At 53.7% G+C, this 70,088-nt stretch overlaps 5 protein-coding genes across 5 annotated transcripts in view; 3 read left to right on the plus strand and 2 right to left on the minus strand.

Annotated features, from left to right (window-relative positions):
* The first annotated feature begins 10,224 nt into the window (after positions 1-10,224).
* Positions 10,225-12,176, plus strand: LOC119094997 (18S rRNA aminocarboxypropyltransferase-like). Its single transcript, XM_037217906.1, is given in 5 exon segments — positions 10,225-10,245; positions 10,247-10,375; positions 10,378-10,958; positions 11,932-12,047; positions 12,112-12,176. Coding segments are annotated over 5 exon segments (906 nt in total). The 5' UTR covers positions 10,225-10,230.
* Positions 12,177-12,531: 355 nt separating this feature from the next.
* LOC119095779 (NADH dehydrogenase [ubiquinone] 1 alpha subcomplex subunit 6) lies at positions 12,532-14,998 on the minus strand. Its single transcript, XM_037218635.1, has 3 exons — positions 14,834-14,998; positions 14,450-14,565; positions 12,532-12,754 (listed from the first exon to the last, which is right to left on the minus strand). Exons 1-3 carry the CDS (start codon positions 14,958-14,960, stop codon positions 12,626-12,628), a joined length of 372 nt encoding a protein of 123 aa, XP_037074530.1. The 5' UTR covers positions 14,961-14,998; the 3' UTR covers positions 12,532-12,625.
* Positions 14,999-20,766: 5,768 nt separating this feature from the next.
* LOC119094998 (exportin-6-B) lies at positions 20,767-30,553 on the plus strand. Its single transcript, XM_037217907.1, has 14 exons — positions 20,767-20,798; positions 21,762-21,998; positions 22,485-22,509; positions 22,558-22,686; positions 23,168-23,217; positions 23,880-24,054; positions 24,865-24,899; positions 24,975-25,059; positions 25,640-25,823; positions 26,493-26,648; positions 28,118-28,281; positions 29,120-29,184; positions 29,587-29,767; positions 30,251-30,553. The coding sequence occupies exons 1-14, from the start codon at positions 20,767-20,769 to the stop codon at positions 30,551-30,553; spliced, it is 1,821 nt and encodes a 606-aa protein (XP_037073802.1).
* A 13,495-nt stretch (positions 30,554-44,048) lies between these two features.
* LOC119094999 (mannose-binding protein C) lies at positions 44,049-44,642 on the plus strand. Its single transcript, XM_037217908.1, has one exon. It carries the CDS (start codon positions 44,049-44,051, stop codon positions 44,640-44,642), a length of 594 nt encoding a protein of 197 aa, XP_037073803.1.
* An 8,079-nt stretch (positions 44,643-52,721) lies between these two features.
* Positions 52,722-70,088, minus strand: part of LOC119095000 (dystrophin-like) — a 25,482-nt gene continuing 8,115 nt past the window's right edge. Inside the window, 14 exon segments of the mRNA XM_037217910.1 lie at positions 52,722-53,964; positions 55,052-55,136; positions 56,806-57,304; positions 57,994-58,112; positions 58,769-58,888; positions 59,347-59,458; positions 60,035-60,069; positions 60,071-60,216; positions 60,254-60,409; positions 61,879-61,964; positions 62,798-63,037; positions 64,150-64,425; positions 64,710-64,761; positions 65,369-65,537. Of these exon segments, the coding sequence (XP_037073805.1) occupies positions 53,885-53,964; positions 55,052-55,136; positions 56,806-57,304; positions 57,994-58,112; positions 58,769-58,888; positions 59,347-59,458; positions 60,035-60,069; positions 60,071-60,216; positions 60,254-60,409; positions 61,879-61,964; positions 62,798-63,037; positions 64,150-64,425; positions 64,710-64,761; positions 65,369-65,537 (2,175 nt within the window). The 3' untranslated portion in view covers positions 52,722-53,884.

Consider the following 70,088-nt stretch of genomic DNA (forward strand, 5'->3'; position numbering starts at 1 on the left):
ACAGCCATTCCAGAAAGGTCGGAGCAAAGTCAGAAGACTGGAAATATTAGAAATGCACCAGAGATAACCTGTTCACAGCCTCCTCATTCTGCCACTTTGGCTACGGATCTCGGAGGAGGGTGAATGGTCCATAATGGTGCAACCATGTACTGAGCTTAAACACCAACTTCATCAAAATGTCCAATGTTATGTAACGAACTTTCATAGACGTTTGCCCGTTCATACGTGATGCGGCTTTGTCAACTTTTTAAAGCATGTTCCGGTCCTGGGTGTTACAAGTTTTATTTCCATGCTGTATTTTATTTCCATAAACTGGACTTTCCATATTGTAACGGACCCGTTTAAGAAAACACATACTAGGTTTAAGGAACATAGCTATGAATGGCGCGCTTTCGAGTGATATAATTCACGCTACCAGTGTAGTATATTGTATCACAAGTTGGGGTGAGTTGATATGCCTATCGTGCAAAAGCAGGGTCGACAGAAACTCTCCGGAATGGGAGCAGTGTGATAGCCATTTTTGGCCACTTTGTTTCAGTGAGCGCTCCCGGGGTCGATGCGAAGTGTTCAGGAATTTGGACGACCGAGCCCCGCGGCTCGATGGTTCCAGCGCCCCCTCGGGGATGCATGAGTCATGAGTAAGGTATGACAATTTGCTTAGGGCTGTCAACATTCGGTCCAAGCTGCTCAGACGCGGACCATGTTTATGCTGCTTCAGTTTAAGATATTGATTGTTTGATGAGGTGTGTGTATTTAGTACGTGTTTAAATGCCATACTGTTTGACAAATGTTTCAATGTTAGACTCTACCTTTCATCAACTCAACGCAGCAAAATTTCAACAACATCGGTGGACTTTGGCCAGCTTAGATGCTGAACATGGCATGAATGCAGCTGTGTCCGGTACTGGGGCTTGTTGTTTAGACTGTTGAGCCATTCGCTGACGGCCGGGACAAAATTGGATGACTTCTGTTCAAACAGCATTGATCAAAATCCCTTAATTTTGCAACATCTGTCCACAAAGACCATAATACAACGTGATCCCACACAATTGAATGTCTTGACACATCTGTCTAACGCATTGCGTAAATCACAAGAACTACACCGGACTGCCCAGCTATATAAAGTGGATCCCTTTCCTTTTCGGTCTTAACTCTCAAATTTTTTTGTGTTTTAAATGCTCATGCTCACCAGTCATGGATTCTTCTAAATGTAGGTCGTCAAACGAAAACTAGCAAGAGCGACTTATAGGTAACCGGACAAATAACCAAAACGCATTTAGCCGAATGTCTTTTTGCAGGATGGATGCAGCAGCAGAAGGTTTTTTGGCGACGAGTCTCTTTATAACCTTGCCAAAAAGGCGTAATGCAACAGTGTGGAAGCAACATTGGACAGTTATCTGCCGACATGCCTTCTTTCCCGAGTGTCAAATTGACAAAATTTTAATGGGTCAAAATGCATAGTAATCAATTGCCAAGTCGCAGGCATGTTCTAAATATGAATGCCATTTCTAGAAATTCTGTTTAGTTCAATGCTTATTGTCGAAGCATTCTTTATTTCTTAGAAGTACTCAACTTCAGACGAAAAGCTGCAATAACCGAAAGCCAACTGTGCATAGCCTTAACAAATTTGTGCATCTTTATTTACAGTCGAATGCTCATTTTCCGAAATGCTGTCTAGGCAAATATTTATTAGCTAATATGTTCCTCATTCCTATGCTAATTAAATCTACTGAGCTGAATACTAACTAGAATTATAAAAAAAATGGTGTGATTCTATGATGCAATTATGATAAAATGATAGCTGAATGCCAATTGAACACCAATGAGCTGAAATGTTCTTTATTCACTTGCGCATCATCATGCCGAAATGCTCTTAAGTTAAATGCCTATCAACTGGACGTTTTTTTAGTCCAATGCTTTTACGCCGGTATGTTGTTGATGGATTGTGTACAGAGGCCCCGCAACTCTCGCCATGTGACCGTTTTTTCCGCCATCGTCCTACGAGCGGAGGCCTCAACATCCCCGTGATGTCCCAAAAACTAAGCAAACCAGAGCCATGGAAAGAGCGGCAGTGAAAATCTCTGATCGAAATGTCTCGGAGAGATGCGACAAAACAATGGCGAATGCGATCAATCAGGTCGATCCTCTGTTGCGCAAGATCTAAGTACGCTTTGGCAATACGGAAAACGGTGCTGAATAGCCCTTTACAAAGTGTGTCGGATGGGGTCCCGTTAACAGTATTGATCAAAATCCCTTAGTTTCGCAACATCTGTCCACAAAGACCATAATACAACGTGATCCCACCGACAGATGTGGCTAGTTATGTGTCATGCCAGGTCAGATGTGTGATGGCTGTTGTTCCATTGACCCGTCACGAATATCAAGAACAAAACAAGCTTAACCAAACAGAGGAATTCAATGTCATTAGCAATGTTGGTTCCGCATCACCAAACATGCAACTAACTCGTAACGTTGTTCGCAAGCCGTAATGCTGCAACTGCTGAAAGCTCTTGCTCGTATGCTGCAACTGCTGAAACCGTCCAGAGAATCAACTGGTCAGCCAACTAAATTGCATGGTTAAACGTTCTGGTCAGCAGCTGAAGGTCATTACGTCCCATCTGGGGTCCCCAGCGGCTTTTAGTCTAGTGATAGGCCCCATGACCGTACGGGGACCCTCATAAGGATGCATCACAACCGGCTCCCTCCTCGATGCGGCCCCTAAAACTGAGACATCTAGCAACGGATCGGCGCAGTTGCCCTCTATAATGCAAACAGGCTATTTACTGGCACAGGAAGTCCAATAATTGGTATCGAGACACTAATTCGCCTTCGGTCCCTGGTTGGAATCGTACAGATGATCTCTCGTCCGGTTCTGGTATCCTTTGCTGGCACAGGCTTCTCCACTGTCTCATTATACATGAGAACCCCCTCTTAACATTTCTCTTGAATCCTTTCATTGTCAGGAGGGTCCAGACCAGCACAATAGACCTTTTGACATACGGGGTCCCATCATCGTCCCTGTTCAAATGTGCTCTTGGCCGACCTGGGGCTCATTGCCGACATATGGTCTCCTGCTAGGGACTGCGGTCACTGGCCAACAATGTGGGTCCTTCATTGTTACAGGTGTCCCGACGAATGTAGGATGCTCTCTAATTGACATTTAGAGATCTTGGTCTTGTCTCTGCTCTGAAAATACCCCTAGGCCCCAGAATAGCACGGAATGGACTGTTCCATATGGCTGTTCTCAGTCGATTGCTTCTAATAGAGACACGGTCGCACGGGTCTCCGATCAGTGCTAGAGCTACTCTTACATTTTAGGGTCCGGCCTTCAGGCTGTGATTCCTCTGTACGATCTCTGGTCTGCTCCTCGAACCCTTCAACCGGGCTCTCGATCTTCGGCCCCAAGGGATCAAAAAAGAGCCTTTAGAACCGATGGGATCCATGGAGCCTAAGAGGGGGGGGGGGGGGGGGGGGGGGCTTGCTCAGTTCGGTTCCCGGTGAAAATAAAGCTTTAGGGGCTATTTTAAGCGCCTGGAATCTTGCATCGCTTTAAAGCACATGTTTGGGCCGATTATGGTGTTCCAATTTATATTCGGGGCTCATAAAAATAACTCGTTATGATGCCCCTACATGAAGGCTATTGCTGCCTATTCACCGTAGGAGCTGAGCTAGGATTTCAACAATGCAAGGCAGGGGAATTGTGGTGCCCTTGTATTTCGGTGCCCCCTGAAAGGGAAGTTTTGGACCACCTTCAACTGTTCTTTCAATCGCCCACTTGCATTTGATGTCTCAAGGAAATTAATGCAGTGGTTGTTCGAAAGAAAGGTGTCGCTTGGCCGAATGGGCCGATGCAGGATTTCGTCAATGGAGGGGCACGGGCATTGTGATGACCGGTCGTAAAGCCCCAATGACAACGGGGGGTGTTGGTGCCTGTTTCCCTGGACAGGATGCCCCTTGCCTGAACGGTCTGATTCAGAATTTTTCCATAGTGAGAGTCACACCGATTGCAATGCCAATGGACTTTGGCGCCCTTTTAAAACTATGGTTTTGGGCTTTGTAAATGGCCCGCTTTCATTTATCACCGTTTGGCAATCAAGATGATGCCGCCCACCAATGACGGTTTTTGTGCCTCCTTACCTTGCCTGGTATTTTATCAGGGCGGAAAGCTCAACATAGTTTTGCCCCTGGAATTAATGGCTCTTTCAGAATAAAGAGCTAGGGCCCTTTCTAGTACTTTGTGGAACTGCGTGCTTCTTGAAAATAAAGGCTATGTTGCCCCGAAATGAAGGCTTTGGTGCTCCCTCACCTCATGGGCCGACGCGGGCTTTCGTCAAGGGCACGGCACGAACGTCATGGTGTCCCTGCAGTTCGGTGTCTCACAAAAATATAGGTTATGTGGTTCCGAAATGAAGGTATTGTTGCCCCTTTACGATGAGAATTGGTGCCTCTTCAAGGGATCCAAACCTCATTGAACCAAAGGGGGAGAGGAATGACCCCATGGGTCATGGTCATGACCATGGCCATGACCCGAAGTTGATATTGTAGTACGTGTGTTAACAAGCCCCCGCATTACTGCATTATGGATAGCGATGCTGCGGCGTTATCATGGGATTAAGTCATATGGCAGCAACGCTATGGCGGTGTGAAAACGCTGTTCTTTGCTGGTTGGTTTAAGCATAAATATTTCCGCAAGCCGAATTTTTTCGACCTGGCACATTCAATGAAGCAGTTCCAGCTGGGAAGTGGCGTTGGTTTGCACCAGAGCCACAACATTATTGCTGAAATGCGCTACCAGCCTGCCCCTGAGAGACAGATGGGCTACCCATTCACCAGATTTATCCCAAAGAACTTTAGCCGGTATTGCTTAGAAACAGTGTGTAAAGGGTACAACATGCAACAACAGCAGCAACATTGGATAGAAATGAGGTACGGCGGGCTAGACGAGCTCGCAGCATTCTGTTCACCTCAACTTGTTTGCATATTGGAATGAAACGTGATGCATGATACCCATTCGCTTAAATTTGTTTGCGTGTACACGTATGTTCGGTCATTCTAATTCTTAGATAAGCACTGTATCGTGGTAAAGGCGGACAATCGTTCTTGCTTAATTCCCTGAATGTTGGTGTCTTGTAAAAACTATGGCTTGCTGTTAAAAAAAAACCTGAAAAATCGAGTAGGATCATCGACAGGGAATTTTAAATTCACTTCTGCTCCTGTTTAGATAACGGCATCTTGCCGAAATATCGACCCAACTATATCTCTATTCTCCTGGCGTTTTCTCCCATGAACAAGGCTAATACTACTGTTGTCTCATTTATGTGAGCAATGTTCTTCGCTAATGCACTGAACAACTTACGTAATTTATTTCGTGCTGTTCTTACATGGATCTTATGTATACATACATCAGTTTTTGTTATATCGGTCATGCGCAAATAATACCGGTTATGCGGACCTGGGCCGCAGGGCTGGGATTCCTAATACGATCTCACCGAGCCCCTCGGGCCCTTCGGAGGCACGAATCGGGTCTTTGATCGTCTGTCCCCAGGCCCTTGGGCGGGAGGGGGCGGGGCACGGGCCCCTGTACATCTCCTGTGTGCGCTGCTGGAGGTACCTGAGCGGTGAATGAGACCGCTGAGCGACCAGGGCATCCTAGCCAGTTTTCAAGTTCCCTTAGTGTCCATAGTTTAAAAGGTTGCACCCATGGCGACCAGGAAGTCCCAACTGAGCGGCCAGTGGGGGCTCCACGAGTTCACCAGGGGGGCTTCCTGGAGTGCTAGACACTGCTACGGTATTGTCAGAATTTGTGTTTGGCGATATTTTTGCTTTCATTCAGTGTGGCAATTTTTTGGACTTCACGCTTCCGAAAAGAACATTTCCCAGGGGTTCCTGGACCCTCCACCCTTCTCCCCCCCCCCCCATCCCACCCCCTTCAACAGCCAGACCCCAATAGAGTTTCCGCAGAGATTTGAGGCCCCATGCATTCCCCATTGGGGTGAAGGACCTTTCCGTCCCCTTTCAGATTTCAGTCGGTTACTATTAATGCAGATGACACATTGGTCCCCTCTTTGACGCAGAAGGCCTTCTGACTGGAATGATTGACCCTGGATCAACGTGGGGCCACTCACCGACCCAAAAGGTCCCAAGCGTAGCGGGTTTAATGAATAGCAGGGGTTCCAGTTTGACACATTTGGGCCCTACAGAAAACGGGCAGAGGGACCCTGTCCGGTGCTGGTTCCTGACTGACACGAGGCTCTTCCATTAAGACGCCTGTCAAGGAGGAGGGGGGAGGGGGGGGGAGCTCCGGTCCAGCACGAGCGAAAACCCGTGATGTACGACATGTCCGGATGTCCGGTACGCCGGAATGTGTACCGCAGCGAACCGAGTGAAACCGAGTCAGAGGCCTCGGACCCTGACGCGAAGATGGCGGCGTGCCCGACTGAGCTGGCAGCGTTTCGACCGCGGACGGGCTGCCGCACGCACAGGCCCGCGCGCGTGTGGCGGGGTTACATTCTCGCCCGCCGGCCCGCCGATGGCGTAGCTGCCGGCCGGACCGTCGAGCTGGGCAGCCTCTGGGCTGGTGTGTGTGTCCAAGCTCCGTGTCCTGCCGATTGCACATTTTTATTCACACGTATATACGGTGATTGGAGCGGAAGCATGTTTGCAAATTGGGCGGCGGCAGTTGTCGAGACGGGCTGTAATACCGACTGGGGCTTTACGTCTCACCGGCTGCTACGGCTATTTCGAGGCGGAACGCCTCTATTACGTATTTATCAGGTATTAGGCACGTGGGATGCCATAGTGATGTGGCCAGGACTCCATCCCAGGATACAAAAGTCCAAAAGACGAGAGCCCTAACCACAAACCACCATGCCACCACCGCCCCTCTGCGGCGCAAACTGCACCCGTCTCGATAAACTCCAGACTAGTGTTGCTGGACCCCAAATTATATACTTAGAGGTTCTGAAACGTAAAAGGGAAAAGCACGTCAATATTGATGAAGTGGATGGCGATACAAGCTCACGATTTTCCCAATTCATTCAGCTTATAGATCGCAAATCAGCTCAGTGACATACACTCGGCTCCGCTGTTCATATGGTGAATCAACAGTGCCTTTAAGCGCGGCACGTGCGTAGTGTCTTGTGTAACGTTTGGAAGGCGGTTAAATACATTCGTAGTCAATATTTGCTCTTTTACTTCCTTTCTACTTTCAACCAGGAGTGCAATTCCCTATTCAGTTGCATGGGTTTCATATTCCGCCGTACCTTGAGTTGCAGCCTGCAGATTTGTGGAAAAGTTAGCCAAATTCGGGGATAAACCAATTTGTTGGCGTTTTATTACGATACTCTGCGTTGTAATTTCATCGCACAGCCAACCGACTTATTTTGGTAAACCACGCCCGTTTAAAACGTACCTGATTGAAGAGACCAATCGTTTGTAGGCTGAGCCATCGAACGTGTCTCACCAGAGAGTAGTATCCGGATTCAGCTGATGGGGCAGTCCCCACCCTCTCTCTTTAAGAGTAAAGACATGTGGAATTCTAAATAAGTCTCGTTTGCAGGAGCGTGTGAAAGAATTTGCAATTGGGGGAGGGAGGGGAATCAGCCAAATAAGGTCATTAACAATATAGGTTAGCAGACCAGGACCTGAAGATCTATATGCGCGCCTACCTGGAGCAGATATCAAATCAGTCCCGCCTTACACATCAGTCATCAATTCCTTCAAAAATGAGAAACATCACCGACACATACATTTAATTACGGAACAAAATACCGCGGATAAGTCTATCCACAGCCCACAACACCAAACAGCGGGCACCCCGGCAAGTGCTTTTCACGATTACGGTGCAGCGACTGCCGTGTAACCGGCTATTTCCGATGCCACGAGCCAGAGATCAAAGTTTTGAATTATTTAATGCGCCTGCTGCCAGGGGCGTCCTGACGCGGCAAAGTTGATGAGCTCAAACAAAACGTTGTCCACATCCATGCATAGCGGTTTAACTGGGAAGTACTGTACCGCATGACGTCACTCGTCGGCTGAGACGGGCAAAATCGGCTCCGGTAACCCTCTATCGCGCAGTATCCGAACGATTAGATGTAGGATTGCGAGGAAGTGGGACAATATCCCAACCTGTGGGTCTCACGCACGATGGAATTTACAAACACTGGACTTAATGAGCGCTGGACTTTATGATTCTCCTCTGTCGAGCGGTTTTGACGATGTCTGGACGTTATGAACGCTGGATGCTGCAATTCTAGACTTTTTGACCACTGGACTTTATGAACTCTGGACCTATTAATACGCATCCGCCAAAAATTGGCGCGACCACTCGACAACGTTTGCAAATAGACCAGCCGACGCATTCATCACCTCGCTTGCCACCGTTCGTCAAATCACGGTTCGATTATGCATACTCTTTTAATTACCCATTCGGTGATATTTCATCCGCTGAGTTGCCGTTACCAAATCCACGTTTCGACAAATGTTGTTGCGCTAGAAAACATTCGGGTCAACGCTATCTATGTTTTGTAGAAATATTGTATGACGTCACAGGCCATAATCAGCTGAATCTATAAGCAGCTCAGCCCTTCTGGCGCAACAGCGCGCCGTGATCGCAACCCACACTTTACACATGTTTACTCTCTCATCTCCGCCGTTCCGCGTAAGGTCCATTGATTGTGCGCTGTGTACATATATAGCCTTGGTTCTGCGCAATTTTTTCAGAGGACCCCGGATTTATTCCGAACTCGAAAGGCGGCATATCAGGTGTTATTGACCGTAACGTGAAGAAACGGAAGTGTGAATTTAGCTGGTTCCTAATGCCTATCAGCTAATTACAATTGCTCCCAGTATTTATAAGTTATAGCAGTGAAAATACAAATATAGATTGTTGTTGACATGCATAGAGGTGTAGACATCATACCCATTATTGCCTTGTTCTTGATGTTGAGTAATGAATATCTTTGGATGAGATACAGATTACAATAAGTCAGTCTGCAAAAAGGCCAACATCTTTCATGGTTATCTGTTGCAAATTAGAGATCTCTGACTCATATGGACATAGGAATATTGTATTTTTATTACATTTTATGCTGAAAACCATGCTGGTATTTTCATGTGAAATGGATATTGAATAAACACCAGGGAAATCATATGGTAGCATTTCTCTCCAAACATCTTATGCAAGTTAACAATACTGCATTCATATTTTTAAACTCAAACATGCTTCAAAGAACCATTAAAATACATTTTTACCTTTGCCCCCTTTTCATGAAGCAGATGCAGGAATGATTTTCCAAAATTGGGGGTAGTTGTTGGCTATTGAAAGGCTAAGTATTACTAGGAATCTGTATTTCGGTATATGCTTTTAGCCCAAAGAACTAGGGCTTGTGGTAAAGTCCTTGCTAGCTTTGACACATTTTTCCACAAGCCTTCACACAATAAACATTGCAAAGCAACATGCTTATGGCATGGACGATGCATCCCAAAACTTTGACCAGTTTTCATTTTGCTAATCACCTTTGACGTTATGACAATAGCAACTCCCAGTTACTGTGATAGGGTTTGAGTGGGGAGAAGGCACAACCCCAGTGATTTCTTGGAGAACTTGACCACTTATGTTTTTGACCACATATAACAGCATAATAGCAAATTGTTCCCTGAAACACATATATGTCATGTTTTTGGTGTTTTGTCACATAGTTTTGGCCTATTTGCACCACACTAGAGTATGTTTAAACTGGATGAACAATGCACAAGACAGTGCATGTGTGAGTCATGTCCAATTCAATGTTTGTACTGACATTTGCAGGTAATAACAAAAGGCTTTGAATGATATTGAAACAACTTGTAACATCATTTGCAACATGCATGTTTGTCTAGTCTGCTCTATTTCCCCCCAAAAACATGTATTGCCTTCCATATGGTATTTATAAGTGTTATTGTCAGGTTATCATTATCTACCTTTCAGTCCTTTTCTTCTGTATACAGAAAGCAAAGCACGCAGACTGACATGGGAAAACCGCGCCGTGGTGGGGGCAAATCCTCCAGCGCCGGCAGCAAACACGGCCGTAAAACAGCCCACGACGCCAAGCACGATCTTGCGGGCCGTTCCGACAGCACCGCCCCCCTCTGATGAAGCCGCGAAGCTCACCCTCACCGATTCGTCGTCCGATGGCAGCAGCAGCGATTCGGAGGCAGACCGTGTGGACGTGGCGCCATTTTCCCGTTGCCATGTGGGACCTCGGCCCACTGTAACCCGAAGGCATGCTCGGGCCGTAGACTGGTGCGCCATAGCCTGGTGCGCCTGCTCCGCGTGGGCCAGCGATTCGGCGGTGTGGTGCTGACGCCCGTCGGCAAGAAGTGCGTTTCGCCGGCCCGACCCGCACCGCCGTCGCCGACTTCGGTGTGGCCGTGGTGGACTGCTCGTGGGCGCGCCTGGCGGAGGTGCCGTTTGGCCGCCTGCGCGCTGGGCACCCGCGATTGCTGCCGTTCCTCGTGGCCGCAAACCCCGTTAATTACGGCCGGCCGTGTAAGCTGTCCTGCGTCGAGGCGCTGGCCGCCACCATGTTCATCACTGGGTTCGAGCGCGAGGCGCGCCTCTATCTCAGCAAGTTTAAGTGGGGCCGCCAGTTCGAGGCGCTTAACGATGAACTGTTACGGGCGTACGCCGCATGCGCAGATGGCGCTGCCGTCGTGGCCGCGCAGCAGGCGTACCTGGCGAAGGCGCGGGAGGAGAAGGCGGCAGCGGTAGCGGAAGATGATCTACCGCGCTACACGTCCTCCGAGGGCGAGGACGAGGAGGAAGAAGAGGCTGCGGAAAGAGGGGAGGAAGAAGAGGCTGCGGAAAGAGTGGAGGAAGAAGCTGCGTGCGAGCGTCGTGTAGTCCGGAGTAACGGCAGAGGGTGCAAGTGGTTAACGGTGCTGAGGCTGAGGCTGGGGCTGGCGCCGGCGTCGGCCAGGTGAGCAGGGATGCGTCCAAGGACACGGCCGACGTCGGCCAAGGCTCGGCTATGGCTGAGCGGACTACGGACGACCGTGACGCTACAGATGCCAGCGCGGCGCGCTGACGACTGCAGGCTGCAGGTGATGCTCGACCGTAAAGCTGTGGTGAAAGGCAATTGTTATGGCGGCGTCCGGCGGTGCCCCCGGGCCTCGTGATGTTTTTCAACCGATAACAGTGAGGTGTCATGTGTGACGAAGGCAGCCCTGCGTAGAGCAATGCCACGGACGGTGAATAAGTGAAAGTCGCCAACACCAGCTATCTCTTTGCTGTAGTGCTCCAGCGAGAAGCCAACAAGACTGTGCTGCACTTGAATGCCTGAAGGATATCGTTCAAATATAGCGTGCATCTATGCACAAACGCGCAGAAGGTTGGACGCTTGCCGCCCGCTCGCGCGAGCGCTCCAAGAAGGTCTTCGATGATCTCGCGTCCGGACGTGTGACTTGTCCCCCGATCAGGCCGCGACACTTTGGGTACGCGATGCGGGGCCGACCGAAGCTCAGATTCACTCGGCTCGGTTTACCGACAAGAGCAACTGTTCCGCTGGCACCGTGTCGTATTTCTCGGTTGTCTAGGTAAGTTCCGCCGCGAAGGCACTCCTACGCGTTCGCACGGCTGTGGCTCCCCAAGCCTAACATATCCTCCCCTTCCACAGATCCTCCGTCGCGGCGGTGGACGGGTCATTGCAATGCGCTTTTCGAGGCACGCTCCCACGGGCGTCGACTCTCACCGACTTGACGGCCACCGTCGGCTTTGACCGCCCAGCACCAGCTGTGGCGGACCCGACGCCCTGAGCCAATTACCCAGGGCCAATTATCACCAGCCGACTGACCGAGCCGGTACCCGTCGTCACACGCCAGCGCCAGTCAGTCGTCACCAGCCGGCGCCAGCAGACTCAGCAGCCGTCACCAGCCGGCGCCAGCTCTCGTCAGCGCAGCGACCAGCGCCATGCTGCTGGGCCACGACCAGGCGTTCAGCAGGGTGGTGCTGACGCTGGCGGCCCTGCTGTCGGCCTACGTGCTGTTCTGGCTGCTGGGGCCTGCCGTTCGTGGAGGAGGGGCACGCGCTGCGGCTGTGGTTCCCGTCGCCGCTCTGGCTGGTGGTGCCGACAGCGCTGCTGGTGCTGGTGCTGATGTGTGCCGTCGCCTTGACTGTAGTCACCACCGGCTGGGACTGACCGATGGCGGCGCAGGGCGGTGCGGCGGACCGGACGGCACGGATGAAAGACCAGCGGCTTGTTTCGATTGCGTTTGCCAAGTACTGCTACGGATAATCCGGATGGTTTGATGAAATCTGTTCACATGAACGTATGGTTCGCGGTGTTCTTGATTAGAGTGCTGATCGGTTGTGGTGGTGACACAGCAACGCGCTGTGTTGCGCGGCGTACGCACTTTGCTGCTGCGCCCAAGTCATAACTGCCGTTGTATACCTGTTGCGAAATGTGATAAGTTTGATGGCTGCCCATCTTGTTCGCAGGGTTGTATAGACATCCGATCTCGGGTAGCCGATGCCGGCCGTGCGTAAAGTCACGATACCCACCGCTTCCGTGTTCATCAATATATCTCCCATTTTATATGATTCATCTATTTACATGCATTCTCTGAGCTTATAACATACCATGACGTTCTAATGACCAGACAAGAACTTGGAGAGGAAGTCCTTAGGCTTGGGATCCTGGGACTCCTTGAAGTAGTAAGACATGAGATGGTGCTTCTGCTTCCAGATGTTCACAGTCTCCTTCAGCTCCTGCTGGCCCTGGGGATACAGAGAGAGGTCGCTTGGCATCGAAAAACGAATGGACTTTGATCACGTGGTCCTTGCGCCCATATAGGCACACCGTATGCCAGAGCACTCACGCATTATGGCATAACGCATGGGTCTTGTGGCCAAATTATGACGGGCAAACAATTTGAAAAAAAAAAACATCCACGGGATGCGCACTTAAATGAACCAATACTACTGGTCACGTGACCGGGGAGCAACAATGCAAGCAACTATCTCGGAAGCATGACCAGCTATTCAAACGATGCCTTGGAGCGTAAAATCTGGGCTAGTGAAGGGATCGGTTTCCGTTCAAGCACCACTTCAAGTTATCAACATCTGCGAAACGAATGACGTGAATGGGCGTGAACCCTCCTCAAACGCTTACTAATGTGAGTGTTTCGGGTCAAATTCGTAACGGCAATCCTACGCATGACTCAAAATATTCACATGAACTGATCAGTAATTTTTAACCTTCTGCAGCGCCATCCAGTTTTCCTTCATGCCGCAAAAGAAATGGTTGCCTAATCAGAGAAGGCATACGCTTAATGCCTTCTTAAATCATGTTAATCACACCAGTGATGTGGGTGCCCCGACCATCACAATCCGTCCAACATAGTCCGCAAAAGGCTAAATAGGAGTCTTCTTGTATGTCACTTATGTCTTACTAGTAGTATTACATGACTCATTGTGACAGCTGTGATATGTGACCCACTATAACATCACCATAATTACCAAATTTGATGTACAAAGCGGGATATTTGTAGCCTAACATACAGTTTGCATCCCCAAACAGATGGTGAAGGCATGGCTGCACCAGATTCGAGCCCTGAATCATGATGCAACTTGTGTCTGAATCAAAATCTTCTCAAGATCGGAATGTTTTACCTGGAACCGGAACTGGAATCAGCAGTATGCTGTTTGTCAGGATTGGAATTGACTGCCAGACTTGAATCCAAACAAGTTTGGTTTGGAAATGTCTTTCTTGTAGATGTTGTCAAGTACACGCCACTTTTTATCCCATTTTCATTCAATTCTCATTCAGGTATGGGCCATGCAGTTCAATTGTGTCATCACCTATGGCATGCACAAAATTCATGATGAACACATAATCTGCATGCACCAATCTCAAGCTACTGGGAAATTTTGGCCAGGGAACAAAATATTATCAAGGTTCATTACTTACACATCTCAAGTGCAAAATGCTCCAAAATTTGTCACCATTTTTAGTCACAGGACATGTTTTGGTCAGGTATCAATGGGCTTACAGCAAATAGCTCAAAGGAGTCTTTTACTTGCACTATTTTATTTCTACCAATCTAGGGTACATATTTCTTTTGCCATTAAAGAATAGAGCATGCTGATGTGAAGCAGGTTTATTTGAGTGCACAGGGATCTTTAACGCCAGCACCATCCCCAGTCTCAGGAAAATACCTAGGTGCCTATGCTTCCCTGCTTGCATATATTTAATAAAGAACCTTCATTCTCTCATACTTACAGGCTGTCTAGGTTATGAAGACCCTCTTATTGCCCATAACATACTTATACAAAGAGTTCACAATAAACATTGGCAAACTTCTATTGTGGTAGCTTGTCAAATGACCTCTATTGTAAGGTACAAGCATACCTGAAGAATCCATTAGTATGAGCTTCAGAGGATATTTGTGACAAAAAATAACTGATACCAACCTTCACCACCAGTGCATCAATTACACGGATGTCCTTCACATGGCGGTTCTGTTCAAACTTCTCTCGCAGCTTAGCCCGGCATTGTTCAACAGACTTGGGAATATCATAGTCCATCACTAAAACAGAAAACACAAGTTTGAGGCAGATCATTCAAACCAAACACAATCAATTTCTCACAAAATCTGCACACCTTCTAAAGCATTTTAACAACAACAGTTAAATGATTCAATGTAATGTCACAACCAAACAATGATGTGGTAATGATCAACTGCCAATGATCTGCCAACATGCAGCAGCAAAGTTGTTGTATAAGCATAATCGGTTCATGAAGAACACACAAGTGTGATTTGGTACCATCATCTGTCATTAATTATCCATCTTTACCTATGTATGGCATTTGTCTATACCATGCTTTGTACAGCCCGAACACTCTTGACTTCGCTTCTTCCCTGTTGTGCGATATTAATGGCTTGACGTGACGAACTGAACTTTGGACAGCTCTGCTAGCCATTATTTATCTCTAAACGAACAGGAAGCACTATATTTGAATGCGACTTCAATTCCGGCACGCCGCCCACCGTGCTCCAAACGGCCCCAAACACCCCACAGTGATAGCTCGCAGACAGCTTGTAAAAAAATCTTCTCAGGGATTGGTGCGCCATGAAGGCCTCAGACAATCGATGCAATTTTATGTATACAAGCAAAGATCTGACTTTTGCAATGGCCATATTGCTTTGTGTCCTTTTATTTTTTTGCAAAGGAGGTTTATTTTTTAGAAAAAATATGATAAAAATATAACCTTCATGCGGTACAATGGTTTGATTCTGACAATAGTTATGTATAACTGCAAGGTATGAGGTGAATTTCCTGCTATTTAAGCTACCATATTACATGAGGGCTTTTGGGCTCGCATTGAGGACGGCAGACTGCGGGGAAGAGGGCGGGATCTGGTGGGGGTCCCGCGGGGGGCTGCGGTTCGTACGCGCTGAAGGGGTGTCTGTATTGCTTGTTGCATAGGCATTGCCGTTGACAGTGGGCTTGACACCCACTGGCACCGAATCCCCTATGGATGCATAGTCATCTGGGCTTGTTCGGACATGTTCAGATCTACGTATACTTCTTGAAGCTCGTGATTGTGGGTAAGCTGTCAATGTGCTTTTTCCCATTTTCCGATGTACCTGCCTTGGTAGGTTAGTCGTGGAAGTGACAAATATGGGTCAATTTCACTAACCATTATTAAGACATGTTATGCATGCACGTGTATCAAATTGAGTAAGCAGTTTTGCCACGGAGGCCCTGATGCTTATTTTGTTTTCAGGCTTATTCTGTTTTCAGGCAATGCCTTCCTCAGCATTTGAGCAATAACATTTTCTGATTAAATAGGTGAACAGCTAAATCCTTAAAGTTTCCTTCCAGGTAGCTCAGTTGGTTAGAGCATATGCATTTGGAATAACCCACCCATGGCATGGCAGATTCAAGTTGCTTCGATCACTTATTTGCCCCCAGCTGAGATGGCTTCTGGCTGGTAGAAGCAACCTCATTAATGGTCTGGTGACATAAAAAAGCAGGATTAGTGTGCAAGGCATTGTGTCACCTTTAAACTTTGGCTACAAAAGTGTCAATTCTGTGAGCGTGGCTTAATGTAGGCTTTTATTGCAGGAACCCATGGATTCAAATTGGTTAGACCAAATCATGAAAGCTGTGGAGCAGGTAGCATGTAGGGTCTAATTTGATCCCATACACAAAGTGTTTGTGTTTATTGGTTTTGTAGCATACCATGTACAACACATGACCATGGCACATGTTGAGTTGTTGAAGCTTCTGACCCAATAAGCCATGACTTTGAATATGTTTTGATAGATCTATTAAAGGGGCTCCATCTTGGTGGGTGCAATTTTACTGCACGTTTTCTGAGGGCTAGGGTCTTAATAGCTCATTATGGAGTAGGCAACAGTCTTCATTCAATTAATTCTGATTTGTTTTTACTGTGTTGTGTAATGTTTATAAGTTTTGTGATCATTCCTGTTTTCTTTAAATGATGTAGTGATGCAAAAAATAATGTAAAATAGTGAATAATGATTGTAATGCTAAGCAAACCTGATTGCCATGTTTTTCTATCTGCAGTAGTCCCATGTGTAATGGTAAATTGCGGCCAATTTGATCTAAATGTTGTGGATAGCATCTTAATTGTTCGCTTCTGTTCTTGACTGAAAATGATGTCATTGCAGCCTGCTGACAATGGATGTCAGTTCATTACAAGCCCTGGAGCATCTGATGAATGAGTTCTTTGCGGCGGGCACCACAAACAGTCGCAAGCAGCAAATAGAAAAAGCCTTGGAGGAGTTCAGCCAACAACCAGCAGCATGGAAGAACTGTCTGCTCTGCATTGCTGGCACATCCAACCCTATGTCAGCATGTTCTGCATGACATCACTCGAGGTATGGCTGACATGGTAGCCAGGACAGTGGAAATAGTACTGCACTGTGAGGCTATAGTGAAATCTTACATTCAAAGCACATTTCATGTTGTTTTAGATGGGAAGTTTATGTGCTTCTTGCAATAGTTTGTGAAAGCAACCAACCTGTCCATATCCATATCCATCTGATGCCTCAGGTGGGTAGAGGCTCTAACTACTGATCCAACCACTTGTGGCGGGGTGGCTTTGAGCTGCTTCAGGCGCTTGCTGTTGTTCTTGACAGGTTTGGCCTGCAGCTAGTGGCAGCTGCGCGCTAAAGGTCAGGTGACATCAGAGGGCTGGGCAGGTGTGCCAAGCAGTGCAGCAGGTTAAATTTTTCCCACCAAATTTGGTCATTGACGTGAAATTGCACAAATGGGTGGTGGAGGTTAGGGCTCATTCAGGGAAACTGCTCAGCATGAGCTCTGATCTAAAAAAAAAAACCTATCCACTTGGGAGCTTAAGATCGAGTTGCAAAAATAATGGGTGTGTGACAGGAAAGATGTCCTATAAATTTGCCTTTCCCCCATCAGTTCCATTGCCATCTGCTGTCTTATTGCGCCACCGCCGCCTTCAGTCGCTGCCTGCCTCTCTCCATCAGAGTGTGATCAACAAGCAGTGGCTCGGTCTGAGGTCGGAGGAGCGTGCGGAGATCCGGGCTCCCTGTACAGGCTCTGTCTGGAGCGACACCACCTGCTGGCGCCGTACCTGCGCAACAAGGCCGTCAAGCTGGTAGTGGACGTGGCTCGCCTCAGCTGGCCCCAATTCTACCCTGACTTCTTCAGCAACATAATCACTGTGAGCTGGGAATGAGTGCAGGCTGTTGGGCAGCCAGAGACCTGCGTGGTGCTGGGGCAAAGTATTGGCAGTGTCGTGTGTGGCCAAAGAGGGGAAGGTTGTGGGCTGGTTTGTGATCCACTGGAGCTGAGTGGTATGCACGATTTTCTGTGGGAGCTTCAGCCAGACAGGGTGAGGTGCGACGAGCTGTGGGCACCCGGGCGAGTCATTGTGCAAGCTGAAAGGTTGAACAGTGGAACATACTGGCTTGTTTTTGAGGCTGATAGCCAAAGCTGGTGGAAGTATGAAGATGGAAGCCGAGGAGATAGAGATGTCACAATGCAAACATGTGTTGCTCCAGGCCTGACTATAGCAATTTATGGTCTGGTCTGGTGACCCTTAGGCCTCAGCCAGTGAACCAACCTAGTGACCTGCTGACCTGGCCACTGACCCCAGGCTGTGCTCTCAAGCTGGTGCAGTCGCCGGACGCGGCGCCTCTGGGCCTGCTGTTTCTGCTGACGGCCGCCGAGGAGCTGGTGGCGGCCGCGCGAGGACATCAGCTGCGCGCGCCGCGCCGAGCTGCGCCAGCTCCTGCTGCGTGAAGTGCCCGCCACGCTCACCGTGCTTACCAGTGAGGCCGGCAGAGAGATGGTGCAAACGCCGAGGACGTAGACGATGCCACAGACGGTGTGCGTCGCGGCTGACGCACTCGCGCTGCATCGGGCAACTTGTGGTGTTTCCGCGGGAACAGCTGCTCAGTGGATGGGGTTCGGTTTTGGTTGAGAGTCCTTTTGTCCAGCAGTGACCATATCAGGACTATGTCAGCACTGACGTTTGTTAGGACTATGTCAGCACTGATACTTGTCAGGACTTTGTCAGCACTGACGCATGTCAGGACTATGTCAGCACTGATGTGTGTTAGGACTATGTCAGCACTAATAAATGTCAGGACTATGTCAGCACTGACACATTTCAGGACTATGTCAGCACTGATAAATATCATGTCAGGCAGGGGACAGTGTATCTCAACTGGCAGAACACGTGACCCTGTATCAGATCTCTATAACAAACAACATTAAATGGTGGTGATTCTGCCACTGTGATAGTTACCATGCTCTGTAATTCATGGCGATGTCTTCAAGCAGTGGTGGCGTTTTCAGGCATCTTGAGGTCCGTTCTCGAGTCGAATAAGTCCAACGTGACGGCGACGCCGCCGCCGTCGCCCGAGCAACCGCGATCGCAGCGCCGCCCTGATGGCAGCCCGGCGCAACATCTGTTCGCGCCGGCCGCCAACCCCAGCACACTGCTCAGCTGCATTCTGACATCTGACGGCGTCGATAAGAACCCTTTCTGTCTAATGGCGCCGCTAGATGGGGAGACAACGCCATATCGTTGCCTTGACTCTCAAGTAAGCATAGCGAAAGATAAGTGGTTCTGTAGATTGAAAAGGAAACTACATTGTATACTGTTCCTGCAATGAACATCTAGAGAAAATGGTTTTTATCTTTTTTCTCACCTGTAACTCTTGTGTTGAATATATTTAAAGTGTGTATTGATAGTTTTGTTATTTTTTGCACAAGGTTTCTTTTAGAAATCGATCAGAACACTCAAGATACTGACTTTGAGCCAAAAGCTCACATCATTATACATTCTGGATATTTTAGTGACAATTTGGATTTTTATAAGAACCATTTTTGCAAATGACCACACTTCACTACAGTTACTGTACAACATCTTGATTTGGCTGATAAATGCTGGCTGATTGCACTTAGTCAACTGCCATCCAAGTGGAAGTGTTAGTGACAAAATGTGAAGCCAGTGTGCTTGACTAGTGTGGTTTTCCCCATTTCCGCCAGATGTCTCTGCCAGCTGTTCTCGTGGGTGCCGCTCTCGTCGATGATCACCTCCGAGCTGGTCACTGCTGTCTTCCACTTCGCCTCCGTGGGCTTCTCAAGGGTCAGTGCTGATGTTACGCCCTCTGTCAGAACTGATTCCCTATTTGAGAGTCAACTGACGCCCGAAGTCCGGCCGCACCACGAGTCGAACCGCACTCTGTGCGGGATGTCACGCCTCAGGTCAGAGGTCGCTTCAAGGTCGGATGCGGTCACGCCTCAGGTCAGAGGTTGCTTCAAGATCGGAAGCTGTCATATCCGCTCAACTCGCCCATGTATTTTTTGTATCCTGACTGGTAAGCAGATATTGCGGTGAAATTTTGCCAGGGCGAGATTGGACCGTTTTTTTTTCTTGGTGTACCGTTTCACCCCCGCATGTTGGCGAAGGAAGCGCCAGACAGGGGTGCCCTACGTGTGCGTACGCCGTGCGCCGGCGGTATTGGCGCCGTTTGAGCCTCGGTGACGTGCAGAAGCCAGCATGGTGACTTGGGCCGTCCTGTCCCAGGAGGGTGACGCGTCAGATGGGGACCGGGGCGGTGGCGCGGCCGGCTCGCGGGAGCCGCTGGGCGTCATCGCCATCGCCTGCATCAACGAGATCATCAGGTGCCATTTACTGAGCTGTTGAGGCTGACCATGCTGCCAATGCTGAGTCCATTTGGATGTCCACCCCTGATCGAGGCTTCAGCCGATGCCAGTATCTGTGGGGGTGGGGTGGAGTTGGGGGTAGAGGTGGGGGGTAGGGGTTGGGTTGGGTTGGGTTGGGTTGGGTTTGGGTTGGGTTGGGTTGGTGTGGTTGTGTGGTGTGTGTGGTGTGTGGTGTGGTGTGGTGTGTGTGTGTGTGTGTGGTGTGTGGTGTGTGTGGTGTGTGGTGTGTGGGGTGGGGTGGGGTGGGGTGGGGTGGGGTGGGGTGGGGTGGGTGGGATGGGATGGGATGGGATGGGATGGGATGGGATGGGATGGGATGGGATGGGATGGGATGGGATGGGGTGGGGTGGGGTGGGGTGGGGTGGGGTGGGGGAATTGAACAGAATAGCCAGCAAGTCTATGTTGAGCATTGCTCGCGGCCCAAGACTGCTCCAAATATCAGTCACGGAATGACGTAGTACGACTAGGGGCCTGGAGCTCCGGCAGACACGGCAGACGTGTCTGTGGCTGGTGCGGGTGCTTTGCACATCCCGTACTTCCGGGTGGGGATGGTTTACGTCGGGGAGGAGTGCTGCTCTAGGCGGGGGGAATTCAGGCTGATGCCTGGGAACCGCAAGTTACAACAGCACGGCACACCGACAGTTTGCTAGTGCCACTGTAGACGTTTTTATAAAGGAGGTGCTGGTATGATCCGATGCGTTTTGTTACGGTATGTTTTGATATAGCTTTTTTAACCACGGTGAGGGTTTTTTGAGAGACGCTTCGGGCTCGTTGATGCGTTTCGAGGTTTATGATGTGCTAGACGTGGACTGCAGGATGCTTCCTCGTCAGTTAAAGCAATTTTGTGAACTTTTGCAGCAAGAACTGTGTACCGCCGGATTTCGAAGCATTCCTGCTGCAGCTGTTCAAGCACACATTCCATTTATTGCAACGTCTTCTGGAAGAAGGGAGCAAAACGTCTTGTAAGCTCTCAGAAGTGGACCCAGAGTGAGTAGGAAGTTCTCAGCATAGGAAGCGCATCTCCGCTGCCATCCGTCAAAAGGTTGTCCGGCTGGACGAGCTGACGTAGCCATCTGCGCTGTCCTGTGTACCGAACCGTTGTGTCGTTATTGCTCTTTATTGTTGTATATTGCTCTTTGTCTTTATTGTTGTGTCGTTGTTAACTTAATTGTTCATGTCAGTTCATCGTCACTTTTTTTAAATCGCCGCCCCCATTGTGCGATTACATCGTACCTTGCACGGTGTATGTGTAAGGCGTCCTCGGTCTTCCCGAATTTCTGGTGTTTGTTGGTGACACTGCTGTTTGCTAGTCGTGCTGCTCTCGTTGGTGACGCTGCCGTGCGTATGTTGGTTGGTGACGCTGCTGTCGTTGGTGACGCTGCTGTGCGTATGTTTTTTGGTGACACTGCTATCCGGTGGAGACGTTGCTGTCCGTTAGTGGCGCTGCCGTCCGTTGGTGACGCTGCTGTCGTCGGTGACGCTGCTGTTCGTATGTTTGTTGGTGATGCTGCTGTCCGGTGGTGACGCCGTCGGCCCTCCCCAGCTACCTGAGCGGCCTGACCGAGTTCCTGCGTCTGTTCGTGACGCTTCACCTGCGCCGGCTGGAGGCCTGGCCCCAGTTCCCGGTGCTGGACCTGCTGGCTCTACTCTTCCGCTACACCTTCCTGCAACCCGACCTGGACGCCTACTACGGCTGCCTGGACATCTGGGCCGTGTTCCTCGACCATCTGGCCACCAAGTGCAGCCTCAAGACTGAGAACCGCGAGGCTGTCGCCGCCAAGTGAGTTGGCCGCCGGCCGCCAGGCGGCAGCACTGGCAGGCGCCAGGCGACCGCTCTCAACTCGATAAATGGATGAGCCGTGCTGGAATTGCGTTCAGGTGCGTCGATTCGGGTGTAATAGCACATACAGTAGTCAATGGAAGTGAAAGAACAAAAGTGACGACTTTATTCCTTTGAACATTTTTTTCGTATTTCGTTCCATGGAGGTTGAACGATTTGTCTTGATTGGCACCTAGGCGGATGTTCTGAGTGGCTATGTTCAAAGCTTTCCTCCCGATTTTCCAGTATACGTTGTCGAGCTTCTTTTGTTCGCGACCATTGGGCCATGTAACAACGCGACAGGCCCCACGTTGTGGCAGCGCTCGGTTCACGTACAGATGCCCATAACCGCCCACCTCCCCGCATCACGACCACCCCCATCCCGCTGTCTTCGTCGACGAACGCCGACCGCCGCCCGGGATCGAGCCGGTGCCCCTGCGGCGGCAGGTACCACGAGGCGGTGCTGTCGCTGGCGGGCCAGGCGCTGCAGCGGACGCAGCTGCGGCGGCACGGCGCCGAGCTGGAGCGGCTGGACGACGAGCGCGAGGACCCGGACGGCCAGACCGAGTGGAGCGAGCTGCTGCGGCGCACGGCCGACCTGCTGGAGCGCGTGGCCACGCTCTACCCGCTGGACGTGCGCGCTCTGCTGGTGAGAGGCGGGCGGCGCGGCGGCGGGGGTCGCCCCGCGAACGCGCACGGCGGGCGTAAGGCGAGGCGTGGGCCCAGCGCCGTGCGCTCCGGATGTGGCTGAGAGACCTGGGCACTCCACTTACGGCGGGGAAATTTGTGCCGCGGTGGGGCCTGAGGTAATGCACTGTCCCAGTGAAAGCGTACTTTGGCCCGCCGGCACCGTCCCTGGCGCTGTCCGATTTACTCTGTGACAGCTCACCATATATCGGACGTACCCTCGGGTTCGTATCGCATATCAAGTTCTGTACTTGACATAGGCCTGCATGAATAGTTTGTTGGTGCCAATGCTATCCGCTGGTGACGCTGCTGTCCGTTGGTTACGCCGTCCGCCATCCCCAGCTACATGAGCGGCTTGACGGAGCCCCTCCCGGCCCCTGACCCCGTTACGGTCCCTCCCGTCAGCTGACCCCGGCCGTGACGTGCGCCGCCCTGTGCCGCAGCTGACCGGCTGGCACGAGACGCTCGAGCCGTACGTGTCGCTGCCGTCCCTGTGCGAGCCGACGGCGGCCGGCCGCCGGCTGCGGCTGGCGCCCGACGCCGACCCGTCACGCCTGCAGGCGGCGCTGCGCGACCTGGCCACGCACCTCTACATGCTGGGTCGGCTGGCGCCGCTGCTGACCGAGTGCGGCCCGGACGCCGGCCCGCTGGTGCACGAGTGAGTGGTGCCGGGGCCCGCTGGTGCAGGTGTGAGTGGTGCTGGGGTCCGCTGGTGCACGAGTGAGTGGTGCCAGGGCCCGCTGGTGCAGGTGTGAGTGGTGTCAATGCCCGCTGGTGCACGAGTGAGTGGTGCCGTGACCCGTTGGTGTACGTGTGAGTGGTGCCGGGGCCCGCTGGTGCACGAGTGCGTGGCGTCGGGGCCCGCTGGTGTACGAGGGAGTGGTGCTGGGGCTCTGCGGTGCCGCCGGAGACGGGGTGGCGGAGGCAGTCAGAGGACACACTGCGATCGGATCGCAGCTGTATGAAGCTCCACCGGTAGTTCGTGTATGTGTCGAGCTCACGACCCTTCAGTCTCCAGTTTGGCGCTCTTCCCTCTACCGGGTACCATCCCCCCGTGCTAGCTCCGTGGCCGCCTGCGCCCCTGCCGCGGCGCCGTGCGAGCGGCCTCCGGTCGCCGGGCGCGGCTGACCTCTCCCGGCCGTCTCCCGCCGCCAGGCTGGTGAGCGCCGCCGCGTTCGGCTCCGCTCAGCGGCTGCACGAGGCCGAGCTGCCACCGGGCGCGCTGCGGCCCACCCTGGTGGAGGTGCACGCCCAGAGCCTGGCCACGCTGCGGCCCTGGTGCCACTGGATGACGGCCGCGCTCGCCGGCCACCTCTCCACCAGCGTTCAGGTACCGCCAGCGGTCACGGCGATGGCCAGAGCGGGTCATCGGCCGGTGGCCAGGGCAGGTCATCGGCCGGTGGCCAGAGCAGGTCATCGGCCACCGCTGCCCTCCGTCACTAGAATCTTTGCGATATCATCACCAGAATCTTTGCGATGTCATCACCAGAATTTTTGCGGTTTCATCACCAGAATCTTTACGATGTCATTACCAGAGTCTTTGCGATGTCATCACCAAAACCTTTGCAATATGATCACCAGGATCTTTACGTCATTACCAGTGTCTTTGCGATGTCGTCACTAGAATCTTTGCGATGTCATCACCAGAATGTTTGCGACGTAACCACCGGAATCTTTGCGATGTCATCACTAGAATCTTTGCGATGTCATCACCAGAATCTTTGCGGTGTCATCAGCAGAATCTTTGCGATGTAATCATCGGAATCTTTGCGATGTCATTACTAGAATCTTTGCGATGTAATCACCAGAATCTGTCCGATGCCATCACCAGAATCTGTGCGATGCCATTAGACACCGTATGAAGATTCCAGATTGGCTTCCATGCCGCCTTATCGCTTCCCCGCTGTGCACTGGCCCGCGGTGCTCGTTCCGGCATCAGTGACATGGGCAACGGCTTTCTATCGCGCGTTGATCTCTCCTCACGTGTGCCTCACGCTACGCAAAGAGTACCTCTCGCTTCGCCCACAGTCCGCGCTCGCCACGAGCACCACATGACCACGCAGTGACGGCGCCGGTGAGCCCAGCCGGTCGCCCCCCGGTGATGCCGGCCCCGCCCTCACCGCCGCCGCCCGTCCGCCAGGTGGACGACCTGGTGGCCGAGATGACGGTGGCGGTGTGCGGGGCGGTGCAGAGCCGCGCGCCGCCGCGGCTGGTGCGCGCCGCCGTCGCCACGCTCGTCACCATCACCAGCACGGTGCGCTCGGGCGCGCTGGTCGACTGCCCGCAGATCCAGCAGCTGTATGGTCGCGCCGGGCAGCTGACGCTGGGCAAGCAGGTGCGGCGAGCGGCGACGCGCGCACGCGGCGTCCCCGCTTTGTGCTGGAATGGGGCCCTGTGAGCTGTATGGTTGGGGCAGAGCGGGCAGGTCTGGAGGGGCTGAAGTGGGAGGTTTGCTCTTAAAAATGAGTGTGTCGGCAGGCGGCTGCGTGTAACGAAACGGAACGAAAGGAGGGCAGCGGTTGTACTGGCACAGACGAGGGTGGTTGTACATGCGGAAACCGGATGCGTTTTGGAAGAAGTCATTTTTGATGGAATGGTTGAGAGGACGACCGGATACACAGACTGATTCGGGAAGCCAGCAATGTCCACCGAGACAGGTGGGGAATGCACCGCCCTCAGCGTGGATGGGTGGGGATGGGTGGACATTTCCAGCCGGATAGTGTAATAGGCTATAAGTGGTGTGATAGTGGATAAGGGACCATTGGTCTCATGACTGGAAGGCCTGGGTTCGATGCTCCCACCGTCCCCCATCTCTGCGAGCGGTGCCGACCGACGCTGACGACGTCAGCAGTGACACCCTGCGCCTTGCACCCGAGCGGTGATCACCGCCACCTGTTGGCGCGCTGGGCCGGCAGGACCGCCTGCTGCTGTACCGGGCGCTGTCGAGCCTGCTGCTGCTGCCCTGGCAGCGGGCCGGGGACCAGCTGTGGGAGGAGCGGCGTCGCCACCTGGCCGTCTTCCTCGACTCGCTGACGGCCGAGTTTCGCCGGCTGCGGCTGACGCCCGGCCTCGCCGACAGCAGGGAGCTGCGCGACCGAGGTCAGCGCCGGGTCACGGGGTCAGGGGTCGGGACTGCGTCAGCGAGGTCAGTGCTTGGTCAGCGAGGCCAGGCCTGGGTCAGAGAGGCTAAGCCTGGGTCAGGGAGATCAGACCTGTGTCAAGGAGGGCAGGCCTGGGTCAGGAAGGTCACGTCTGGGTCATGGGGGTCAGGCCTAAGTCATCGAGAGCAGGGGATCAGACCGGGATCAGTGAGGTCGGGATAAGATCAGGGTGGTCAGGATGGAATCAGGGAGGTCGGGACGGCATGAGAGAGGTCAGGACTGGGTCGGTCGGTTTTCCTGTAGTTGTTCAGCTTGTTTCGGCGCATATATCTTGATTGTAGCATCGAATGCTGCACATTGCACAAATGTTCCGCAGGCGTCTTCGGGACGGACGACCTGGCCGGCTGTGTGAGGTCGTAATACTGACGGATTAGGTCATAACCAGGGCGCTTGGTCTCCTATCCGACACTGAACCAGTTCACGGCATGCAACCTAGGGTCGAGCTGATTAATGAGACTGAGGCTCAAGCCCTTTCAGTCCTCGCGAAGATCTGAGATGAGCTGTGTGCCGATGTCAGCAAAGGTCAGACGTTACAGGTATCGGCCGCCGGCCTTGTGGCGTCTGTGCGTCGTTATCAGGCGGGTGACGGCCGCCCCTCCGCCGCCAGCCAAGCCCGTGATCAGCCAGACCCTCTCGACGCTGTCGGAGATCGTGACCAACGTGCGCAGCGAGGTGACCAAAACCAAGCAGCTGTGCCACGACTGCCTGCAGGACACCATCCGGGACTCGCTCTGGGTCTTCACCGTGTTCGCCGCGCAGCCCGGTGAGACGGCGGCGCCGCAGGAGCGCGGCAGGCGACGCGGCCGGCTGCCCAGAGACGCCCGGGTTCGGATCCCGCGCGTTGCGAAATTTTTTATTTATGTGAACGGAGGCCGCAGGCTCTTACTGGAAACGTGAGAAGATTTTCGACTTGAGTGGCCCGGCCCGTTTGTCACGTTTTCTCGAAGTTAAGACCCATGCAACCACCGAGTGCGTGCTCGTGTAGTTTTCATCAACAAGAAGCTTAATATAATGCTGTGCAGCATTAACTGTTAAGTATTTGCAGGGGCGCCATTGAATCGGGTGGGTTTCCCCTGTAATATTTCAGTAACACGATATCAGTTCCAATTCTGATCACATGACAAGGGTCGAGTGTACAAATTACGAAATAATCCAGGAGCCCTGGAGAAAGCCGGATTCAGATCTTGACATGCTACTCGGCAACGACACCAGACTAATAATGTATTAGTAAAGAGGAAAGGGAAATTCGCACTATCAAAAGCATGATTCGTTGTTTGCGTATGAACACGCGCTATTCCTTGCAAACAGTGGGCCCACCGGTTTTTCGCTTGATTTAAAAAAGGTCGGCAGCCGGCTACAGATCGTTAACCGATCTGAAATCGTTCCGACTCAAAGGTGCGCCAGTAAAAGGCCGGCAATCCGCCAGTACCACCTCCTTAACCGATCTAAAATGTAAGACGCTGTGACAGAAATTCGGAGAGCTTGGGCCAAGAGAACTTCGCAGTCCAGTAAGCGCTCTATGTGTCCAATGGCTATCAATGAGTTTTGCGTTTTTCGCCTTTCTGTCGCTCGCGATTGCAAAGTCATTACAAACACAGTGGTCTCGTGGAATAAATTTGCCAAGGCTAACCAGATTCAGAACCAGACATTACCAAGGCTAACCAGATTCACAACCAGACATTGTATTTGCCACTTAGGTCTCGAACGGTTCATTAGCGGACCGCTGTCTAAGCTGCGCGGTGCACGCGGCGCACAACCCATCATGGAGCGCTGCTGATTACAATGGTTATTTAAACACGCAGAGGCCTTAGCGTCAACCGTGTATTGGTACGTTCTCGCAAAATGCATTGTCTTCAAGACTCATCAAACCCATTGGCATCGATGTGGAACGTGCCTGGCTGCCACATATAATGTCGCCTCGCCCGCCTCCACCGCCAAGACGCCTTGATGCTCGGCATGACGCCTTGTTACGCCAACGGCCGCGCGGTCGTGTAACACTCACCAGCGAAACAGCTCGTGAGACTGTCTAAAGCACGTGTTACTTGCTATACAAATACGTCCTAAATCCGTCTGTGCAATGCGTCACAAGCCGTCGCATGTACGTCCGTCGTAACGGTCGTATGTACGTCCGTCGTAACGGTCGCATCGTGCCGGCATGTGGCGTAAGAGACGGTTTGCCCGGCCGCCGCGTCCGACAGAAGCGTGGCCTGACCCTGCGCTACCGTTCTGCAGACGTGTGCCAGGACGTGCTGTCCTTCTTCCTGGCGGCGTTCGAGGCGCTGCGGGCGCAGATGGGCGGCCAGTTCGCCGAGCAGTGTGTCCAGATGTTCATCGACGTCTTCAGCAGGGACGCGCTGGCCAGGAACATGCTGGAAGAGGGTAGGTGGCGGCTGAGAGTCTTAAGCCTGTGGCAGGGCGCGCTGACGTGTGGTCGAGTCGTGTTTGCCGGCAATGGGGGCCGATGAGCTCTGGTGCCTGGCTCGCGTGAAGGCAGCAGCGCGAGCGTAAGCTGCGGCCGGACTGTTCCGATGGCCCGTCGTAACCAGATCACTGTCTGGACGAGCGATGCGGTCCAAGACGAGGCACGTTGGCATGTGCGAGGAACTGAGGGCACCTAGGCCTAGCGCCGCGCTCCGTGCCGCGGTATGTCTGCGAGCTGGCCTCATCAGACGCCATCGCTCTCCACCTGCGTGTTGTGTCCCAGCCGCCCCCACGTCCCGCTGGAGCCCTGACCCCGCCCCCGCTGCCGGCCTGACCCTGCCCCCGCTGCCGGTCTGACCCCGCGCCCGCTGCCGGCCTGACCCCCGCACCCGCTGCCGGCCTGACCCCGCACCCGCTGCCGGCTTGACCCGGCCACCGCTGCCGCCCTGACTCCGCCCCCACTGCCGCCCTGACTCCGCCCCCGCTGCCGCCCTGACTCCGCCCCGGCTGCCGGCCTGGCCCCGCACCCCATTGCTGTCCTGACCCCGCCCCGCTGCCACCCTGACCTCGCCCCCACTGCCGCCTTGACCCCGCCCCAGCTGCCGGCCTGACCCCGCACCCGCCGCCGGCCTGACCCTGCCCCCGCGCCCCTCGCCAGGCTCTGCCGGCTGCGCGGCGTTGGAGAAGTTCCTGCTGCTGCTGCGGCTGATCGTCAGCGAGCCGAGCGCTGCCTTCCGGCGGCTGCTGGCGCCGGTGCTGGAGCTGGCGCTAGAGCGGCTCCAGCCGCTGCTGGCGGAGCGTGCCTCGCCCGAGCTGAAGGTGCCCTTCTTCGACCTGCTGGCTGCCGTGCTGGAGCACAACTGGCGCTACTTCTTCAGGTGGGAGCGCCGCGCCGCTGCTGGCCGGGTTCGGGGTGTCGTTCGGCGGCGTCGGCCGTTTGTGGACCCCGGTGGGTTCCGTAAACCGAAGTGTGTCCTTGAACGGCCGGTCAGCTGGTCGCCGGTGTATCGTATTGGAAATGGACGAAGGTCAGGTCCTTCGCGCGAATCCAGATCGCGAAGAACTACTCCTGACCGCGGTCAAGTCCTCACGCATCTGTGGTGAGCATCCGTATGCATGCTCGATCTAGCAAAGACATGTTATTTCGACCATGCTGTGCTGGACTAGAGCTGCCTCGGAAATACACATGAACGGAAAGCTCCACTCTTGGGTGCTGTTATGCTCGTTTCGCGGGCTGCCGCCGCCGAACTTGTGTCAACCGTGCGCGTTGACCTGCGCAGGAGCTCAGTGCTGAAGACGCTCAGCTCCGTGGCCGAGGAGGACGAGGTGACGAACGAGAAGCAGTTCGTGGTCATCCTCGAGGCCATGGGCCAGTCGTTCCTGCAGGCCGACATCAACGTGTTCCGCCTGAACTTGGCCACACTGCAGATGCTCAACTGCAAGTGGAAGCTCTATCACAAGGTCGGGCCCGAGTGCGGTGGAGGGGGGGGGGGGGGCAAGCTTGTCTCGGCTGATTTGCCGACGTGAGATCACATGCCTCAGTTGATGCATCAGGGCCTTTTAGCAGGGTGATATTAGTAATTTCCTTGGAGCGCTTAGTATTTTCTATAGTGAGGAAACAGGGTCTCGAAAACTCGGCGGTTTGCATTTTTTATGTGCTGGACAGAGCTTTGTTTTACACCGGTGTCTTGCTTAGTAGTAACTTGCAGGAATAAAGCGACTAAAGCCAGCAAAAAACCGGGAATGTCGGGAGTATTGCCGTGTTCAGTTACCATCGCCGGGCGCCAAAGACTCAATGACACGTGCTATTTTATCTAACTGAACCGAAGTAATCACCGTGTTTGGCGTGCGTACATCTTCCATTAACGGCCCCAGGTGTCCGTGTCGCCACTGTGCCGTCGCTGCCAGCACCTGCCCCTAACCCCGACCGTCTCTGTCCGACAGCCGGTGTTCCGCCGCCTGCTGCTGGCACGCTTCATGACGGTGCTGCTGCAGACGCTGCTGCAGCGCTCGCACGACCTGCTGCGCGACGAGATCGCCGGCTGCCTGCACGAGCTGGCCGCCGTCGACTTCGCCGACTTCTTCGACCGGTTCGTGCCGGGCGTGCTGCTGGACACGCCGGGCCTGGACGCGCCGCAGCGGCGCACGCTGGCCGCCCTGCTGCCGCGCCGCACCGACCTGCCCACGTTCAGCGCCGACCTGCACCGCTTCGTCAGCGACCTGCGCTACTACCCGGCTGGTCAATGAGAGCCTGCGCGCCGGCCGCGGCGGCGGCCAGTCGGTCTGATGCGGCGTCGGCGCGGTGGCGAGCCGGAGGCCGCGGGTGACGGCGGTGGCGGTGAGCCAGGTCCCTGGGTGACTTGGAGCGGTGATGAGCCAGAGTCCGTGGGTGACTCGGGGCGGCGGTGAGCCAGAGTCTCTGGGTGATTCGGGGCGGCGGTGAGCCAGAGTCCCTCGGTGACTCGGGGCGGCGGTGAGCCAGAGTCCGTGGGTGACTCGGAGCGGCGGTGAGCTGGAGTCCGTGGGTGACTCGGGGCGGCGGTGAGCCAGGGTCCGTGGGTGACTCGGGGCGGCGGTGAGCCGGAGTCCGTGGGTCACTCGGGGCGGCGGTGAGCCAGAGTCCGTGGGTCACTCGGGCGGTGGTGAGCCGGAGTCCGTGGGTGACTCGGGGCGTTGGTGAGCCAGAGTCCGTGGGTGACTCGGGGCGGTGGTGAGCCAGAGTCCGTGGGTGACTCGATGCGGTGGTGAGCCAGAGTCCATCGGTGACTCGGGGCGGCGGTGAGCCAGAGTCCGTGGGTGACTCGGGGCGGTAGTGAGCCAGAGTCCGTGGGTGACTCGGAGTCTGTGGGTGACTCGGGGCGGCGGTGAGCCAGGGTCCGTGGGTGACTCGGGGCGCCGGTCGTGGGTGACTCGGGGGCGGCGGTGAGCCGGAGCCCGTGGGTGACTCGGGGCGGCGGTGAACCAGAGTATGCTGACGAGGCGGAGTCGCCGGTTAGTGAGTCTGCCGGCGAGCAGGCAGTCTGAGACGCGGCGGCTCTGATGAGACGCAGCGGCTCCGATGAGCCGCGGTTCTGGCCGGGGGAGCCGGAGCCGGCGGAGGTGACCGGCTGAAGTCCTCCGGCAGGACGCTGGGGGTACGCCAGGGCTTGGTGGGACGGGCGCCCGCGGGTGGGGCGGCTTATATGCCTTGGCTATCCCGAAAACGTGCAATATGGAATCCGCTCGTTCTTGTCCGACTGCGGCGAAGGTTGGTGGTTACACCACACCGGCGGATCGGTGACTGCGCGGCACCAAAGTGAGACCACAGATGCCCGAGATGTGGGCGTGTTGCAGGAAGCCTATTTCTTCCTCTTCACTTGATTTGGCGAGGCGCACCAGCTCAGCTGATGCGGCGGGGACTGGGAGTGATCTGAACTGACGCTGACTGACACTGGCTGACACTGAGGCTGATCCCAACAGTACTGGCAGGGGCCGGCGCGTGCGTGACAAATGAGAAGATGCTCAACATCTTTGCATTTAGCATGACAGACTACTTTTACGCTCGGACTATCATCAGAGGCGATCAGTCACCGGTACCGCTTACTGTGGCCTGACGCCGGCACAAAGGTCTCTCCCTGAATATTTTGTTTAACGATTTTTCATTCGCAATAGTGTACCAGTTTTTCGTGGCTGCTGCAGACCGGTGGTGGCAGAGCAGACAGACCAGACCAGACCAGACCAGACCAGACCAGACCAGACCAGACTAGACTAGGCTAGACTATACTAGACTGGACCAGACGAAACTAGAATGTACTAGACTAGACCAGCCCAGTCCGGTCCAGACCAGACCAGACCAGACCAAACCATACTGACACAGAGAAGAAAACCGGTTCTGATACCCCCGGCGGGAACAAGACCGGAACCTTAACCAGATAAAGTCGAACTCCGGAACGTAGACCAAGGCTCGAACCGACGCCAAGGCTGTGACATGGAGCCGGGACCACCGCCGAGGCCGTGAGTCGGCCTCGGCCTCGCACCGGGGGGACAGACCGACACCGATAACGGGATGCTTGGGATGCGCTGGCCGCCAGCGGAGCTTACGCTGCCTGCCGGTCGTCCTGGGCGGCACATAGATGGCGGTTGCTGTCGGCCACTCAGCAGGGACAGCGCCGACTGGTTTCGGTGACGTCACACACGGTCACAAGCGCGGCCACTGGGCTGTTTGACAGGGGAGTGACATTATACCTGGTGACAGTTGTGTACATGGTCCGGGGTGCGAAGTCAGCCTTAGGGAGAGGTGGCGCTGGCGCAGCAGACACGGGCAGCGGTAAGGGCGCCGCCGGCGCAGGGTCGGCGCTGGTGCACAGCTTCAAAAGCGGCATTGGTGCGAGCCGGGCCGAGCTGGGTCGAGTTCGGTCGCGGCGTGTGTCGATCTTGCCCCTCGCAAGCGTAGCTTCCTGGCTATTGTCAGGGAAGAAGGAGGTCCAACTGCGTGTTTGTTGTTTTTTCACGATGGGGTGTCAAAACCCCGGGCCAGGAAGAGGAGTGTTCCTTGCTTGTTGCTTCGCCCGTTGCTTTGCGTGCCTGCGAAGGGGGAGGGGGCGAGTCGGTGGACGGTGGACGGTGGACTGAGCGAGGTGCAGTCCTGCGGAGCTCTTCTGGGCCGCTCCAGCCGTGGGTGGCCACTGGAGAGGCTCGGCCTCCATCCCCGCCTCCGGCGAGCACGCCGGGCGGATAAATGACCGCGGACCACAGCAGGGAACAAAGACCGCTCAGCCTTGGCTCAGGCGTGCCTCTGGCCGCTGCAGGACGCGTGTCCGCAGTCCACCAGTGCGGTGTGTACGCCGGGCTGGCTGCTGGACGCACCTGACCTTGCCTCGTGTGAGCTGTGTCTCGAGTAGTCGTCAAGAGATCCGGTCCTGTCAGACACGGCCGGTGTTGATGTGTGTGTGTGTGTGTGTGTGTGTGTATGTGTGGCTGGGCTGAACGATGGCGGGGGCGACGGTGCCAAGTGATAGCAAGTCAAGAGATGGCTTGTCGAGATAGAGAGAGTGGCGGCGTAAATCGATAGCGTGTCCTGCGTGGCAAACTCGGCTCCAAGTGCCCAAGCGCGCGCCCGGCGGTGTGCATGCGCGCGGTATCTGTACATTCTGTATATATCATTCCGTTGCTGTGATACGATACGAGTTGTAATTTATATGTTACCAATGGGTATTTTTAACGATAATACATTTTCGATACTTGTGTCTTTGCACCAGTTCATCGAAGCCCGGTGGTCGAACCAATGAAGGTGCGTAACATCTCGCAATCCGACAAGACCAGCCATGCGTTGGTTTCACGACGAAAGGATGGTCAAGTACAAGAGGCAGCCGCGCAAGAACCAGGTCGATCTTACTCATCGACCTGGTTTGCTGTAAGTTGTGTTACCATCAGCTGTGTCCGGGGCGCTGACGTCACTGGTGCCGAGACTTCAGTGCGCAGCTGGGCACGATGCGCGTGGCGGAACACTGCGGGGCGGCCGCGACGTCGAACATCCTCGTGCAGGTTAAGGGCACGGTTAGACGGCCAGGACGATCGCGCATAATTTAACGACGAATAGGATGATGCGTTTTGCAGGCCTTTGCGGTCGACCATGACGCGGTGCGCGAGAAAGCTGAAGACGTTCATATGAGAACTGTTGCGGGGCATGACGCTTAGGCCGCCCATAGGGTATTGTGCCCCTTTCCCTGGAAGGGCCTTGTAAAGGTCGCGAGCGTTGATTTCGTTAGTAACATACGGTTCACACCTTGAACACGCTTGGCGTAAGACTGATGCATTGCCAAGAATGCGTCGTGGGACCCCTAAATCTGCACATGGTTTTCTCGCGACGAGAAAATTTCAATTTTTAGTGGGATGGAACACGAGGTTATAATTCAGTGGCTCGTCATAGTAATGGCGTGTTACTTTCAGATCATGTGTAGAGTTTTAACTCTGCTGGCGACTATTTGGTTGTGGCCTGCCTCCCAGTTCGGGAGGTATCCCCAAAGAAGTGGACAGTGTTGCAAGAGCCCTTTTACTCGGACCAGCTGATTCGGATTAGCCTAGACGCTAGTGCAACGCCAAAACCTCGCCCCTGGTGCAATTTGGACACCCAAAGTGTGGCGTAACGTGGACATCAGCTGATGCTGGAGGTGCCATACGCGTGCCAGATCCTCGGCACGTGTGTGAACCAAATAGTACCGAAATCACTAAAATAGCGAACCAAGTCGTACTGGAATATGTTAGATCGACACGCGACGAATCATAAAGTCACATTTGTGAGCTATCTGTTAACAACAACGTTAATAGTCTAATTCACAGTAGACAACAGACAGATGATATGTAAGCCAGTGCTTCCAAGAAAGAGATGCTAAGCACCACTGTTATCTGTCGTAAAAGAGCACCCAAGACGTCATTCCCTTGTTGCCCAGTTTAGTCAAGAATATATCTAAGTTAACAGATACGGTCGACTTACATATATCGTTAGGTGAAGGAATAAGGTCAAACACAACTAGAGAGGTTCACCTTCAGCGGTGCAAACCGCCAGCTTCTGCGTATTGCCGCATTGCCGAATCGAACCAGTAAACACAAGGTGACACGATTAAGCAATCGGGGCCTATCAACCCCATGTGTCGGAATTAGGCGAATGTTATATTGTAGATCTTCGGTCGCAAAACTCTACCTACGCGATTTTACATAGCCCGATTAGTGAAATGGCCCGCTAACAATTCTGTTTAACGTTGTTTGCGCCCAGTGCACGCCCCCCCCCCCCCCCCTCCTCCATGAATCCTGCGCCTGCTCCTGGTACGCATAATCAGATATTGATGTGACGTGAATAGACCGACTTCATCGCCACTCCACGCCTCGCCACGGCAGCCATGCGAGTGCGCAGCGACCGGGTTGGGGCTCAAAATGAGAAGCACCTGGACGTTTCGCAGCACGCCACCAGAAAACCCCATTCTCCGCTCCGTGCGCGGTTGGAGACCTCCCCGAAATACGTCTTCCGCCGGGGGCAGCCGGGCCCGCCCCAGCGGGAGGTCGCCCCCGCAGCGCCGGCAGCCAGAAGTGGTGCACCCCAGCACTGTGCCGGTCTGGGCAGCCGTCCAGGCACCCCCCGCCGAGAGTGGCGGTGGGCTAGACCGCTCTCCAGGGCCGTCCCAGGGCCCGCAGTCGGCGGCGAGAAGGGAGGCAGACGCGACGCGGCCGTCGGTAGGCGCTGTTCGGTGCGCTGTCCGGGTGCGTCTTCGAAGCTGGGCGGGCTGTCGCTGAACGTCTCCGACGCACCGTTGGCGGGACTCGTCCGTCGGACTGGCCGGCCAGAGCCGGACTGGGAAGTGCCAGAGCTGGAACGTGGGCTTTCAGAGCCGGCACCGCGCGGAGTCATCTGTTTGACTCGTCCGTGAAGAGCTACTATAGTCTGACGGCTGTCATTCCGCGCCTGACGGCTGTCATATCGTGCCAGGCGCCTGTCATAATACGCCAGGCTTTTGGCCATCAGTGAACCCCTGTGAACAGTCCAGACTGTGAGTGGGCTCTGTGAGCTATGTGTGGATTGCCAGAGATGCAAGTAAGGCATCAGAAGCTGTAGGAGCAGCCAGTGCGTCCAAGAGTCCTCCCTTCTAGGCCACAGTCACGGGTCGCGGTCACCCACGCAGGCAGTCACGATGCTGAAATACCTGATGGGATTCTTCTGTGTCTTCGTCTCCTGCTGCGGCTTCCTTCTGTAGCTGACGCCGCTCCTGACTTTACCCAACTGGGACCAGGCGGCAAGTGGGAGCGGCTCTCGCCTGACAAGAGCTGCGTTCTTCAGTCCAACTGGCGTTCTAATCACGCTTGTACATTCGCCACGGTTGATCAGGCTCGGTACACGTGACTCTTTCATCGACAAGTCCGGGTTGCGCAAAGAAAAAGAGGACTGTTGACGGAGGATCGCGCCGCTGAGGAGACCGCTGGCGCCGTCTCCGGCTGACTGGTGACGTCAGCTGACTGGTGACGTCAGCTGACTGGTGACGTCATGCCCCGCCGAGGCGACGCTCCGCCATCGCTAGGAAAGCTGCCTCGGCTGATTCTGCTAGCCTGCATGAGGGCCCTCAAGCTGTCCCCGCCCAGCTGCGTGCTGTACGCACTCATGCTGCTAGCAGGCCGCGTCACTGGGGTCAGGATGAACCCCGCCGGTCACTGATCGGGTCACCATGGTCAGGATGAACCCTGCTGGTCACCGATCGGGTCACCAGGGTCAGGATGGATCCCGCCGGTCACTGACCGGCAGGGTTCATCGCCTGTCCGTCAACAAACGCCGGTCTCCGACCGAGTCATCAGAATCAGCACGCACTCCGCCGGACACTGACCAGGTCACCAGCGTCAGGAAGACCTCTGCCAGTCACCTGTCACATCAGCTGAGTCAGACTGAACTCCGACCATCACTGACTGGAACACCGGGTGAATGATCGGGTCCCATGGTCACCAGAGTGGATCCGGACAATCGCTTGACGTGGTGACGGCAAGGCGCACTCGGTGTGAAGCGAGACGATACTGTCCGTAACTAGATCATCAAAGTCACTGACGGTGACCTCGGCCAGCAAGACTGATGCGAACAAGCTGCAGCTGCTGCTTTCTAGGCCACACACAGCTAAATTATCCGGCGTGCTGACCTCATAACAAATTCTCCTGGCGGATGCACTGCTCGGTCGGTTGTCCCGCAGGCTGTTCGGTCACACCCACGGGAACTGTGTGGATGTTTGATGGAGTGCTCTACTTCGCTGTTATGGCGTGACTTACGGAAAAAATGACACAGACGGATCTCATCAGGGGATGAATGTGTCAAGTGTGCCGTGTGCGGCGGTGTAGGGTGCACCATGTGCGATGATGTGCTGACTTCGGCACAGGCAAACATGACCGATGTGTGTCCTTTCAGTTAACTGTGTAATGACGTGTACTTTAAACATCAATACAGTTTGTCCTTATGCTCAGAATAGCACCGCATTGCGATAGCTCTCCGCCAAAAGCGTCACTTTGGTGAGATCTGTCGATATTCGATGACTCCATGCAAGAATACATGCACCCGCACATTCTAAGGGTGCTTGAAGTCTATCGTTATTTAAATGGTGAGCTTCAGTTTGCGTGATGAGCATATGATTAGAGCTCTATGTGATGGGTAATATTCAACGTTCAATCACCAAATACGGGCATTTCCTCCCAAATAACAGCAGAAGAGATGAATACAGCAGAGGGTTGCAATTTTCCCCTTTCGCTGCTTTGGATCAATGAGGCAAAGCGCTTTTCATTGCTTTAGTCCAACAGTTCTTTTTTCCGGAATATCACTGTCACTGCTTATAAGCATAGAGCAGACATGCACTTGCACGTGAGGGAAAGTGCACGCGGAAAAAAATGTCAGTTCTGCTCCCGATCAGCTTCATTTCCTTGCTCTTCCACATCGTTACCGTAATTGACGACGGCTGTTGCAGCAAAACTAGATAAAAGCTATCTTCTTTTATTTGCACACTCGGACATTCTTCCCGTCTGCTTAAAAAAGTCATGAACTTTTTAAAGATTTAATGCGAACCTTTTGAATGGATGGATTGCCATGATCAGCCCTCACGCTAAACAGTGCTTGTTGTGTGAGCTCTGACCTCTGCCATCTGATCGTGCAATTGCAGGTCGGTGGCGGAATTTAGAGGCAAGAAGTTAAAATTCCGCGATGCCCTGCACTCTGACGCCACCTGACCTTTAGCGCAACCGCTGCCACCGGTCGCAGACCATACCTGGCAAGAGACGATAGCAATGCCTAAAGTGACTCGAAGCTGCCTCGCCACGGGCGGGTGGATCGGAAGAGAGGCGCTCTAACCAAATGAGCTGTCGTGAAGAGGAAATCGTTTAGCGATCAGTTAATGCCACCATATTTATTCTCATGGGCACCAGCGTGACGACACATAGTTACGGAAGGTGTTAGGCCGTACTGGTGTCCGAGGCTGTCGGGAGAAGTCTCTTGAATGTGATTAGAAATCGGAAAACACATCACACCGTGTCTCACATTATCAAGCCACAAGTGCCCAAGTCTAGGCGACTTCAAACGCGGATAAGGGATCGCCTATATATAATATGAAATCGATGCAAAAGACTCAACCTTCTCGACACGAAACTCGGACAAATTCAGCCAATATCCGATATATACAAAAGAAACAATCGCTCATCAGCTCATTATCTTGCGAGCCGAGCGAAAGAACACTGTTGGCACTTCACGAATGCGAAGGATATGTAGTCCACCTGCGTCCCGTGAGTCCGTCATTCGCTCGGAATTTCCAGATCATTATAGTACTGTCCGGGTTCCCGTTCGCCCTCGCAGATGGGCGAGAGCGCGTGCTCCTGCGGCGCCAGCTCGGTGATGAGCGGTGTGTCCACCACGTCACCGGTGAAGGCGTAGAGTTGCGCCGGCTTGTTCTTCCACAGCCACGAGCGGCAGTCCTTCTTGAAGCTGCCGACCATTTCGGTCCGGTCGTGGAAGCGTCCCTGAAACCACTGCAGTGACATGGGGATATACTTGACCTCGATTCGATTCGGGATCGTCTGGTCCCAGCCGTCGTAGACCAGCGCTGGTCGGTCCTGCTCGTACTCGGTGCCGTCCGGCGCCTCTGTTGGTGGATTGGGAAGCTGAGTTCATCCGGGCCCACACAGATGTCGTGGCAGTGGGTCGTGGTGATGATCACTTCCGAGAAATTGCGCGGCGGAGTCGACACAGGAGCCCTCTGCTGCGGGGCCGGGATGGTGATCGAGTCCTCTTGGTCGACATGGTTGGGGCTCGTCGAATTCGGCAGAGAGTGCAGGAACGACGGGGAACTGAACCGATTCAGCGAGTGGCGCAGCTCCTTGCTGAGGTCCTCCCACGAATCACCAGAGAGGCGACGGTTCTGCCACGAAAAGTCACGTTTCGATATGGATGCAATGCTGAATAATCATTGCGTGAAACGAAATGTCCCTGTGCTGACTGCATGAGAACCGCAAATGTCGTTCGAGCCCGGTTTCATCCCTGCTTTGTCGCAACTAGTGCCGTCTAAACTACAACGACCTTTGGAACCACGAAGTCAAAAACATGGCGGTTCAACATTTTCATGCGCAAGATAGGCTTTCTGCCTAGCATTTGCAGCTGGGGCTCGACACATGACGTTTGACGCAACTTGACGGAAACTCGCACGGTATGCCAAGACATATTTTTGATCACGATCTCATAATACTATACCATACGGCACGGAAACGGCAGAGATGTACCAAATTTCAAACCTCTTCACTGTCTACGTAAGTTCCGTCAATCGTCATAAGTGATGCGCTCGAGCACGCTTACACATAAACAGGATTTCGCTAAATGCCACTGATTGATCCGGCCATGTACTGTTTACATACGTCGAAAAACGGACATGGAAACAACGCATAAACGTGAAATTTGTGTGCTTATAAAAAATTGGTAAAAATACTTACACATTTTGTGTCACTTGAACTGCGCAATTTATCACTCATATTGAGACAACCCTGTGCAATTTTAAAGGCACCTTACACGTCGTAAAGGTCAATGCTTATGCTAAACTTATTCTTGTTTTTATGCAAACTCTTGCATAGCTTGTAACGAGCACTTTCGATTTAGGGGTGCTAGTTGCCGAGTGAAAAGGGCATGAGCGAACATTTGGAGAAAAATCATTAAGTACTGTCGTACCCTTCTGCATGGACGTGACTTTGCAGAATGGATGTGACCCAATGAATGCTTCTAGTTCAAACTGCATGGTATCCGCCGGTCCCAGTCTTACCAAGAGTGCCAAGTGCTGACTTGTCGTATAGGGCATTATTTTGTGCTAGACCAAAAGAAGCCTCAGTCTAGTCAAAGCCACAGCCGACGCATCAGTGTCTTCAACCAATACCTACCTTTTGGCCTCATTAGAAAGGCACTTTATTCAGACAACTTTTAGTAGCTACTTTGAAACTATGGTCAGTTATGCTTTGGTTGTTGAAAATACGGCATTAAGCAGCCTTATGAGGCAGCAGAGCACAGCAAAATGCAAAAAATTCGGATATATGCTATGGTTCAAACAACACTATCTCCTGCCGAATCTTGTGTACAGTTGTGATTGTTCATGCTGTTGCTGGACAGCACTGTCCATCCGTTAGCCTGCCGCTGCTGTCCGACAGATTTCAGGAAAACATGGCAGACATCGGAGCTTATGTAGCCTGCTTGACCCTGTCGCTGCCCTGTGAAGCATGCGGCCACCCACCGCTTGGACTTCACATGCGTGCGATATATAGTGTCGAACGCAACACAAAACCGCCACAATTGAGCTACATAGTACACGTGTCTTCAAGCATAGCGTTACCAGAAGCCGTCAAATTTTGAACACAAAAATCAAGTATCTTAAAGGGAGTGGTCCACACTCAGTAGCGGAGGCGGGGGGGGGGAGCACAGGGGCACATGCCTCCCTTAAATTCCGGAGAACCCTCGGACAGTTGATTACCGGCCACATCATCACTGACCCGATACCGCTCGCTCGTTTGTCAAACCGAGAACTTACGCCACAGTCGAGAGGCCTCACTCGGGGTTCCGGGCGTCTTTTTTCGCGGAAAAGAAGGGATATTTTCGTATCACGTGTCCACACAACTGGGGATCAGAAGATATATGCACTTTTCTGCTTATTTGGGATGTAAGTGCTGCTTTCTTCGTAGCCATGGTGCGTGCCAAATTTTAACGCCTTATGATGCAGGCAGCCCTGGTGGTTTCACTGAGTGATAATTTGCCCTGATAGCCCCGAAAAAGCTGCATCCGAAACTTTTGAACTGCATACATCTCTGGGGTGGGCGTCGACGCTAAGAAGCGCTTGTTGCGTGATCCATGACCGCACCATCCGATAGCAAAATTCAGGTTAACAACACATTTATGGTGAGACCTTAACGTGCCGCAATGCTCGGATCGGTCAACAATGCCCTCTGACGTCACCCGACCGCTGGCGCGGCCGCTGCCACGGGTGGCGGGCTGTCCCCGGTCAGGGTCAAATAACGAGCGCTTGAAGCGACTCGAACCCACCCCACCACCAGTGGGAGAATCGGAACGGAGGACGCTCTAACGAACTGAGCTGTCGAGAGGGGCTAGATTTCAGGCTAGATAGGCTTCGGGACGGAATTATTTAAATCCGGTTCACCCGTATATTTTCCACCTGGTGTGCTACATCAAGGTTGTGAGGAGTGGAAGTAACACACTTTGTGCGGTGTACTCCGGGTTGAAAAAAACTATTGAGGCGGTGTTCATCTATTTTTGCAAATAAATCTACCGGTAAGCATAGGCTCAAATCGTCGGGTTTCCTCATCATATCCAACACCCTCTTGATAACATCGCTCCTCACTCCTAGTACCATGAAGGTCGATCATTTTCAACATGAGAACTCCAAACTCATAACGCCAAGACACGGAGAGAACATGACCTTTTATCCGTATGTCAACTTTCTACATACGTCGAAGCGCTGGTCGCGCTATTCTGCACGTATATTCATTATACACGAATACACGCTATTATAGCACGTATTCTACGCGCTATTCGCTGGTAACCCGCCCGGCCACTAGCCTCTACCTACCTTGTCCTTCCAGTGATCGACCTGTCTACTGAGAATGGTGTGCAAGTTCGGTGTGCCAAAATAGGTACATCCTGACCGCTCTGAGTCATTACACCACAACGTGCAGATCGCTGCACCGTGACTCGTCTCACCATCGCTTGCTGTTTCCACCGCGGCGGGAAGCGCGCCCACAGGCAACAGCTGGGCGTCTGCTCCGGCTGCTCTGCAGACACCAGAATAACTGGCGTGATGTACCGTCTTGTGATGTACCGTGTTGAGCAAGGTACGATGACATAATCGAACCGTGGCGCATCGAGCAGCTTGTTTGCTAAGCAGAAATATGTATTGTCTAGAGCAGTCTTTTCTCCTTAAAAAGTATACCAATGGTTATAAGTGAGCTTGTTTCATCATATCTGATGCTTGCTTCAGTATCTCCAAATGTGAAACATTCCTTTTAAATGGTGCAGCCAGAATTTCGCCCTGAACGAGGCTAACATGAGCCATGGCCTATGGTGGTTGTTACGGACAAAATAGCTGTCCATCATGTATCTTAACGTCTCAGCAGGTCACTTTGCTGTACTCTTTGTCTTTTCGTCTGCCATTTAAAGACTGAGCTTTCGCCCTTCAAGGTCAAGGTCAAGGTGACCAAATGCCTAATAGATTGCTCCCATTTTGCCAATCGAATAAGAGCCAAGATTACGTATGAGAGTGGGTCTCTGGCTCGCTTCTTTTCAAGAGTTGATGAACATAAATTAAACAGTGGTGCTATTATGAGCCTTGCTGCCGAGTTTAATCTTTTGTTCCTGGAACGCATCAGCTACTGATTTTCCGAAACGGATTAAGATACAAAAATTTAACTATGCATATTTGAGTTGTTCAGTGAATTTGCGAGTAGCATTATTCACACATATAAGACAGCAGTAATAAACTGATTCCTCAGGGAAAAACCAGGAGAACCAGTCTATTTCTCCACTCTCTCGGTTTTTGTGCGAGGAATAAGGCTATTACTACTGACATATATATGCGTATTTGACACCAAAACGTAATTTCGTAAGCCGGCCTCTTCGCCCACTGAAATGGCTTGAACACAACAACATATGTTTTGCGTTGTGCGCGCGACAATTTGCTGCACATTCTCCTCTTTTCCAAGGAATCTCTCATTTTCCCCAAGTCCTCTGTATTCCGTCCATGTTGCCTATAGCTTGAAGTTAAATGGGATAACGGTCGCATTCTCAAAGTATTGTCGATAGCAGTAGCACTCTTGAATATCTAGCATAGCGGTGCGTTAAATATGATCGCACAGCGAGGACAGCTGTCCGTCCCGCTCTAGAAAAACTTAAAGTTCACTCGTGCTTAGGAACAGGATGTCTGGGGGGGAGGGGGGGGGGCGTCCAATATTTGAGGCGAGTAGCTTCTTCTTTATCTGAACTCCCAAACTTTTTGGCTCGAGCAAATCAGCACAAAACAATCAAGAAGCACAAGTACGTTTGGTAGTGTTTAATTTTGTACACCCTCCTTGACATAACTTCTATGAGCATTGGAACTTTGGATTTGACATAGGCTGCTTCCCTCGGAGTTAAAGTTCTCACTTCCCAACTTAACACGAGGGCATGGAACATCAGCACTGTCGCCACGTAATCTGGCACTGGCAACTGATTCATGAAGGACGTCACGGGATGTGTGGTTAGTATATCCCCGGCTACTGGTTGGCTGTCCCTGGAATATCCACGTTGCGGGACAGCTGGGAGGTTCATGGAGCCCCGTGTGCCTGTGGTGGTGGACATTAATGTTACAACAGGACCTTCTACACACAGGGGTGTTTGAATGTGTACGAGTCCTCGGCACACTGAAACAGCGGAGCTACGGCGAACCATACATGCGCAGCCTCTCACGGTGGTAATTTTTTAGTTTCCTTTTGAACATGGCACGTAAGGCCTGTCGTCACGTGACCTGTCACTGGCAACTGATACAGCCAGGATTAGACGTGACGTGTGCTTAACGACTATGGGACCCCCGGCTACTGGTTGGCTGTACTTGGAAACTCGACGTTGCATAACAGCTGAGAAGCCCATGGAGCGGCGCGTGCCAGTGGTGCAGTCTGCTCCAGACACTGGGAGAGGCAGTGTCTCACGCGGCTGGACCAGCTCTAGACGCACGCGAGAGGGATGCCGCGTTCTGCCGGCGTCCGGTGGTGGCCGGCCTTCTCGGCGCTGGTCTGCCTCGCAGGCTGCGGTGGTGACCTCTACACGGCCGGCACCCTGCGGCAGTACCTCAAGGAGGTGGTCAACGAGGCGCTGAATGTTCACTGCGAGAGTCTGAAGCAGTCAGGAGGTGGACTCAGTGCCTTTCAGTGCAGCTGCCCTGCCGGCTTCAAGTGGTGCGCTGGACACTGCTACAAACTGCAAGAGGCGTTCATGACGCATGACCAAGCTGAGGCCAGCTGTGTACAGATCAACTCACACCTGGCGGTGCCACGCAGTCGTGAAGAGAACCTGTGCGTCGCCGTTATGGCCAGTGAAGAGAACAAGTGGCTGGGCATCAACGATCGGTATAGCGAAGGCTTATTTGTCGATTGGGAAGGTCGTCCACTGACGGGAGAGCACTTCAAGGCATGGGCCCGTGGCCAGCCCGACGACGCATCCGATGAAGAAGATTGTGTGGAGATTTTGGGATCGAAGTCGAGTGAACACCTCATATACGGCAAGTGGAACGACAGAAAATGCACCGACAACAATCCTTCAGTGTGCCAACTGGCGTAGGCAAAGCATTCAATGCGGCCGATTGAAGTCTGGAAAGGTTTGTGGTTTGATGTACTTACTCCCGTATTCGCTTCTCTAACCGATCGAGTCGACCCATTTACGTGCTGCCACTGAAATAAAAGCAGATACAACATGCGACCACCTGATGCTTTTGTTGTACAACCGAGATCGTTGGAGCAGAACCCAAAGATTGTTCAAAACCGAACATTCTCCACGCAAACTCTGCGCAGAACTCAAAGGGGTCTCTGGCACGATGTGTCAAAAAAACGGAGAATTTTCTTGTCAGTTGCACAGAATGATTGAGTCGAGGTGCTCCTAGGCTCACTCTCCGTTTCACGCACTCGGAGGACCCCGAGTCTGTACTCTCAGCATGGGTCCGCAGTTCACGATGTCGACCGTGCACCTCTGACCGCGTTACGTACCACTCCATTGAGGCAAGACTGCAGGTGAGAGAGCTTTTCTGCTTCGCTCAGACCCCGATGCTCGTGCACCAGTGTATTTAACAGTGAGCTCCAACGAGGTCACTGCAGTGGCGAGCCGTCAAAGTTTTCGAACTTGAGCTACGGCCGCCGAGCCGAGTTATGCGCCGAGTCATGTGCCGAGCCATGCGCCGAGCCATGTACCGAGCCATGTGCTGAGCCATGTGCCGAGCCACGTGCCGAGTCATGCGCCGAGCCATGTGTTGGGCCATGTGCCGAGACATGTGCCGAGCCATGTGCTGTGCGGACGGTTCGATCGTTTCGGTAGGTTCTGAGAACTGAGTTGTCTGTAAGCAAGAATTTCGGACATAGGGTCAATACATTTTTAACTGCAAGGGGGAATCAGGTTTTGGCGCATCCAAAAGTAAAGTTTCAAAGCTGTCGGTGCTGTAGGCTCTGAAATCTAAGTGGTCTGCTATTGCATGGAATATTATCTTCGGGCCTTTGAGGTGTTTGACCTCAGGTCAAGTCTCGCCATTGCGATCTCATGATTCTCCTCATTGCATGAAATCGATTGGTGAAGGTTTCAAAGCAATCGGACGAGCCATTTCGGAAAACGAGCGTGTCAACTCCATGTGCCGGTTTCTTTAGACCCTGTCACGACTGGGAGCCCCTTGGACAATTGGCCGCTACCAAGCGTGTGATCGCACGGGTCATGTGTTACACGTCCACATGCTGGCAAGATGTTTCGATGGTTTCCATGTTTTGTGTCAGATGTCGGCACCTAGGACACGGAGCGATCTGGAAGTAGCGTGCTTCGATGAGAAATCGAACGGACAATCACTAGTACAAATTGTGGTATCGCACCTGCCCGTGTCACAAGAACACAAGCTACCAAGGCGAATGGTTGCAATTTTGACGGTTTTTCACGTTATGCGCCATATCCCGGCGCCCAGGGTAGCTAGAGTGGCGAATCCAACTGCAAAGCCTGCACCAAACCATTATTCATGCTTGAGGATAAGCGTAGCGAAGCAAGCGTGCAAACGCTTGTACGAACCAAATGAAGTGAAATCCCACGAAGACACGGTTAGGACGGGTGGTCGACCGTTTCCCAACGGCTTCTTCCGACCACTGCGCGGCACGTTCTTGGACGGGGACAGACCGCCACCAGGAGACGCAGGATGTCAGCCCGGCGTCGTTCGCGCCGGGACGGCGTCCGCGAAGGAGACGCAGCGCCGACAGTGTCGTGCCAGCGTCAGCGACGGGACGGCGTCCGCGAAGGAGACGCAGCGCCGACAGTGTCGTGCCAGCGTCAGCGACGGGACGGCGGCCGCGAAGGAGACGCAGCGTCGACAGAGTCGTGTCAGCGTCAGCGACGGGACGGCGTCCGAGAAGGAGACGCAGCGCCGACAGAGTCGTGCCAGCGTCAGCGACGGGACGGCGTCCGCGAAGGAGACGCAGCGTCGACAGAGCCGTGTCAGCGTCAGCGACGGGACGGCGTCCGAGAAGGAGACGCAGCGCCGACAGAGTCGTGTCAGCGTCAGCGACGGGACGGCGTCCGAGAAGGAGACGCAGCGTCGACAGAGCCGTGTCAGCGTCAGCGACGGGACGGCGTCCGAGAAGGAAACGCAGCGCCGACAGAGTCGTGTCAGCGTCAGCGACGGGACGGCGTCCGCGAAGGAGACGCAGCGCCGACAGTGTCGTGCCAGCGTCAGCGACGGGACGGCGGCCGCGAAGGAGACGCAGCGTCGACAGAGTCGTGTCAGCGTCAGCGACGGGACGGCGTCCGAGAAGGAGACGCAGCGCCGACAGAGTCGTGCCAGCGTCAGCGACGGGACGGCGTCCGCGAAGGAGACGCAGCGTCGACAGAGCCGTGTCAGCGTCAGCGACGGGACGGCGTCCGAGAAGGAGACGCAGCGCCGACAGAGTCGTGTCAGCGTCAGCGACGGGACGGCGTCCGAGAAGGAGACGCAGCGTCGACAGAGCCGTGTCAGCGTCAGCGACGGGACGGCGTCCGAGAAGGAAACGCAGCGCCGACAGAGTCGTGTCAGCGTCAGCGACGGGACGGCGTCCGCGAAGGAGATGCAGCGCCGACAGTGTCGTGCCAGCGTCAGCGACGGGACGCAGCGGACAGAACAAGAGCTACGACGATGCCTGGCTCTGGCGGTCGTGACAGAAACCAGTACCGAAAGAGAAGTTTAACGCGCCCTCGGGTGGGGGTCAAATTGACTCTCTGAAGGTTTTCAGAATGCTTTCCGAACGGTGCGGGGTAGTCGCGCCAACTTTTCTTGATTTGATTTGGGGTTTTAGGGCGCATCGACTGCTGTAGGTCATGCAGCGCCCATGCGCCAACTTTTCATAGCTGTAGGTAATTATGTAGTGGTGATGTAAAAAGCTAGATGTACCTTGCAATATCACTGGCCTTTGACAGGTCAACATCAGGTTATGGATGTCAGCAAAGGGCATTTATGAGCAATCATCCAACGTGATGCGAAACCGGGGTGTTAGGCAAAGCAATACACATCTGAAATAATTTATGAGGCAGTAAACCAAGTGAATTCATCATTCCAACCCATCCCATTGATCGGTGGTAAGATGTGAAGGTCAGACCGAGGTCAAAACTAATATGTTTTTTATTCGAGAGCTTGGTGTATGGGGCAGTTTCTGGTGCTCATTTCGAATTTATTGATGACAGGGATCGCAACAGACATGTACCATTGACTTTTGAAAGGTCAGAGTCGATCGCTGACCTAAAATGACCCAGGCCAACATTTTGTTTTTACGAACATACTGCAGTATGTCCCCGTCCAAGAACGTGCCGCGCAGTGGTCGGAAGAAGCCGTTGGGAAACGGTCGACCACCCGTCCTAGCCGTATCTTCGTGAGATTTCACTTCATTTGGTTCGTACGAGCGTTTGCACGCTTGCTTCGCTACGCTTATCCTCAAGCATGGATAATGGTTTGGTGTAGGCTTTGCAGTTGGATTCGCCACTCTAGCTACCCTGGGCGCCGGGATATGGCGCATAACGTGAAAAAGCATCACAATTGCAACAGTTCGCCTTGGTAGCTTGCGGTCTTGTGACACGGGCACGTGCGATACCACAATTTGTACTAGTGATTGTCCGTTCGATTTCTCATCGAAGCACGCTGCTTCCAGATCGCTCCGTGTCCTAGGTGCCGACATCTGACACAAAACATGGAAACCATCGAAACACCTTGCCAGCATGTGGACGTGTAACACATGACCCGTGCGATCACACGCTTGGTACCGGCCAATTGTCCAAGGGGCACCCAGTCGTGACAGGGTCTAAAGAAACCGGCACATGGAGTTGACACGCTCGTTTTCCGAAATGGCTCGTCCGATTTCTTTGAAACCTTCACCAATCGATTGCATGCAATGTGGTGAATCATGAGATTGCACTGGCGAGACTTGACCTGAGGCCAAACACCTCAAAAACGCGAAGAGAAAATTTCATGCATTAGCAGACAACGTAGATCTCAGAGCCTACAACACCGACAGCTGTGAAACCTTCACTTTTGGATGCGCTAAACCTGATTCCCTTTTGCAGTTGAAAATGTGTGGACCCTATGTCCGAAATTCTTGCTTACAGACAACTCAGTTCTCAGAACCTACCGAAACGATCGAACCGTCCGCATAGCCCATGGCTCGGCGCATAACTCGGCACATGGCTCGGCACATGGCTCGGCACATGACTCGGCACATGTCCCGGCACATGGCTCAGCACATGTCCCGGTACATGGCTCGGTACATGGCTCGGCAAATGGCTCAGCGCATGGCTCGGCACATGGCTCGGCATATGGCCCGGCACATGTCCCGGCACATGGCTCGGCATATGACCCGGCACATGTCCCGGCACATGGCTCGGCACATTTCCCGGCACATGGCTCGGCACATGGCTCGGCGCATGGCTCGGCTCGGCGGCCGAAGCTCAAGCTCGAAAACTTTGACGGCTCGCCACTGCGGTGACCTCGTTGGCGCTCACTGTTAAATGCACTGGTGCACGAGCATCGGGGTCTGAGCGAAGCAGAAAAGCTCTCTCACCTGCAGTCTTGCCTCTTACTGGAGTGGCACGGGACGCGGTCAGAGGTGTACGGTCGACACCGTGAATTGCAGACCCATGCTGAGATTTCGTACTCGGGGTCCTCCGAGTGCGTGAAACGGAGAGTGAGCCTAGGAGCACCTCGACTCAATCATTCTGTGCAACTGACAAGAAAAATCCGTTTTTTGACACATCATGCCAGAGACCCCTTCGAGTTCTGAGCGGATTTTGCATGGAGAATGTTCGGTTTTGAACAATCTTTGGGTTCTGCTCCAACAATCTCGGTTGTACAACAAAAACATCAGTTGGTCGTATTTTATATCTGCTTTTATTACAGTGGCAGCGCGTAAATAGGTCGACTGGATCGACTAAAGGAGCAAAGACGGAAGTAAGTACATGAAACCACAAACCTTTCCAGACTTCAATCGGCCGCATTGAATGCTTTGCCTACGCCAGTTGGCACACTGAAGGATTGTTGTCGGTGCATTTTCTGTCGTTCCACTTGCCGTATATGAGGTGTTCACTCGACTTCGATCCCAAAATCTCCACACAATCTTCTTCATCGGATGCGTCGTCGGGCTGGCCACGGGCCCATGCCTTGAAGTGCTCTCCGTCAGTGGACGACCTTCCCAATCGACAAATAAGCCTTCGCTATACCGATCGTTGATGCCCAGCCACTTGTTCTCTTCACTGGCCATGACGGCGACGCACAGGTTCTCTTCACGACTGCGTGGCACCGCCAGGTGTGAGTTGATCTGTACACAGCTGGCCTCAGCTTGGTCGTGCGTCATGAACGCCTCTTGCAGTTTGTAGCAGTGTCCAGCGCACCACTTGAAACCCTCAGGGCAGCCGCACTGAGAGACACTGGGTTTACTCTCCGGCTGCTTCAGACTCCCGCAGTGAAACTCCAGCGCCTCGTTGACCACCTCCTTGAGGTACTGCCGCAGGGTGCCGGCCGTGTAGCGGTCGCCACCGCAGCCTGCGAGGCAGACCAGCGCCGAGAAAGCCGGCCACCACCGGATGCCGGCAGAACGCGGCATTCCTCTCGCGCGCGTCTAGAGCTGGCTCAGCCGCGTGAGACACTGCCTCTCCCAGTGTCTGGAGCAGACTGCACCACTGGCACGCGCCGCTCCATGGGCTTCTCAGCTGTTATGCAACGTCGAGTTTCCAAGTACAGCCAACCAGTAGCCGGGGGTCCCATAGTCGTTAAGCACACGTCACGTCTAATCCTGGCTGTATCAGTTGCCAGTGACAGGTCACGTGACGACAGGCCTTACGTGCCATGTTCAAAAGGAAACTAAAAAATTACCACCGTGAGAGGCTGCGCATGTATGGTTCGCCGTAGCTCCGCTGTTTCAGTGTGCCGAGGACTCGTACACATTCAAACACCCCTGTGTGTAGAAGGTCCTGTTGTAACATTAATGTCCACCACCACAGGCACACGGGGCTCCATGAACCTCCCAGCTGTCCCGCAACGTGGATATTCCAGGGACAGCCAACCAGTAGCCGGAGATATACTAACCACACATCCCGTGACATCCTTCATGAATCAGTTGCCAGTGCCAGATTACGTGGCGTCGGTGCTGATGTTCCATGCCCTTGTGTGAAGTTGAGAGGTGAGAACTTAAACTCCGAGAGAAGCAGCCTATCTCAAAACCAAAGTTCCAATGCTCATAGAAGTTATGTCAAGGAGGGTGTACAAGTTTAAACACTACAAAACGTACAATTTGGCTTGGGGTTCCTGTTTTTTAAAGATATGACGCGTCACACTCATAACGTTTACAAACCTTTGCAAATCTGCTGCAAATGTATCCATAACATGGCTGATGGTCCTTAGATCATAATACTATGGCAGGATTGTGGGGTGCCGGGGCAATTCAACTTTGTGAAAAGACAGATTTCAGGACGCATCGGTACGGAAAATCCATGAGAGACGCCCTACCGATTTTGTGCGCGATGCCTCAGCCCGCAAATTGTCTCCAACAGTCAAACAGCGGGAGGACTGCGGTGTCTGAACGTCACGCCAGTCTGTCAAAGCCGTGTCTGCTTGTCCGCATATCACACAAGCCCAATAGATTGTCTTCCCTCAACCCCGGCACTGGACGTCCTTTTGGTCAACATGGGCTGGGCTGGGGCTGGTCGAATTGGGGGCTTTGGGGCTGGTCGAATTCGGTAGAGAGTGCAGGCAAGACTAGGAACTGAGCCCGTTCAGCGAGGGGCGCAATCACTTGCTGAGATCCACTCATAAATCGCCAGAGAGGCGACGGTTCTGACACGAAAAGATGATGAAATAGTGATATCTGACAGATATCATTATCATTATATTACGCTTCGATATGAATCCTGCTGAATCGTTGCGTTCAACGAAATGTTCCTGTACTGATTGCTGTGGCGCCGCCGAAGCTACATTAGAAGCGCAAACTTGGTTTCAGGCGTGGCTTCATCCCCGCTTTATCATAACTGGTACCCGCCTCAACTACGAAGACACTTACACCCACCAAATCGAGAAGATGGTGGCTCAACATTTCCACGTGCGATGTGGGTATTTTGCGTGGCATTTGCGGCTGGGGCAACCTGACGGAGTCGCGCGCGATACGCCAGCGCAGGTTATCGATCGCGGTATTGTATACACGGCACAATACGGCACGGAAATGACGGAGATATACTAAAGGTCAAGCTTATCCGCTGTCTACAGAGGACCTATCAATCCTCACTAGTGTCACACTCCAGCGTGCATACACATAAGCCGGATGTCGGTTAATGCCACTGACTGACCTGGTCACGCGCTGTTCACATACGTCCTTGCACGGACGTGAAAACAACGCATAGATGTCTGTAGCGAATGATGTGCAGTGATGTGTAGTGATGTGTAGTGATGTGTAGTGAGCGATTGTAGTAAGCGATGTAATGAAATGATGTCTGCGCGTTAACAAAACATTGGTAAAAATACTCCCACATGTCGTGTCCCTTGAATTGTGAATCTATCGCTCATAAGAGACAGCCCTATGCAATTGCAAACGCACCTTACACGTTTTAAAAGCTAATGGTCATGTTGAACTGGTTCCTGTTTTAATATAAAAGCTTTTACATGAGTTGTAAGGAGCATCTTCAATTCAAGGGCTCCAGTTACCGAACAAAGACATGAGCAAACGTTTGGAAGGAACTCAGTGAATGCTGTCGGACTCTTCCGCACCAGTGCGACTGCGGAAAACAGATGCGACCCAATATATGCTCCTAATTCGAACTGCATGATATTAGAAAAGGTCAGTCTCAGTCTTCTCAAAAGTGGTAAGTTCACAGCCCACACGTCAGTATTTGCCACCGGTATATACCTTGTAGCTTCTTACAAAGGCGCAAAAGTCGGGCAAGTGTTTGGAAGCTGCGTTTCGAGCCACTGTCAGTTACACTTTGTCTTTGTTGAAAACATGTCATTGCGCAGCCTTATGTGGCAGCGTAACACAACAACAATGGAATTATTTGAATGAGTGCTGTTGTTCAAGCGGCGCTATCATCTTCTGCAATCTTGCTCGCAACGTTGGTTGTTCATGCTGTTGTAAGACAGCACTTCCCATCCGTTAGCCTGCCGCTGCTGTCCGCCAGATTTCAGGAGAAAACACGGCATACGTCGGAGCTAATGTCACTTGTTTCACTCTGCCGTTTCTCTGTGAAGCATCCAACCGCCCACCATTTGTACATCCGCGCACACACGTTAAAAGCACGGCCTTTAAGAGGAAAAACACTACAATTTCGCTCCAGTGCACATTTTTTGTTCCAGCATAACGTTGTCCGAATCGGCAAAGTACGAACACGAAATCAAGCATCTTAAAGCTACCGCTGGATCGTGATTACACACAAGCAGGTACATACGCTCCATTTCACCCTTTGGTTATGGTGGGGAATATATTTATGGGGACTTCCTCTCGAACAGTAGCATACAGTTTTCAAGAGAGTAACCATGTAGACGCGCATAATTGACATGCCGAAAGTTTGGCAATGTTATATTCATTCAAATACATCCCCCTGCTCTGTGCTCGCGGGCAGTTCATGCAGCGGTTAGAAGCGTTGTTTATTTCGAATAAACGGGGGATCTAGGACGTCAGTGCTCAGTTCCATTCATCTCACCTCTTGAGTTAAAGACATTTGGTTGATATCATGTTGATATGGTGCTATCTAAACGTCACAGTACTTGCAACCAAAACCGGGCCATGTGAACGCTGGGTTGGCTCTCTTGTTTATTTACACGACACACTGTTGACGCGTTAGCCGCAAAAAGATACGAAACAGGGTGCGTCCGCTCCCACCTGCGCTCCAACATTCACTGCCGCCGCTCCGGAAGCGCTTGCTAACGTGTAAAGACCAGTAAATATCACATTGTTCACGGCAATTACACAAAGCACACATAATGGCTGCATTCAACAGGATAATATTCAAATACCCAGCCAGCAGTGGACAGCCCGGTGCAGCGATGTGCCCGACACCTCACTCTCCTAGTAACAGGGCGAACCATGCACCCGTGGCGGCGGCGACCCTCATCTCTCAACTCACCACTCTGCCTCAAAGCTCTATCGCATGACAGTCAGCCATGCGGTCAGGATATGCATTCGGAAGATAAGTAGCTTGTTGTAATGAATCGCCCACTCGTGAAATCACACCTACACCCAGCGGTAGCCACGGACCTCGGATGTAGCATGCACCCGACAGCAATGTCTGGGTCATAACTTCCACCAACGGTGGGGGAGGGGGCAATCTACGCAGCTACGCAGCTACGCACTCAGCAGCTCTGCGTTGAACTGTTCTCTGCTGGGCAGCGAAAAAGCCAGCGGAATCGGACGCCCACAGCCACCTGAAACGGATAAAATGTTCTTAACACAGTTTGCAAATTCAGCTCACTGGTAATCTGAGCGATATGTGAGATTTACACCCACTTTATAGTTTTCGTGTGGAATAGTTGGTGACAGTACAAGTCCGCTGGCATACTTTGCACGCACAGCTGTATATTGTTTTCTTTTAAGTTAACCATAACCATTCATTCTCGCACGTATCTTTCAGGATTTGTTTCCAACCTTTTGAATGAATGGATTTCTGGGATGAGAGCTCACGCTAGACACTGCTTGCTGTGTGAACCTTGACAACTGCAATCTGATCGTGCAGTTCCAGGTCAGGGGCAGAATTTAGCGGCAAAATTTCAACATGCCACAATATCCGGCACGATGCGTCGTGTCCTCTGACGTCATCTGAGCTTTAGCGCGGCCGCTGCCATCGGCCGCAAGCCACATCCGTCGAGGTCATAAAGCGAGAACCCAAAGCGACTCGATCCCACTCCACCACGGATGGGTGGATCGAAAAGTAGGTGCTCTAACCAACTGCACTATCGAGGCAGAAATACTTACCTCTTGTAGCCGACTTATATTTATGTATATCAACACATCCTATCCAGTCCAACCCAACTGCATCTGGGGCAAGCTATACGACCCAGATCTGAACTGGCACAGTGCACTCGAAGCTGCCTTGTCGTTGACCAACCGACAGCAAATCGATTTCAGGGTAAGGGAGCATCTTGCAGGGTACCCAAGCTAGAGAAGAGATACCCCGCTCTATTATCTTTGCATCGGGACCTTGCGCTTTTTGCTCTTTGTCCTGCCCCACTCTCCGTTGAACTCCATTTTTTACTTCAGTGTCGCACGCGCCTGAATACATGATGGAAGCGTTGTACGCGTCTAAATACATGATGGGAGCGTCGTGCGCGTATGAATACATGATGGAAGCGACGTACGCATATCAATACGTGATGGAAGCAGTTACATGTGATCCCAGCACTACAGTTCGTCTACCAATACCCCTCGCAAACCCGGCTGCTTGTTTAGCCCCGTGCAAGCCGGCGGCCAGCGCCAGCTCGGCGCCCCTGCCGCTGGCGTCGTTGCTGGGCTGACCTTCGGGCGCTGGGGAGTCGCTGGCGAGCTGAGAGGCCGTCACCGAGCGCGTCTGCAGCGTGCTGCTTCGGGCCAGGTTGGTGCCCTGCAGGCAGACACCGGACCGTCAACTCGAGACGCTCGGACGGCCTTGCGTTGACCCACGCATACTCACATCACTTTCACATCACATCACATCACGTCACATCACATCACATCACATCACATCACATCACATCACGTCACGTCACGTCACGTCACGTCACGTCACGTCACGTCACGTCATATCACATCACATCACGTCACATCACATCACATCACATCACGTCACACCACATCACATCACATCACGTCACGTCACGTCACATCACATCACATCACATCACATCACATCACGTTCTTCACAGCTGCGCGGATTGCCGTCTGCAATCGTCCTGGCGCCGTGCAAATGCATTGTGATGACGTGCGTGCGTGACGAGATGCGCTGAGGCTTGACGGCGCGTGGAGGACTTTTTCCGTGTCTGTAAGAAGCCAACTCACAAAACCGTGCGTCCCCAAAACGACATAATCCGGTCTCCACCTCATTAACAATTGGCTGGTCTATTCTGCTTTAGCGTGAGTGCGTAATAGTCCTTTTCACGCAAACCTTTGGGACTAAAACCTTCTTTGGTACCAAATTTGCAATCTCGAAAATATGACAAGCGGGAATGATATCCATGGTTCATCGTCAAACTTGCCAAAATAGACATAACGGTTTGCTCCAGAGGCGCTTTTGTTTCATCATCAAGCACTTATTTGTTAAGTCATAGTTGCAGTACTTAATGATTTGGTCCCATGCAACCAAATGCACAAACGTAAAATGGCGAGTAGGTACGTGACGATGAAACAAAAACGCTTCCAGATTCAGGTTTACCGGCTATTTTGATTTACCTGACGACAAACAAAAAGTTTTCATCGTGACTATCCCATTTTCCGTGTATTTCGGAACTAGGTGCATTTGGAATACTGCGGGGAAAATTAGGTAGCAGTGATGCGTGAAAGGTAAAAAGGCCTAATGTCTGAATGATGCACATGTGGATACCACGTGCAGAATGTGACCTAATACCCAAACCAAACATGTCTGTACAAATTGTTCTATCAGACGAGGTTGGTGCCAGAAGACGCACGCATTCACTGGTACAAAGGCACCAAGATAACACAGAGGGGAAGTTGGCTCCTGTTACTTAGAAACAACTCAGAGAGACTATGCCAGCCGTCACTGGCCCAGGGTACCGTCGAACCGGGCACATCACCGACCGTTCCTCTCCACCGTCCCGCGCCAGCACCAGCCCGTTCCGGCCGCCCCCCTCCCTTACTCTGTCAGCCCCAGCCCGCCCCGACTGCTCCCATCCCATACCCTCTCAGCCCCAGCCCGTCCCCACCGCTCCATTCGCCGTGTCCCGTCAGCCCCAGCCCGTCCTGACCGCTCCTCTCCCTTACCCCCTTAGCCCCAGCCCGTCCCGACCGCTCCCCTCCGCCGTACCCCGTCAGCCCCACCCCTTCCTAATCGCTCCCATACACCATAACACGTCAGCCCCAGCCCATCCCGACCGCCCCCTCCGCCGTACCCCGTCAGCACCAGCCCGTCCCGACCGCTCCCATACACCATAACACGTCAGCCCCAGCCCGTCCCAGTCGCTCCTCTCCCTTACCCCCCTCAGCCCCAGTCCATCCCGACCGCCCCCTCCGCCGTACCCCGTCAGCCCTAGCCTGTCCCGGCCCACCCCGTCCCTTACCCCGTTCAGCAGGCGCCGTAGCTTGCTCAGCCGTTGCCCCAGCTGCCGGTTGTGCTCGTCCAGCTCCTGCATCCTGGTCTGCAGGGGGGCCTCGCCCTCGGGTCGGCCGCCGTCGGGCTCCTCCGCCGCCGGAGGAGGTGCGTTCTCCCCGGAGGAGGCCACCGGAGGCGGGGCCTCCTCCTCTTCCTCCTCCTTCGACGACTCTCGACCCAGCTCCGGCGGGGGTGAGGCGGGCAGAGCCGGGGGCGGGTCGGCGTCGTCGCCGGCGCGCGGCGCCTCCGGCTCGGCGTTGGTAGGCGGACCGGCGGCGGCTGCCGGCAGGCCGGCCGGGGCGGCGGGGCCGGCGCGTGCCAGCCGCTGGTACTCGGCCTGGAGGGCGCGGTTCTCCTGCTCCAGCTGGCGGATGACGGCGCGCAGCTGCTCGTCGCGCGTCTCGTCCGACACGCCCTCGGACGAGAGGCTCATGCAGTACTGCGTGATCAGCTGCAGCTCGTCCTCACTGCACAGACATGGGACGCCGGATGGGTTACTGTACGCTCGGCAGTGCTTCGCTTCCGTGGAGCAAGTAACGGCCACGCTGCGGAACGAAATCTGTGACAAAGGCCTATGGCGTGTAACTGCCCAGAGTTGCAACATGTCCACGGTTCTAAGTGGCTGAAAGCAAACAGTTTCTTCTGAAAATCGCTCTGTAGGTCAAACAAGCAGGAAAATGACGAAAAAATAGTAATTCGCTGCAGAGCTGAATATGTTCCGTTTCATTTTCAATTTTTGTCGTTCGGAGCATTTCGAAATATAAATTTTCATAAACAAAATGTCATTTAACACTAAAACATTCCACAAATGCCGAAGGCCTTTGAGGAAAGAGCGCATGAAAGCGAGCGTGCACAAATACATAAAATCCCCATACTGCAAAGTCAGCCAAATTGACCTTTCAATTACATGAAGATGGGCTCCGAGAACGAACGACACAAGTACAGCTGATGTGGCAATGATGACACTACTGACACTCGTACACAGTGACACCCTGTAAAAAAACAATCAGGCGGCATCTTTTTTCAGAAGTGCCATGATACACTAATCTATCAAACGTGTTAAATCCCCATGCAGTTGAGTCCTCAAACAGCACAACCCCAATCATGTTTCAGACTGCCCGGACCGCCGCACCGCCCGACCCAGCACGAAACGTACCTCTCCGGACTGGAGAAGCTGTGAGCGTCCACTTCGGAGGTTGCGTGTCCGTTCGTGCGCGCGCCCTGGTCCAGTGAGCAGGTGCGCAGATGATCGGCGGAGGCGGCCGAAGTGACGCCCTGAGACGACACACCATTTGACGTCACGGCATTCAGCAAACAACAGCGCTCATAACTACCAGGCCATGATGTGTTTGGAAATGAACGACCGCAAAAACATGACATGAAGACGCGTTGTTTAAAATAACTTACTTAAAATGACTTGACCGCTTAGAACGGAATTCAACGGACGACAGCGCTCGTAACTACGAGGTCGTAATGTGTTTGGAAGCGAACGGCCGGGCAAAACAGGACATGCATACGTATTGTTCGACATGATGCTTCGAAAAGTCGGGTATATCAAACGATTCTGGCAGAAACGAACTGAGTTTCGTTGAAAGGGAAAGGGTGACAAAGGAACGTCATGATGTGTTTGGAAATGAACAGCCAGCAAAACATGGCACGAAGGCGTGTTGTTTAACATGACGCTTAGAGAAGTCGTTGGCCATATCGAACTATTCTAGCAGAGACGAACTGATTATAGTTGAAAGGGAAACTGTATAAGGGAAATATTAAAACAGCAGACCGAGCTCCAGCAGCCCTGAATGATGTGGCGCAGGTCCATGAGGCCGAAACCAAGGTATAGCTCCTGTGCTTCGTAACGGCAGCACTGATGCCGGCACCGCTAAAACATCGATGTTTAGGGACAACGAACCGGACGATTTATTGGCCAATACCTCAGCCATGGGCTGGACAGGGAGGTAGCCCAGCTTGGCATGCTTGCGGAAGTAGTGCTTCGACTTGAACCGGTTTCGTATCGACCTGGTGAAGTCCTTGATGTCATCGCTTGACGAACTCTGGAACACAGCCATAACGGTAACAAGGCCCAACGCGAATCCCGAAAAGACAGCAATAGCAAAAACAAAGTTTTTGTTTGCGAAACAGCGTGGTGCAAGACCAATCACGCAGCATCAATGGCACATGACATTCCCGAATAGAAAATGACTTATGAGCCAACCACCACTCAGCTTGATGATCAGCTTGAGAAATGCTTGTGCAACAATCATGTGCTCAGCGTCGCCCTTTACAACTCATCCCGCATTGCCGTTCAGCTTTCACGAACATGGTTCACAGAGGGGTGGGGAAGTAAAACAGTTGTATAAAATGAGTTTATTCAAATTGGCGGCACGCAACTCGGAGCGTGTGCTGAGGCTCTTTCGCCGTGGGAGGTAGTGATCTGGTCCAATGCATGCATCGCAGGCTATTTAAGACTATATTTCTTCCCTCCAGAGCATCTCAGATGATTTTCGCTTACCTCTGTGCAATATTCGTGCATGGGATGACTGAGTTTGTGACTTTTGGCGACACGTCCGGTGAAGAAGCATTGCTGACACATATCGAAGTTGAAACATTTCAGACACCGGTATCTGTAACGCAGGTACAACTGGATCAACTCAAGAGGGTTGGAAACTGCGTGATGCGCGTGACTGGTTTCATAAAACCATAATTACGAGCAAGACAGTCCTAGTTACAAGGAAGCAATGCAGCCCTCACACGGCGTTTAACAACTTTTAAGCTGTAAAGCTGACATATGCCACTTAATTATACGCTCCCTAACATCCTCAACACCGCATCACATTTTGATACCTAGCACATTAAAACCCGTTATAATGCGAACACATATTCGATGCATGATATGGAATTGAAAAACACGTAAAAGCACCAAAAGAAATGAGCAGATTGTTCACCAAACTTTTGGTTTCGGTTCGATACCCAACCAAGCTCACGGAAATCTTATAGAATGCTTACTTTCAGAACGCGGACCATCTCCACTACAAAGAAGCATGTGACAACGCAATTTACCTTACTTTTTTACGTGTATTTCTGTAACGCCCTTTGCAAGTCGGGCACTGGGAAAAAATCGCCAACACTCAAGTAATGTAAACCTCCGTGTCGCACTACGCATGCTTTCAGACATGCACGCTGCCTCTGCCGGCCCGAACCTGAAACCGACGATGGGGTACTCCTTGCAGCCATTTGCAGCGGGCATGATGTCGGGACTTCTCGGCGCCCGCCACCCGGTGCAGCACCGGCAGCCACACCAGGCTCTGCGGCTCGGCGCGCAGCCAGTCCAGGACCTCAGCTTCGCACAAGGTCGTCTCCTGCTCCCCCTCCTTTTCGTCCTCTTCGTCACCGTCGGCCGCGGCGGCTGCGGCGGCGGCGCGGAAAGCAGCTGGTGACAGACGGTTGCACGGCCGCGGGGCCGAAGGCGACCTCCTCGCCCATCTGACCAGGTAGCTGTAGCAGTTGGCTCAGTAGCCGACCCAGCTGCTTCTCGTTCAGCCGCTGTCGGTTGTCGGCGCCCAACTGGAACATGTCTGGGAGGAGGGAGCAACAGGTGAAAGTCTATCGCTGGCGGAGCCGGACCAGCGATGGCTTTGTGCACAGGGCCCCTTCTAACGAGTGATAGTGGTGAAACTGGACAGGCATGAAAATGCGTTTATTCTATTGTATTGCAGTATACTGTTTTGATCTTTTGGTACACAGTCACACACCGAGACATCATCCGCATCGCTTGATCCGATCCTTTCCCTCTTGTGCGCAGCCAGGCGTATCCCCGGGACACCTCCGCACAGTCTTCCGTGGGCTTTCCGGTTAATTCCTCTGATCGTTTACTGACCCGAGAAGTCCCTCGACCCCTTGCAGCTGCTATTGATCAACTTTTCAAGGTCATTCACTGCAGTTCACAGTCATGCCCTTTGTAAGACTGTGCATGCTGTCGCCTGTAAGCTAGGTGCACGCAAACATGTGCAGATTATTTCACGCCGCCTAATTCGAAGATACCCAAAGATGCACACCGTCATCAAAGCACCACAAAAACTCCTTCTCCAAGGCCATGTTGTTGTTCAAGGTCCAGAAAGATATGGCTATTAACTTATTCGTGTCTGAAGTACGTCAGCACGCATCGTCTCGTCAGCGGACAGCAATTAGCTGTCAACTAGCTTCACGTCTTGAATGCGAGTCTCTATCACGAACGGCACGTTTTTGATACATAATACAGGCATCTAAGTAATACTACCAATTATGACCAGCATGATGTTAAGAATCAAATGAGCATGAAAAGCGCCGCCACCGAGAATGCAAATGCACCTGAAAAACATGCCATCACGGAAAAATATGGAAGAGCACCACGACAAAAGGCCAAAACATGTGCACATAAATATCGACATCTTTACACACTCCTAACTTAACAAGCCACCTTGCGGCGAAATACAGTCCTATAAGTGGGTCAGCCCGTCCGCTGCAGTGGCAATGCTGCACTTACAACGCCAGTTTGGCATCGACTCTGATATTATAAAAACGTTCCATGACGTAATAACACAAGGCCATATTGGAGAGCATACTTACAAAACAGTACAGCTTTGTTGCCACAGCAATCTTTTGCACTTTACCACACCAATAATTATACGTGAGCCCTTTCCATCTCATTGATGCCTGCCTAAATATCTTCAAATGTGGGACATTCCTTTAAGCCCTACACCGATATCCACATGTAGACAGCAGAATATGCACGGGGTGTACCGCTGAGCCTGCTCGATGGATGGTGTTCATTCCCTCTGGTGACCCAACCTGATCTCCCTGGGACCAGACATTCCGCTCGGAAGCGGTACGCCTAGCTGGTCCGTCGACTGCCAATGCTACTTACGGCCGACGCCGACATCTGACCCGGCTCAACCGTGCACATTGACCATGAATAATGAGCACTTAGCTCTGTATGTGCGGTGCACGATGCGAGCGTCCGCAGCGTTTGACCTCACTTCCATTTCGCGTCGGACTCGGCACTCACAGCGGTATTTCTCCTCCAGATGTGCCTTGCAGAGAGTGATGATGGCCAGTTTAAAGGAGCTGACAGGAATGCGACCAGTCCGACGGCTGCAACGAAGGTGTGATGTCATACTGGATGCCAGAAAACCGCGCATGACATCATAGCGAGGCTGAAAATACAGCGGACTAAGGAGTTAACGTGCCAAGTGCCTTGATAGTGCACAATATTCCGTGGTTCTTTTTGACATTTGCACGCCAGATGCAAAGTCAATTGCATACCCACGATTCCAGCTCGCATGATACAACTCACTTCCGAACAGCACACTACATCAGGCATCATCATTTGAGTGAAGGGGCAGCAAACCAAGCGATGCTTCGCTCACCCCACTGCGTATCCTCGCACGTCGTAGTCACCGCGCGACAGGCCGCGGTGACTACGACGAACCGCGAGGCAGTTCCGATTCTCACTTGTAAACGCCAAGCAGCCAGCTGAGAGGAGGTCTATCCTCAGCGCCAGGTCCGCCGTCACTCACTTGTAAACGCTGAGCAGCCAGCTGAGAGGATGTCTATCCTCAGAGCCAGGTCCGCCGTCACTCACTTGTAAATGCTGAGCAGCCAGTTGAGACAGAGGTCCATCCTCAGCGGCCAGGTCCGTCGTCACTCACTTGTCGTAAACGCTGAGCAGCCAGTTGAGACAGAGGTCCATCCTCAGTGCCAGGGCCGCCGTTACTCACTTGTCGTAAACGCTGAGCAGCCAGTTGAGACAGAGGTCCATCCTCAGCGCCAGGTCCGTCGTCACTCACTTGTCGTAGACGCTGAGCAGCCAGTTGAGACAGAGGTCCATCCTCAGCGCCAGGGCCGCCGTTACTCACTTGTCGTAAACGCTGAGCAGCCAGTTGAGACAGAGGTCCATCCTCAGCGCCAGGGCCGCCGTCACTCACTTGTCGTAAACGCTGAGCAGCCAGTTGAGACAGAGGTCCATCCTCAGCGCCAGGTCCGTCGTCACCGGAGGGTCCATACCCCCGTACAGCGCCACCAGCACGGCCACCACGTCGGGCACGGCCACGAGACCGGTCGCTGGAAGGCGCCACGCCTGCGCCTCGAACGCCTGCGCAGCCTCGGCCAGCGGCAGCCGGTGCAGCAGCAGGGCGCGTTGCAGGCGCCGCAGCTTCAGCGCGGTCCTGGCGGCACGGGGGTGAGATGAGATGCATGACGTGCTGAGGAAGACGGAGGTGAGGCGAAAGTCTGACGTGCTAATGGAGACGGGGTAAGGTGAGACGATTAACGTGCTGACGAAGATGGGGGAAATGCGAGAGCCTCGCGTGCTGAGTGAGACGGGGGTAAAGTGAGAATTTGGCGTGCTGAGGGAGATAGAGGCAAGCTGAGATAACTGACGTGAAGGAGACGGAGTAAGGTGAGGAGTCTGACGTGCTAATGAAGACGGGAGTTAGGTGAGACGATTAACGTGCTGGCGAAGCCGGGGGCAATGCGAGAGTCTCGCGTGCCGAGGGAGACGGGGGTAAGGTGAGAGCCTGCCGTGGCGAAGGAGACGGAGGTAAGGTGAGAACCTGACGTGCAGAGGGGGACGGGGGGTAAGGTAAATGTTTGACGTGCCGAGGGGACGAGGATAAGATGAGAGTTTGGTGTACTGAGGGAGACGGGAGTGAGCTGAGATAACTGGCGTGAGAGAGAGGAGGATAAGGTGAGAGTCGGACGTCCTACGGAGAAGGGATGGGGTGAGGCCGATGATGCCCTGCCGCCGCGAGGGGGACGAAGCTGGATTAGACAGCCGCGGTTCTACCATGATGAGGAGGACAGAGGCGGGTGAGACAGCTGAAGCCCTATCATTCTGACGAATAGGGACGTAATTTCGCAGGTAATTTGAGGTACTGCCGTCCCCCAACTCACGATGGGGTCGGGGGTCAGTCCCCAAGTCACGACTTGGTCAGCATCGATTGAGGGGGTTGAACGGTGAAAAATAACGTAACCCACGCTCAAAATACGCCGAATATAGGATTGCTGATCGAATTTCGCTGGAGACCACGTTGGTACGTGGCCGGAGCCCCCACCCCCCCTAACTGAGAAGAAAACGTGACTCCTGCTGACGGAAAGAGGTTGAGGCCCTGGCCAGTGTAAGGTCCGGAGGGCACAGCGGAGGGTCTCCTTGTCACAGCCAGTCGTTCAGCAATCCATGTATCCGAACAAAGGGGAAGAAGAAGCTACAAGGAAGAAGCGGACGGCTTACTGACCATGACTGGCAGCCCCACCGTTCACAGCAGCCCGGCCGGCTCACCTGTACGCCGAGAACCGGACGGCGTCGAGCTGCGGCAGGCCGCGCATGAGCTGGTCGAGCCGCGGGTGGTCCCACTGGGTGCGTCGCTCGCCGTGGTGCAGGTAGTACGGCACGCCGTGCTCGGTCTGGGAACGCTCCCAGGGCGGCTCCACCGAGCGGCCCAGGTCGGGCGGCGCCGGCGGCCCGCCGTAGGCCGCCGAGACGGTCGACGCCACCGAGTGCAGCCGGCCGTTGAGGGCGGCCAGCCGAGCGGCGTGCTCCGGGGAGAGCGGCACGCTGCGCCGCACAGGGCCACCGGGTCAGACGGAGTCAGACGGGGTCAACGGGGGTCAGACGATCACCGGCCGTTGGGGACGGCCAGCCGAGCGGCGTGCTCCGGGGAGAGTGGCCACGCTGCGCCGCACAGGCACCGGGTCAGACGGGCGAAATGGGGTCAGAGCCCCACCGGCCGTTGGGGACAGGCAGCCGAGCGGCGTGCTCCGGGGAGAGCGGCACGCTGTGCCGCACAGGCACCGGGTCAGGACGGAGTCAGACGGGGTCAGACAGGGTCAGACGATCACCGGCCGTTGAGGGTAGCCAGCCGAGCGGCGTGCTCCGGGGGAAAGCAGCACACTGCGCCGGGTAAGACGGGGTCATACGAGGTCATACGGGGTCGGCTAGACAGGATCAGACGGGGTCAGGGGTCGGGGTCGGTTAGGCAGGATCAGAAGGGGTCAGGGGTCGAGGTCGGCTAGACAGGATCAGACGGGGTCAGAGGACCGCCTGTCGCAGCCCAACGACGACGGGAACAACTGAGACAGATGTCAGACGTCACAGCGCAGCGCTGGGAGTCGCTGGGTTGAACAGTGCGCGATTAAGCCAAGGGGCAATTCAAAGTCAGACGTTGATGCATAGTCTCTACGTTGACTTCGCAACTAAAATAGGCATCGATGTAAAGCCAGACGTGGTTCAGCTAACGCGCGTTGAATGACTTCGACCGGGTTGTAGTCAACTTGGCGTGAATCATTTCTAGTGCTTATCGGATTCTTCACCAAAGAGCGAATCTTTTCTCGTCGATCATCGACATCAATTACGCCCTAACAGCCCGTCGAACCTGCGCGCATCATACGCAATCACGCCATCATATACCGAGGCAGATCGCATTTACCATAGCCGATAAGCCACAAGCGTACAATCCGAGTCCGGCGAGCAGATCAGCAGCGTGACTGCCCGCACTCACTTGTTCTCTGCCAGCCGGCTGGCCTGGGCATGACGTCATCCAGGCTTCGTTGCACCTCCAGCAGGCGGTCCTCTGCGACGTCACCGTTGGTGACCACGTCAGGCTGGGTCTGTTCGATGTCGTTCAGCCGCTGCTCGACCTCGTTCATGCACCGCTCCAGCACGTGCCTCTCGTGAAACAGGCGTGCGGGGGAGTAGAGTTTGAATAGCGATTGAAACGCCCAAGCCTTCTCGACGTAAACCACACGAACGGTTGCAAGTTAATGGCAGTTGTCTTGCCCAAACGGGCGGCAACAGATCAGCTTCTTTCTATTGAGAGGATGGCCATTGGGATGCCCTTCCAAAGAAATAGAGAGATGCGTGCTGATGCTCACAGGATAACCGACGCACTGAGAAGGAAAGGCGAGAAATGCCCATGTGACAGAGTTAAGTAGCAATGATACACTTCAGGGGCAAAATGCCAAAGCAGACTATTAAACGTAGGAGTTAGCGTGACCACTGCCATAGTTCCCACTCAGTTGTACTCCTTCAAGTCAAAAGGTGCTCGTGGCGTTTTTTCTATATCGAGCAGGGTTGACAAAATGCCCCCATTTTATTTTCTGTAACAATAAGGCCATTCTGTAGCTATCAATCAACCGTTTCGCTCAAAGACCATACAAACTCGGGACGTGGCTTACGGAGTGAATCTAGTTTTAATAACTATTGTGTGATTTTAGGAAAAATGTGCAGCGCCGGTAGCTGGGCACACAATTTACGACATGCGATGGGTAAATTTGACAAATCTTTAACACGCTTAACACACACTTAATCGTCATTCTCATTATCATGGCGCCAACCATCCAGCGATAATCGAGCACGAGCACGCACACAATATTTCGCCAGGAGACGACATCGTTTTGACCAGGACAGAACGGTGCCTGAAGTCTCCGTAAGTGTGTGTCCGCCGGTCTCCCTCTACATAGCCGCTGGCTATAAACACGTTGGCTGTTGGCCCTGCCTCGTTTGCCAGCAAAGCCAAGTCACAAATCTCACAGCGGACAGCGGAAGACGATTGGCCTGATCGGCGGCGTCGTCGCCGGAGCCGCAAACACCACCCACATCGCTCTCCAAACATTTGTGCACGCTGCGCTGCTATCTACGCCCAGGGTTCTGAGGCTTTGGCAGATATATAGTGACCGTAAACAAGGTGGCTGTGGTGTTTGCGGGTGTTGAACGGCCTGGTCTCTGGAGCATCGTTTTCTAGCACACGGAACATGAGTCACTATGAAATGATGCGGCCGTCGGCCACACCCGTCCCACTGACATGCAGTCGTTGAAAACTTGAACATTCAGTTAGGCACGAACGCCGGGGGCCAGTCGAGATCAAATTTCGGCGCACAAACAGCACCAAAAGGCCGAACAGCAAGCTTGCGTGCATGACTTAACATCCCATTTTCCCGCACGCCTCCACGAGCGTGCTGTGGCATGCCACAGCGTGCCACACACCACATGCCACACGCCTCACGGCGAGTGGCAAGCTCGCCAGCTGCTTGAGTTTATAATTCAAATCGACATGCATTAGTGGACCACGACAGCGAGCAAAACATGGCGGCGAAGTTCTCTCGATGAGGGACCGCCATTGGTGGATAACCCGGTATGCCGAGTGCCGCAGTGACGACACCACCTTCGGCGGAAACTGCGCAGTTTCACATGCCAGGGAAAAGGCTGGAGGAAAAGGTCTTCCATGGAAAGGTCGCTGTGCTGGAAATGCCTTTACGGCATTCTCCATCCCTGGTTGATCACGTTTCCATAAGCTTCCTTGCGCGGAGGACCAACTTACTTCACGCAAAATTTTATCACGTGAGCCATTTCCTGCATGCAAACATGCGTCAAAAACCCACAAAAGCCAGGATTGGGCCTGGACTCACTGTTGGACCAGGACTCATATACTGACTCATTCCACAGGTGGGACGGTGCTCAAATGCAGACTCATCGGTTCAAGACAAATGATCTTGAAATCACATTCCGCCGCAAAATCATAGTTCTCCATCCATAAAGAGCATAGGGCAGAGAGCGCTGGATGCAATGCGATGCACATGAATAGAAAGCAGCGTGCCGAGTAGATGAGAAAGCAGGGTGCCGAATACGTAAGAAAGCGGGCGGCCGAGTAAATAAGAAGCAGCGTGCCGAATAATAAGAAAGTAGGCACGATGCGAAGACAAAGCACCAAGGAGCGCCAATGAAACCACGCGCTGACAACTTCCGTCGTCGCTCTGCCTTTGATACAATCTGCGCCTTACCCCCGGGGCCGCACTCAAGCCACCAGGAAGACAAAAGAAAACCTCTCATTAAAAAATCCGATCCTCTGCGATGAATGGGAGACCACCATACCCGCGCGAGCCGCGCGTCTCCAACGCCAGTGTTTAGGAACCGCCGGGTTTCCGTCCGTGGGTCGTCCATTCACGGCGTGTTTTTTTCAACCGAGTCATCAAGTCAACGGCATGTTTTTGGAGGCGGCCGGCGACATCTGTTTGCTTTTGGTCGGCGAGGCGGCGCCATATATCAGGGGCCGTCTCATCACCGCGGCTCCGGTGCACACCACATGGCGCCGAGAGAGCGCCGCGCACCGTCGCTTCACGGCGCCGGCGTCTCTCGTGGGATGGGGCCGCACGCGCCACCCGTCACCACCGTCCGCGCCGATAGCAACGCAGGCAACCCGCGCACACCCGGCAAGCAGTCCGAGGTGGCGAAGCCCAACAGACCTCCGACGGCGACAAGGACTGGAGCGATCCTTGCATGCGTTGAGGGTGAGGGTCAGGGGTGGGTGGGGGGTGGGGTCGAGGGAGGGGAAAGAGGGGCACGGCCTTGTTGCCCCGAGAGTGGGGTGTCAATATGTCCGGTTCGACCAGCGGTCCAGCTCGGCATAAACCAAACAAATTTGGGCGGGTCAGGCCGCCGGCTCCGAGGCCGGCACCGAGTGATGGACAGCAGCCAGATCGTCTGCAGCTGGTCTGCGACGGCGAGGGGGGGGGCCGGCCAGGCAGCTCGGACAGCGCGGGGGACCCGGGCAGAGGCGGCCGGACAGCGCGGGGGACCCGGCCAGAGGCGGCCCGGACGGCGCGAGGCGCGCGTGGGACCCGGTCAGAGGTGGGCCGGACAGCGCGGGGGGACCCGGCCAGAGGCGGCGGACGCTGGTGCTTTGTATGGATGTTGGACACAATTTTTGGTTGGACAAACGGCATGCTCATCGCATTTACATGAAGCAAAAATGCGCTTTCGCTGCGCTGTCCAACAGGTACGGCGAGGTTCTTTCCCTCGCGGACACCAGAACTGACGTCTCATAACAATGACCGATACGTAACCTTTCTTCATATATATGTGCTCCCACAACCGGTGGCCTGTGGAGGGGTCCCGCAGCCTGAGTCGTGTCACCGAATTTAACATCACCCCCGTGCGTGTGGATGTCAAACATTAAACACGCGATGAACAGACTGATTGGGCGGACAGACGGCTGCCTCCTCTGGATCTCGCACGCAGGAGCAACGGGCATATTGCAGCACACATCATTCATCACTGAGTCGGTGACAGGTCTCACCGTCCGGCGGCCGGCCGTCCGAGCGGCTCGCCCCACGCACCTCCGTCAGCCAGATGGCGTCAACGTCCCTACGGGGGCGGGGGACACGGCACCGGCAGCCGCACGCCAGGGCGGCGGCGGCGGTCGGCCGGGGGGTCCCGAGAGCCGACGTCGCGGCAGCAGCAGCGGCGAGCGCGCCGCCCGCCGCTCGCAGCACAGCTCGGCGTAGCGGGAGACGGCGTCCGGCGGCGGCGGCGGCGGCTGGGGTCAGCCGCGGCGGCTCAGAGACCGGGCGCAGCGCCGCCGGCGGCGTCCAGGTGATCGGGCGGACCGGCCGCGCTGCCATGGCAACGCCGGCTCTGTCACGTGACCACGCTCACACCCGCACCACGCCACAACGTCGCGAGGCCACGAGCTCCCGCGGCGACGCGTGGCACCGTCGCCGGCGGCGTACTCGGAGTCGCAACCCGCAGCGCGCGCGGGTCAAGGTTGACGCTCGCCGCCTGCCCGGAGGCGGTGCGCGCGCCGGCCGCGCGTCGTTCGGCGACTGAGGCGCCGCCGGCGCGAGGCGTCGGCCCGGTGGAGGACCGCACAGCCAGCTGTGCTGCCCGCTGCAGTACGGCGCGCTTTTTCAAGGCCCCGCAGATGCGAACAGATAACAGCAGTGCGATTTTTCTCAGGCCAGATGACAGCAACAGCAATGCGGTCGCAGGCCGTACTGCTCAGATGCAGCAAGCTGTTAGCCCAGCTTCCTGCTTTGTTATTACATGTCAGTACAAATTCTCAGACATGGCGACTCCAAGACGTCGTCCCACAGTGCAACATGGAGGCCAACGCAAACAAGCCGTGGCCATCTCCCAGCCCCGTCCGCAGGGCCACCACCGCCACTGAAATCAAACGCCAAGTTTCTGGCCACCGAATTCTGCACCAAACATTGGCGCACACATGGCTCACCGCCCCAGCCCTCGTTTCCGGAACATGACCGCTGGCTGGTGGTGATGCCCTTGCGGCCCAGTGCAGGTCTCCTTGCGTGAGTGCTTGGTTGCCAGCTGAGCACCGCCTGCGCTGCGTTCGCCAGATCCCGAGCACCGTCTTCAGCTTCGTTCTCCGCCCCAGTGGACACTCCCATCGCCAGGAGTTCGCTGCGTTCACCAGATCCTGAGCACCG

This window comes from Pollicipes pollicipes, unplaced genomic scaffold (assembly GCF_011947565.3).
Source record: "Pollicipes pollicipes isolate AB1234 unplaced genomic scaffold, Ppol_2.1 Scaffold_4219;HRSCAF=4965_pilon_pilon_pilon, whole genome shotgun sequence".
In the NCBI taxonomy this organism is placed as follows: domain Eukaryota; kingdom Metazoa; phylum Arthropoda; class Thecostraca; order Pollicipedomorpha; family Pollicipedidae; genus Pollicipes; species Pollicipes pollicipes.

What these genes read in the sequence shown, in the direction of transcription:
- LOC119095779 (XM_037218635.1), bottom strand. Translation starts at nt 14,960, where the DNA reads ATGGCTAGCAGAGCTGTCCAAAGTTCAGTTCGTCACGTCAAGCCATTA. An exon ending in TAGACAAATGCCATACATAG is followed by an intron (nt 14,566 to 14,833) that starts GTAAAGATGGAT and finishes TTTCTGTTTTAG; the next exon opens with TGATGGACTATGATATTCCC. An exon ending in TTGATGCACTGGTGGTGAAG is followed by an intron (nt 12,755 to 14,449) that starts GTTGGTATCAGT and finishes CTGTATCCCCAG; the next exon opens with GGCCAGCAGGAGCTGAAGGA.
- LOC119094998 (XM_037217907.1), top strand. Translation starts at nt 20,767, where the DNA reads ATGGTTTACGTCGGGGAGGAGTGCTGCTCTAG. An exon ending in CAGGGAGCTGCGCGACCGAG is followed by an intron (nt 25,824 to 26,492) that starts GTCAGCGCCGGG and finishes CTCCGCCGCCAG; the next exon opens with CCAAGCCCGTGATCAGCCAG. An exon ending in AGGGTAGGTGGCGGCTGAGA is followed by an intron (nt 28,282 to 29,119) that starts GTCTTAAGCCTG and finishes GCCTCGCCCGAG; the next exon opens with CTGAAGGTGCCCTTCTTCGA.
- LOC119094999 (XM_037217908.1), top strand. Translation starts at nt 44,049, where the DNA reads ATGCCGCGTTCTGCCGGCGTCCGGTGGTGGCCGGCCTTCTCGGCGCTG.